At 47.5% G+C, this 72089-nt stretch overlaps 3 protein-coding genes and 1 long non-coding RNA gene across 9 annotated transcripts in view; 3 read left to right on the top strand and 1 right to left on the bottom strand.

The window, feature by feature from the left end:
* The window catches only part of zbtb49 (zinc finger and BTB domain containing 49), a 4474-nt gene extending 2328 nt beyond the window's left edge, over positions 1–2146 (top strand). For all 3 annotated transcript variants that reach the window (XM_048971757.1, XM_048971756.1, XM_048971758.1), the window contains exons 4-8: positions 114–160; positions 250–323; positions 433–515; positions 1024–1185; positions 1343–2146. In XM_048971757.1, the coding sequence (XP_048827714.1) occupies positions 114–160; positions 250–323; positions 433–515; positions 1024–1185; positions 1343–1992 (1016 nt within the window). In that variant the 3' untranslated portion in view covers positions 1993–2146. The remainder of the gene's footprint in view (positions 1–113; positions 161–249; positions 324–432; positions 516–1023; positions 1186–1342) is intronic.
* A 12762-nt stretch (positions 2147–14908) lies between these two features.
* Positions 14909–24888, top strand: LOC125705290 (neuronal vesicle trafficking-associated protein 1-like). Of its 2 annotated transcripts, none has more exons than XM_048971768.1 (5): positions 14909–15192; positions 15639–15774; positions 16262–16378; positions 19834–19944; positions 23451–24888. In XM_048971768.1, the coding sequence occupies exons 2-5, from the start codon at positions 15646–15648 to the stop codon at positions 23649–23651; spliced, it is 558 nt and encodes a 185-aa protein (XP_048827725.1). In that variant the 5' UTR covers positions 14909–15192; positions 15639–15645; the 3' UTR covers positions 23652–24888. The 2 variants fall into 2 exon arrangements, with proteins under 2 accessions (XP_048827725.1, XP_048827724.1); XM_048971767.1 differs by having other exon boundaries at positions 14910–15192; positions 15621–15774.
* On the top strand, positions 19951–22459 carry LOC125705293 (uncharacterized). Its single transcript, XR_007381462.1, has 2 exons — positions 19951–21837; positions 22318–22459. It is a non-coding gene; the product is annotated as an uncharacterized LOC125705293 (long non-coding RNA).
* A 1583-nt stretch (positions 24889–26471) lies between the features above and the next one.
* On the bottom strand, positions 26472–46534 carry stx18 (syntaxin 18). Of its 3 annotated transcripts, none has more exons than XM_048971762.1 (11): positions 46306–46534; positions 34734–34801; positions 33599–33714; positions 33427–33504; positions 29421–29487; positions 29237–29337; positions 28675–28766; positions 28167–28225; positions 27462–27531; positions 27107–27187; positions 26472–26984 (listed from the first exon to the last, which is right to left on the bottom strand). In XM_048971762.1, exons 1-11 carry the CDS (start codon positions 46456–46458, stop codon positions 26889–26891), a joined length of 981 nt encoding a protein of 326 aa, XP_048827719.1. In that variant the 5' UTR covers positions 46459–46534; the 3' UTR covers positions 26472–26888. The 3 variants fall into 3 exon arrangements, with proteins under 3 accessions (XP_048827719.1, XP_048827720.1, XP_048827721.1); XM_048971763.1 differs by having other exon boundaries at positions 46292–46432; XM_048971764.1 differs by lacking the exon at positions 46306–46534 and adding an exon at positions 43782–44156.
* Positions 46535–72089: the final 25555 nt, after the last annotated feature.

Genomic DNA, 72089 nt, shown 5'->3' with positions numbered 1-72089 from the left:
TCGTGTCCAATCCCCATCGCGTGCACTGCTCACAAGGAGGCGCCAGAGCTCTGCATGTGTCCCTCACTCTCATGCTCCACCTCTGTGTGTTTCCTTTTCTCTGCTTCTGACAGGTGAGAAGCCTTTCCAGTGCAACATTTGTGGAAAGAACTTCTCTCAGGTATTCACTGCCAGCTTTTACTTTCATTGCATCGCTCGGTCTCACTTTTGTGGAAAAAATGGTGATAATTTGAGCTTATTTTTGAACAGGCTGGAAATCTGCAGACCCATCTGCGTCGACATTCGGGGGAGAAGCCGTACATCTGTGAGATCTGTGGGAAAAGGTAAATGTCCCAATGTGCACATGGATCTGTCATTCATAGAACATGGCATTTCTCTCCTCCTGGGGGGAGTGACAGGGCTGTTTACTAACACTGCCCCCCCCCCCCCAAGTTTTGCGGCCTCTGGGGATGTTCAGCGCCACATTGCGATCCACACTGGAGAAAGGCCTCACTTGTGTGATATCTGCGGGCGAGGTGAGCTCAGTTTGCTTGGAGATACTCGCTGGAGGACAGAAACCCAGTGGATAGGGGTGTGTGTGTGCTGCATTGACTGTTAAACTTTTAAAAGTGCCGGTAGGTTTGTTTGCCCTGGTTTGCCTTGTACTCCACAAATACCAAAACCTTTTAGTCTGCCATCTATCATATGTCACATACTGCAGTGGAATACTCTTCACTTTACTTACCTTACTGTGGTAAATCGCAAGGCAGCAAGGTAAGAATATCTGCTCCGCTCAAGAGAGACACTGAGCACGGTGCTGTCTCCTGTACAGTTTTCTGTTGAGATTAGTGCATTACTGGAGAATATTAGCTTTTAATTTGTAAGATGATTTTGCTATTTAAAAGCCAGGTGGCCTTTCAATCTAAAACAGAAGAAAGACTTGAAATGATTAATCAGAAGAGGGCAGATTTAGGATGCCTATACTGGTCATAACCGCTTCTGAGCATCACAGCTAACAATCCCCCCCCCACACACACACACCAGGCTTCAGCAACTTCAGTAACCTGAAAGAGCACAAGAAGACCCACACAACCGACAAGGTGTTCACGTGCGACCAGTGTGGCAAGTCTTTCAATATGCAGAGGAAACTACTGAAGCACCGGGTGCGGCACTCCGGGGAGAGACCCTACAGCTGCCAGACTTGTGGTGAGCCCTGAATCCAGCCCGAAATTCACAGTCAGACCTCAGCATGACTGGTCCTCCTGACCACCAGGGGGTGTAGAGAAAAACTTGCAGATGAAGATGCATATGGGAATTGTTTTTTTGCAGATGATCTTCAGTTGATTGCCCGTGTTTTTTTCAGGTAAGAGCTTTGCTGGGTCAGGTGACCTACGGAGGCATGTATGGACGCACACAGGAGAGAGACCATACACCTGCGACACCTGTGGGAAGTGCTTCACCCGCTCCGCTGTGCTCAGGCGTCACCGTGGCACACACTGCCGGACCGGGGCCCAGAGCCCGGCTGGAGATGAATCAGAGCCAGATAAGGGCAAGGGCGCACAGGATACGGAGCCATTCTCTGGCCTGCTGCCCCCTGGGCCTGACAAGCCACCTCCCCCTCACAGCAATGCCCCACCCACTGTTACCCTCAGTCCCTCCTCCTCGACATCCTTCTCAGAGCTGCGGTCTATGGGTCCTCACCACCTGATCCCCTGTCAGCAGGAGATGTGCACCCAACCGGACCCGATGAAAATCCATAAAGCTCACCTCCATCACGACTCCTTCAACTACGCTGAGGAGAACAGCCAGGCAGGGGAGGAGACCCTTCAGGGACCAGGGGTCTCCATGATGCGTCCTACAATGTCGGTATTGGACAATCACTGTGGGCACCCACTAGGCAACCGGTCCAACAGCACCCCCTATAGGAACAATGAGGGACCATTCTTCTCCAGCGTTACACTTTGGGGTCTGGCCATGAAGACCCTGCAGAATGACAATGACATGGAACAGTGATCCCTGTCAGATCCCATAGACACAAATTTGCACCATTTATAAGGCTTATTTTTATATGTGAATTTCATCATAGAGAGAAAATTGCTTTTTTTTTTTTGGATGACATAAATATGTAAATAGAGATTTATTAGTCACACTTGTGGAAATAAATTATCAGCATATAAAAATTGTTTGCAATCTTATATTTGAGTTATTTTTATTGATCAAAACTGCAAGTGAAAAATGCATGTTAGATTGAAAAGAATTGGATAGATGCATATAGGAGGTAGAAAAAATTACAAACAGCACAAGACCTGGATGGCTGAAAACTTTGTATCATTTTACACTCAGAAAACTGAGGTTCTGTAGTTTGGTGGCAAGTCCATGGATAGAAATGTCATAATCTCCATACTCCAAAGGGCTAAACTTTTCCCTCAGCATCTTAGATACAAGCCTCTAATTCAAATCGCATGTGGATGCAGTATCAAAGGTATTCTTCCTACAACTATGCAGCATCGCCAAACGGTGACGATTTCTTGCTATTCAAGATACCAAAGAATTGATATATGCCTTTATCTACAGTAGGTTAGACCACTGTGATGCTCTGCTATCTGGCAGCACGCACTGCACATTAAATACCTTGCAGCTTATTCAAAATGCAGCACCTCCAATTGTCACCAGGAGCAGGAAGTAAGAACACATATCCCCTGTTTTTAGCTCCCTGGCTTCCTGTTAGGTTCAGGACTAACTTCGAAGTTCTCCTACTTCTACAACATATAAAGCTCTCTGTCTACTTAACAGAACTACTTCAAGTTTACAAGCCGCATTGTCCACTCAGATCACAGAATGCAGGGTCCTTCGTCGTCCCACATATAAAGTGACAGTGGGCAGTGATGCATTCTACTACAGGGCTCCTGTATTGTGTTATGGTTTATCAACCGGATGCCGATTCGGTCTCAGTCTTTAAATCTCCACCTGAAGACCTATTACTTGAGTTTATCTTACCTGCAACCTAACATATCACACCGTAACTATGGCTTCTGGTGCTTCTGTACATGCCATTTTTATCTATTATGCTTGTCCACCAATGTGCCAATGTACGTTCTGTCCATCCATGCTCTCTGCCTTACCACACGTCTGGATGGTGCCTGGGGTGTGCACCATTTGAGCTGGAGTCCTGGCTCAGCCCCATGGAGGGATGAACTGTAAGATTATGCATGCACCCTTTAATCTGCCACCCCACACGAGCCGGCATTGAGAATAGACTCATTCATGAATTTTGGCTGGACCTTAATCACAGTTTACACCTTGCTTTTAGCAAGCAAGTCCACTCTTTTCTGCTTTCAGTAACGTTAGTGCCTGGGGAGGGGGTGGGCAGCCAGTTGACCTCGGACCTCCAGAGGTTTTTTTTCTCCTTATTTGGGAGTTTTTGGTTCCTCTCCTCCGTTGTCATCTAGCTTTCTTTTTTTTATTTTCTTTGTCTTTCCTTTTCCCTGTTCTGTATTACTCTCTCTTATTGACGTTGTAATGTATCACAACACACCCGTGTAAAGCGCCTTAGGGTGACTGAGTTGTCAAAGATGCTAAATTGAAATTGAGATGAACGTGAAAAACTGAAAGTAAATGTGCAAAGCAAATGAATAAGCACAATACACTAAGAAGATTTTAAAACATCTTTGTTTTAAAGATTTTGAACACAATATAACTGCTGAGTGGTGGTGTGCAAGACAGGGAAGCAGGCGTAGGTCTGGGGAATAAGGGAGTTAATGGTGAATGGAAGCGGGGACATGAAACACGCAACGCACTGCAACACTGCACAGTAAGATTTCAATGACGGATCTAGGGAGACAGACTGAACGCGGACGTAAATACATAGGACACATCGAAGTAACAGGAAACAGCTGGCCACAATTGGGATTGCACACGTGGTAAATGAGGGGGCGTGGCACACAGGAGGATCAGACGAGCAGGGTATCACAATAACAGTGTTCATGCACTATATGGACAAAAGTATTGAGACACACCTCTTAATCATTCCATGATTTCCAGTGTTTCATTCAGATCCATTGCCACAGGTGTATAAAATCAAGTACCTAGTCATACAATCAGTTTTACAAACATTTGTGAAAGAATGGGTCATTCTGAAGAGCTCAGTGAATTCAAGGGTGTTTCTGTCATAACCTTCAAAATAAGTCAGTTTGTGAAATTTCTTCCCTGCTAGATCTTTCATGGACAGCTGTAAGTGGTATTACTGCAAAATGGAAGTGTTGAGGAACAACAGAAACTTAGTCACAAATTGTCAGACCACATAAAGTAACAGAGCAGGGTTGCCGAGTTCTGAGGCACATAGTGCATAAAAATCACCACTGTTGACTCAGTAGCTGCAGAATTCCAAACTTCCTAATCCCAGCACATAAACTGTGTACTGGGAACTTCATGCATCACCAACACAATGGCAAGCATCAGATGCAGTGGCGTAAAGCACGCCGCCATTGGACTCTAAAGCAGTGGAAACATGTTCCGTGGATGAATAGCACATCTCTGTCTGGCAGTCTGATGGGCGAGTCTGGGTTTGGCAGTTGCCAGGAGAACGGTACTTGCCTGACTGCGCTGTGCCAAGTGTAAAGTTTGGTGAAGGGGGGATTATGCTGTGGGGTTGTTTTTCAGGGTTTGGGCTGGGCCCCTTAGTTCCAGCAAAGAGAACTCTTACTGCTTCAGCATACCAAGACATTTTGGACAATTCTATGATTCCAACTTTGTGGGAACAGTTTGGGGAAGGTCCTTTTCTGTTCCATAAAGAGATGGTTGGGTGAGTTTGATGTGGAAGAAATCCTCCGGATGGACTAGAATCGAGATTGTAAGCCAGGTCTTCACCTCCAACATCAATGCCTGACCACACAGATGTTCTTCTTGAAGAATGGGCAAAAATTCCCACAGACACACTCCAAACGCCTGTGGAAAGCCTTCCCAGAGATGTGGCAGCTGTTGTAGCTGTAAAGAGGGTGGGGGGTGGGATAGAGGGGCAACTCCATATTCATGCCTATGTATTTAGAATGGAGTGTCATAAAAGTATAGTTGTAACAGCCAGATGTTCCAATACTTTTGTCCATATAGTGTACATGTGATGCAATGTTTTTGCATGTTTTGCAGGTCAAACACCAAAAGCTTACTCAGAGATGCACATGAGTGACTGGTGTCAGATTACAAGAGTATTGTGTAGTTAATGGTTATGTCAAAGGGACAGTATGTGTAGCAGGTCAGTGAGCATCGTTGCTTCCCCAAAAGCTAGTGATAAAACTGAAAAAAAAAAAACATTGAATACAGACATGGATGTTCATCAGTAATTATCGGAAGACAATTAACGGGACAGGCTCCTCGTTTCAACTGTATATTCGGATTTCCCCTAGTAAATAATGCAGTTAGATGGAATTATAAAATTTACAGGAGATATTACATGCTTAGCAAGACAGCATAGTGTAACGGTCAATGCGGGACAGTTGGCACGTATTGCAGCAAGTATTACAGTGTAAGCTACGGGACGTAGCTTATTACACTGTAACACTTGCTGCAATACGTGTCTAGAGGGCGCTGTTACTCTCCCAGTAAAATGTGTGCAATACATACATGCCCCAAAATTCAGTTGCATCTATTTTTAGATTTTACTATACATTGTACAACCCCTGGCAAAAAAAATGGAATCACTATTCTTGGATAATGTTCAGTCAGTTGTTTTACTTTGTAAATAACAATTCACAGATATGACACAAAACTACTTAACCTAACAGCTGATCATTCTGGCTTTGTAAAACATACCTCCAAAAAAATATGTTGTTGTAATTAATGGCACATTTTTTTTCAAATCAATTAGAGGAAAAAATTATGGAATCAAGAATAAAAAAATACACAATTTGTGCTCCTCTATGACAGCTTGAATTCTTTGAGACATGGACTAATGAAAAACAATATTCTTCTTGAATCAGGTTGCAACATTCTCATATAGCAGTTGACAGATCAGCTTAGCAGGATGGAGTCTTGTCATATGCAGTGATCCCCCGCTATGTCGCAGATTTTTCCAGGTCTCATATCACAGTTCTCGTGTGTGTATATATATATATACCATGGTTAATGACCATGATTATTCTAGGGTTTAACTGTAGCATGATAAAGCCATAGTCATGGTTTCCATAGTTACCCAAAAGACCATGAAAAATGGCAAACCACTGTAAACCATGGTTATTTAATCATAGTAAATTCATGGTTAATTTTTGTAAGGGAAGTTCTACTGCAGCTTCAGGTAATTAGTGAACTATCTGTTTTAGTTATTGTTCGGGGATATTTTTATAAAAACTGCAATAAATTGATATTGTAGTTGTAACACAAGAACAGCAGCTTGTGTGACACTTGCTTCAATTGACAAATCTTCCTCGTGTCACAGTGACACAGCACAAGTGACACCCGTCACCCTTGCTCAGAAGGGGGTCTTGTCTCTTCAAAAAGTGCCACAGGGCAGTGACCTCGTTCATTGTCAAAGAGATGGTGTCCTTCTCCACTGTGGAGTCCACAAGCTTTAGGTAACTTATCATATGGCCTATTGTAAATGAAGGTTTATGTGTATGATTATTATGGTGATGAAAAGAAGATAAGCAATGTTATTATTTATATACTGTCTTTTTATGATGATAAGGAAATGATAGGGACCCTGAACCCAAAATACCACCCCTCATCCAGAGATCTTCTCTCAAACACCTTCATACCAACTTGGTATGACATGGCAAAAGAAAAGAGGGAACTCCAAGCTGTTGACCATGTCGCAGTGACTGCAGATGGATGGAGTGGTCTGGCCCGAGACCACTGCCTGACAGTCACTGTGCATTACATGTGCATGTGGAGGCCAAGCTCAGGGAAAAAGTGCTTCATACACGCACAGTTTATATCTCACAGACAGGGCCAGCAATAGCTGAAGAGATAGATACCATTTTTGAAGATTTTGGGGCGAAGTCAAAAGTGGTAGGAATTACTGTTGACAATGCAGCAAACATGGATGTAGCACTGAAGTGGATGCAAATCATGAAGATGGGGTGTTTTGCACACATGCTTAATGTAGCTGCTCAAAAGCTATACAGTCTGAAAACCGTAGCCAGCTGGTCTGATGGATAAGATCCATTGTGGTGTGGAATATAATTAATTTTTCTGTTTGCAAAAAAAAAACTTTCAGCTCATAAGGAGCTCTTCAAAGATGAAGATCAGGCCCTCTTGAAGGCTGTAGATACAGAGTGCAGTGGGCCGTCAATCACTGAAAAGGCCCAGAAGTCCCCTACCTTTTTTGTGCCATGAACCATCCATCCATCCATCCATCCATCCCTCCATTTTCCAAACCGCTTATCCTACTGGGTCGCGGGTGGTCCGGAGCCTATCCCGGAAGCAATGGGCATATCCGTTATATCCAGAGTTGCTGTATGGCCAGAACACAACTACAGGACACCATTTACTCATGCCACACCCCAGCAGACACACTTGTGGTATAGATTATTATATTGCACAAGTAGTAATCCAACTTCACCTGACCAGATGCGTGACTATTAATAATTAGACAGGGGGGCATTCTGTGGCAAGGTCGCTTCCTATAAAATGCCCGCCCAGCTCGAATCTTTTCCTAATGGCCCAGCCCAAAATAATTTCTCTAGCAGAAGTAAGGGACAAATATGAGTATCTGGTGCAAGTTTGATGCATGTGTGATTTTCCCAGCCAGGGTTAGGCAGGGGGCGGCATGGTGGTGCAGTGGTTAGCACTGTTGCCTCACACCTCTGGGACCCGGGTTCGAGTCTCCGCCTGGGTTACATGTGTGTGGAGTTTGCATGTTCTCCCAATGTCATCATGGGGTTTCCTCTGGGTACTCCGGTTTCCCCCCACAGTCCAAAAACATGCTGAGGCTAATTGGAGTTGCTAAATTCTCCATAGGTGTGTATGTATGAGTGTATGATGTGTGAGTGTGCCCTGCAATGGGCTAGCCCTCCATCCTGGCTTGTTCTCTGCCTCATGCCCATTGCTTCCGGGATAGGCTCTGGACGCCCCGCGACCCAGTAGGATAAGCGGATTGGAAAATGAATGGATGGAGTTAGACAAGGGCAGCATTCTGTGGCTGGGTCGCCTGCTCTAAAATGCCCCCCCAGCTAGAATCTTTTCCCAATGGCCCAGCCCAAAGTAATTTATACAGCAGAAGTAAGGGGCAAATATGAGTATCTGGTGCAAGTTTGGTGCATGTGGGATTTTCCCAGCCAGAGTTAGACAGGGGGGGGCATTCCGTGGCTAAGTCGCCTGCTCTAAAATGCCCCCCCCAGCTAGAATCTTTTCCTAATGGCCCAGCCCAAAGTAATTTATATAGCATAAGTAAGGGTCAAATTTGAGTAACTGGTGCAAGTTTGGTGCATGTAGCATTTTCCTAGCCAGAGTTAGACGGGGGGGGGGGGGGGGGCATTCTGTGGCAGGGTGGCCCGGTCTAAAATGACCCCCCCCCAGGCTAGAAACTGTTGCTTATGGCCCAACCCAAAGTAATTTATACAGCACAAATAAGGGGTATATATGAGTATCTGGTGCAAGTTTGGTGCATGTAGCATTTTCCTAGCCAGAATTAGATAAGGGGGGCATTCTGTAGCAGAGTGATTTGTTATAAAATGCCCCTCGATCTAGAATCTTTTCCTTATGGCCCAGCCCAAAGTAATTTCTCCATCATAAATAAGGGACAAATATCAGTGACTTGTGCAAGTTTGGAGCATGTGGGATTTTCAGCGCAACTAAGGGGTAAATATGAGTATGTGGTGCAAGTTTGGTGCATGTAGCATTTTCCTAGCCAGAGTTAAACAGGGGGGTCATTTTGTGGCAGGGTGTCCTGCTCAAAGATGCTCCCCCAGTTAGAATTTTTTCCTTATGGTCCAGCTCAAAGTAAATTCTCCACCACAAATAAGGGATAAATATGAGTATCTGGTGCAAGTTTGGTGCATGTAGCATTTTCCTAGCCAGAGTTAGACAGGGGGGGCATTCCTTGGCTGGGTCGCCTGCTCTAAAATGCTCCCCCAGCTCGAATCTTTTCCCAATGGCCCAGCCCAAAGTAATTTCTCTAGCAGAAGTAAGGGGCAAACATGAGTATCTGGTGCAAGTTTGGTGCATGTGGGATTTTCCCAGCCAGAGTTAGACAGGGGGGGCATTCCGTGGGTTGGTCGCCAGCTCTAAAATGCCCGCCCAGCTAGAATCTTTTCCTAATGGCCCAGCCCAAAGTAATTTATATAGCATAAGTAAGGGTCAAATTTGAGTAACTGCTGCAAGTTTGGTGCATGTAGCATTTTCCTATCCAGAGTTAGACAGGAGGGCATTCTGTGGTAGGGTGGTATGCTATAAGATGCCCCCCCCCCTCCCAGCTGGAATATTTACCTTATGTCCCAGCCCAAAGTGATTTAGAAAGCACAAATAAGGGACAAATTTGAGTAACTGGTGGAAGTTTGGCGCATGTGGGCTTTTCCCAGCCAGAGTTAGACGGGGGACATTCTGTGGCAGGGTGGCCTGCTCTAAGATGCCCACCCAGTTAGAATTTTTTCCTGAAGTCCCAGCCCAAAGTAATTTATACAGCACAAATAAGGGGTAAATATGAGTAAGTGGTGCAAGTTTGATGTATGTGGGATTTTCCCAGTCAGAGTTAAACAGGGGGGTCATTTTCTCACAGGGTGCCCTGCTCTAAGATGCCCCCCAGCTAGAATCTTTTCCTTATGTTCCAGCCCAAAGTAATTTCTACAGCACAAACAAGGGGTAAATATGAGTAACTAGTGCAAGTTTCGTCTATGTAGCATTTTCCTAGCCAGAGTTAGACGGGGGAGGCATTCTTTGGCAAGGTGGCTTGCTATAAAATGCCTCCCCCCTAGCTAAAATCTTTTCCTTATGTCCCAGCCCAAAGTAATTTATACAATACAAATAAGGGACAAATTTGAGTAACTGGTGCAAGTTTGGTGCATGTGGGATTTTCGCAGCCAGAGTTAGACAGGGGGGCATTCTGTGGTAGGGTGGTATGCTATAAGATGCCCCCCCCCTCCCAGCTGGAATATTTACCTTATGTCCCAGCCCAAAGTGATTTAGAAAGCACAAATAAGGGACAAATTTGAGTAACTGGTGGAAGTTTGGTGCATGTGGGATTTTCGCAGCCAGAGTTAGACAGGGGGACATTCTGTGGCAGGGTGGCCTGCTCTAAGATGCCCACCCAGTTAGAATTTTTTCCTTAAGTCGCAGCCCAAAGTAATTTATACAGCACAAATAAGGGGTAAATATGAGTAAGTGGTGCAAGTTTGGTGCATGTGGGATTTTCGCAGCCAGAGTTAGACGGGGGGCATTCTGTGGTAGGGTGGCCTGCTCTAAGATGCCCCGCCCACCCCCAGCTGAAATATTTACCTTATGTCCCAGCCCAAAGTAATTTATACAGCACAAATAAGGGGTAAATATGAGTATCTGGTGCAAGTTTGGTGCATGTGGGCTTTTCCCAGCCAGAGTTAGACAGGGGGGCATTCTGTGGTAGGGTGGCCTGCTCTAAGATTCCCCCCAGCTAGAATCTTTTCCTTATGGCCCAGCCCAAAGTAATTTATACAACACGAATAAGGGTTAAATATGAGTATCTGGTGCAAGTTTGGTGCATGTAGGATTTTCCCAGCCCCCCCCAGAGCCCTTTTCTTATGGCTGGAAGACTTGAAATAGGACTTGTTAGCTGTATTGCACACAGGAGGTTTAGAGTCATTGGTGAAATTTTGGTGACTTTTGGTCTGTGGTCTTGAGGTTGTGAATGATAAACTTAAGGTTGGAATGTAAAAGACATAATAAACAACTACTTTGAGTTTTTTCAGTCGGTTTAGGCCAAGAAAATAAATTTATAGCGAGCGTTCGCTTCTGCTGCGCTGGAGAAGCGACTTTGCCTTTAAATTGAGCGATGACGTCATGGGAGGCAATCCGTGACAGGGGAGCAGTTTAGGGCATAACACTGTGACCAGCGGAATTCAACCGTTATAGACAATATTCCGTTATAAGCGAGTCCATTATAACGGGATTTTACTGTAATCACCAAGTGCGTTGCCTTATCGCCACCTATGAGCCACAGATGGAAGTGTTTTCCAAAATAAAACAGCCTTTTATCCGTTCACCGCGGCCCGGCACAAAATGAGAAGTATTCGTGGTTGGGGACCCCTATTTACCTGACACGCAACCGCATATCATCAATGACTGAGGAAATATACTTGTGTTCTTCAGGCAGTTGTCTTTATATGTTTCATTGGGATGGCACCAAACAAATGTTCCAGCATCATCTCCTTGGCCAATGCAGACTCGGAATTCATCCACAGTCCATGACTGCTTCGCTTTAACCCACTATAACCTTGTTTTCTTCTGATTAGGTGTTAATGATGATTTACGTTTGGCTTTCCGGTACCTAAATCCCCTTTCCCTCAGTCGATGTCTTACAGTTCAGTCACAAACAGTGGTTCCTATTTCTGCCCATTTGTCTTTCATTTCTTTTTTTGTGAATTTTCTATATTCAAGACGTATTGCTTTGAGTTCTCTGTCCTGACGTTTTGATGTCTTCCTTGGTCTACCTGTATGTTTTCCTTTTACAACCTTCCCATTTTGTTTGTACTTGCTCCAAATTTTAGACACAGCTGACTGGGAACAACCAACATCTTTTGCCACACTCCGTACTGATTTATCTTCTTGAAGGAGTTTTATAATCCTTCACATTTTTTCTCTCTTGTTTGGGCCATGTTTCATGTCAATCAGCCAGGTGCAACAGCTCATTAAGGTTTGTAAACACTCACTTTTAACTGCAGAATAATATGCATAATTAGACCAGAATGAGAAGCCAGAGTGTTCAACTGTTAGGTAAAATAGTTTTGTGTTATATGTTTGATTTGTTTTTTGGACTACAAAGTAAAACAACTGACTGAACATCCTCTAAGCATAGTGATTCCATGTTTTTTACCAGGGGTTGTAGCAACTGTTAATCCTATTCAGTTCAGCAGTTAGAAAAAACTGACGAGGGAGACATGAAAGCCAGAAAATGACAGTGAAAAAGAAAAGAATAAAACTGCTGTGATAGTCTGTCCCTGGGTGTTGTAGGGGGTCCATAGAGGCTTTTGGCAAATGCCAGACACTCGGCTTATGTACTTATGTAATTATGAATTAGTGGAAGGGGATCCCAGCTGAAATCTAGTTTAATTTGAAATTAAAACCAAACTTTATTTCTCAAATCACATGACACGGTAAGTACAACCGAGTGAGAAACGTGCACAAATTCACAAAAGCAGTGACAAAATATACAATCATCATCTAAAGGCCCTTGGTTGAAAAGCCTTGCTTATTGGGTGCAAAGCCACCTGTTTTCCTATACGAGTCACAAGTGTGTAGGTGTCATAACAACCGTGTATTTACCTGACTGCTCATCTGTACTAGCATGTGGTATTATGTGTGTCATAAGATATAGTTATGGGAAACGTTTATGGAGCGCTTGTGGCAGGTGAAATGGCCAAGGCTGGTTTATGAATATCCGTGACTCAGGCTCAAACTCAATCACGCACCTCCTGTCTCAACAAGCTTGAATGGACCATGGAGATGTGTCAAGAAAATGCAATTTTCACAGAAACGGTCGATCTGTTTGTTTCCTTGCTGTCTGATTAACCTTTATGTCTGGCACATCGCGTAAAAATGGAAACCCTGCCCCCTCAAGATGCAGCCACGCAGCAGCCTGCACACCACTGCTCTGCTTTTCCTATAATAACTCCTCTGATGCTCAACCATCAGATCTGTCTCAAACAAATCAGTGTTTTTCTTCCATCTGGAATAATATAGTGCTGAATCTTATCACTTAAAGCCTTGAGTGCATTTGTGTTAAATTCCATAGTGTTACTCTAAAGTCAAGCTCCATCCATTTTGTCATGTGAGGGCAGAACAGAGGATACAGGAGCAGGCATGAGGGTAAATAAAAGGGGTTTTATTAACTAAACCAGAACAGGCAAACAAAAAGTATCACAGGGGATCAAGAGGGGAGGCTAGCACACAAAAACCAGGACTGCACAACTCCAATGACATATCTGACGATCACAAGCCTAAGAAGCACTTAAATAATAAAATAACAAGGAGGTTTAACGAGAGGCAGCTGGTATGGATCACAAGAGGGCAGAAATGAGCGGTAAGGCTAATGAGGGACAGGTGTGAGAGAAGACAGGCGGATTGGGCAGAGCAGGATATGAAACATTTTCTGTACCCACTTACGCTATTCAGGGTTGCAAGGGTCGGCAATGCAGAGAATAACCCAGGATGGGGTGCCAAGCCATCACAGGGCTCACTCCCTCACTAGCCACACACAACTCCCACTTACAGGCAATTTGGCAACTAAAATTAACATCTGCATGTTTATAGATCACGGGGGGCAAATGACAAGGGGAGAACATGCAAACGCCACACACAGAGATTCAGATCTTGGTCCCAGTGGTGCAAACCACTGACCACCCCCTTGGAAATTCATGTTTTACTTTTTAATTTATCCACAGAGGGGAGACATTTCATCTCTGATCTTCCTTTTTGTTTAATACTCCTCGTAAAGTGACTCCCAAATGAACAAAAATGAAAAACAGAAGTATTTGAGGGGTTTTGGGGGGCAGAACGGCCAGAAGAAGGACAGTTTGGGGTTTAAGCCTCAAATGTGACGGGTTTGATGTTTTAAACACAGAGAAATGAAACATGGTATTCATTTCCCAGTGGCTGTCATGTCCGCATTAATGCAATACCATCATCCTGACCGGATGAGTGAAGTGATACTGAATATCAATGACAAACTCTTCACTCCAGCATTCCCATCTAGGATGGAATGACAGCTTATTATGACCGTGGGCATCGCTTTCGCCCCCCACCCCTTTCAATTGTCCCAGCTACAGGGCACCGCCCCTGTTATCTCCACAAAGCAGGGCATGGTGGATATGCACCCTGACTGCTGCTGTTAAAGCCTCCAGCGGAGACGGTAGCCTAGCAACCGACTGAAAATAGGATAATTACTAAGCATACAGTTCAATTAATGGATACTGATACCCGCCCCTGGTTTAAAGAGGTTCAACAACATAATTCCTTCTAGATAAGATAAGCTTGCGAATGTATGCTTCTGCAATGCTCTGTGGGACTAATTAAAATAACTTATATCTGACCACCAAGTACAATGCTATGTCGAGGTCTATATTTATTACGATTCACCATAAAAACATCATGAGGTTAAGAAGAATCCACAATATTAATTTCTTTGCATTTGACAAAGAATAAAACCAAGCTGATTTACTACTAAAACTGCATCAATTACTTGGGCAATAGATTCAGAGGATAGGAACTCTGATAAATAATAGGAATAAAGCGATTACAAAAGGTATCAAGCAGATGCACTCCACGCAGCCCGAGAACCAATCTCATTAAAAAGCTTTATTACTGCCGCTTTCATAAACACCATGCAGGCTGCTTTTAGGGGGCTACCAACTCCGCTTATTCCTCACGCCCAAACGTGGCATCCTGGCCTTATACCCAAATATGACATCGAACCGCAGGTGGTACTAACCAAATTACATTATAATCCTCAAAACAGGGATCACCAACAGGTCTCTACCTCGGTGAATTGAAACAGGGAAATAGAGGGTTGCAGAGGAACGTTCAATAGCTAACTGGCTGAAAAAAATACCATCGAAAATGTGTAATGCACAACAAAAAATGCGTCATATAATATAATATAATATAATACAATATAATTTCTGTTAAAACAATACATAATATACTCTTGAGCCATCAACTTTTACCTTAATAAAGTCATAATACAAACATGCACTATAGGGACCTGTGTGTCTCACCCATAAGTAATGCTCAAGGGAACTGAGTGTCATGTCCATTGTGTGCATTACTTTAAACGTACATCGGTGCGATTTTACTGAGGTTATTGCGCTTGCAGCCGGCGATGCCGCCTTTCGCACCGGGCCGATCCCTGCCGCCGTTACATCACCGTTAAACGGCGCTGCCCCGCTCCGGAGTCCGCAGAAGCGCCCCTCGCAGCATCAAATCAGCTGCGTCATCCCTGGACCGCTGGCACAGGATTAACACGTTCAATCGGTTTCATTAAGGGCTCCACGTCGCCGTCGTGCCCTCCTCGCTGCACCTTTGCCTTTCATTGCCAAGGTAAGTCTTTTGATCGAATGGTTATGTATGATTTATATGGCCCGTGTGGTGCCTCCTCATTGACTGTAACTGTGCTGCGTCTAACGAGCGATTTATCGAATGCATTTTATATCACTGAAAAAATACAATATATTGTTCTGCTAGGTGAGACCAAATCCAACATCAAAACTGAAACAGGAACGACGTTGGATAGTCTTATTATTAGGCTAAACCTTGGTTAGAGATGACTGTACCTCAGGCGTGTGTGATGTGCATAGCAATCGGATGGATAATATGTAGTCGAAATGTTTCACCCTTTCATTTTCCTGTACATGAGTGAAATATGATAAACGATTCCAGTTATTCAGTTATTCACGTGTGAAAGGACTGCATGCTCGCAAGCCCTTGTCCTGCTTAAAGCGCATTTACTTTTTTTGTTTCTCTAACAGTTTGGGAAATAATTTCAGACAGAAAATGGTGAAACTGGGAAACAATTTTTGCGAAAAAAATAATGCGAAGCCCGTCTCGGAAGACGGATTCGACACCATTCCTCTCATAACACCTCTGGACGTCAATCAACTGCAATTTCCTCCGCCCAACAAGGTAAGATGTATTATTTTAATTAACACTCGGTAAATATTGCGGAAGGTTGCCGCATGATGTGTTCATGTTTAAACCTGGATGGTGATGTTTTTTTTCTTGTGATTTCCGCGATTCCTGTATCTGATTTGGTTTCGAGTCGTTAGGACATGATATCTGCATCTGTCTTAAGTGATTCCCCACTCAGCAGTCAGATATAAAACGCAGTACCCGGTTATGAAAATATGCAACCCGTCGCAAATGTGCGAAATGTGCTTTGACTATAAAACGTAGGCGAACAAGGACACTGCACATTTCGGGCTCCCGCTATCGCGGAGGGTCTTGGTCGAGCATACTGCAGTAGCCCTCCGTTTGCAGCGCCAAGGACACCACTTTGCACGGTCTTCAAATCCCACTTCAGCGTCGAAAAGGACGTGTGTTTGCAAAGCAGTAGAAATGAACAGAGCCACGATGATGCTATTAACGCTTGACTCTGCCCTCTTTCCTGTAGGTGGTGGTGAAAACCAAGACAGACTATGATGGTACCCACAAGAAAGGCAAATTTCGTTCCCCCAAAATTGCCGAATTCACAATAAGCATCATCGAAGGCGTGTCTGAACGGCTTAAAGTAAGATATGATTGTGTTTTCAGAAAGCAATATTTCTTAACACTGGAACAATAGGCTTCAGAAAACAGTGAGGTAAAATTCTTGGGTGATTATCTTCAAAGGAAATGTCAAAGACGCCAGGCAGTTTTCACCAACAGTAGCGGAAAAAGAGGTTCTGCATTTATTTGGATGCAAATACGGAATTTCTTTTCCGATCCGTTGCACCAAACACGGGAACCCCTGCTGCTGGGTTGCTAGGTTGTGTTGCCAGGTAACCAAAGGAGCTGAGGCTTGTAGAGGAGGGGCTGGATGTCTGGAGGAGAGGTGGAAATGGCAAGTCTTCCTTCTGGGCTTTGAGGAGGTGCTACCGGATGTCCCATAATGGAATCCTGGTGGGTATGATGGTGGTAGGGAGATTATGGGGGAGGTGGAGATGGTGGGTGGGGCTGTGATCTCTCATTAGACATGTGTCACACAGGCACTACGGTGACAGCTGTGTCACCTGTACCGTGATGATTGGCTTTTCAGATTGAGCCTTTAGTAAGCGGTATCTGGAAATGACGGAAACCCACCTTCTCCCAGCACAATCTGCCACCTCTCCCACTCTGTGTCCGCAGTGGCGAGTCCTTCGCGCGGTAAAACGAACAGGCTTAGAATAAACTACACCCCCTCAGCGGCTGTGATCCTCCTTTGAGTGGCCAAGCCAAGAACTGACCATCCCTTGTGTTCTCCAGTCTGATTTCTCCGCCCGTTCAGCCCACTGTGGACAGTGATGTTTGCTGACCTTTGCTTTGCCGCCGTGAGATTGGGGTCTGCTCTGCATTTGCCCCTCTTGGGCCCAGACAAAAATAATGCTGCAGTTCAGCTCAAATGCGTGCACCTGCCTGACATGTTAGTAGTTTTATGCAAATGACTCTTGAACTTGATTTATTAAGCATTTTAATGTAAAATAATTTAATGTAAAATTTGAGATGATCACCGTGATTGTTGTGGTGAATGTGAATTTGCAGGAGATTGGGCTGCGGTAGCCTCGCGTTTGTTTCTGGTTAAGATACCAGCAAGGCTGAGGAATGTGAGCCTTCCTGCGGAAAGGACAAACAGGTGCTTCTCCTGGCACAGGGGCTAATTATGAGCCAGGCCTCGTCAGGGCTGTGATCTCAGGAAATGCGGCAGCCCCCCGAGTCCACGCAGCAGCTCAGTTTGCTGCCAGTGGTGATTTTTTAAGAAGGACATGCCTAATGTTCTGGGTCACTCTGTCTCCACCCACTTCCCCCTCAGAGCTTTTCATTGGAGAAGATGTTCAGGACACACCCCTTCCATCCATCCCCCAGCTTCCCCCCCCACCTCCATGATTCCTACTAGCACACCATGGCTCATGGCAGGGAGAATTCAAGGAGGATGCACCAGTAATTATCCCGTCAAACCCACCTGTCATTTTTGCTTTGGGCACCAGCTATCAGGTGCCCCCTGCGGGCAGGCAAACCCCAAACATGCACTGCTGTTTATTCCGCAAAGATGTGGCTATCAGATCAAAAGGGAGCCATCGCATTAGCATCAATTCACCTACACTTCCTCCTGGGAGTCGGGAATCGTCTGGAGCTCAGAGAGTGTTAGTAACAGTAAAAGGTAGTCATTTACTTTACAGGCATTAATATATTCAGAGTGACCTGGGGATTGCAGCAAAGTGAAGATCCAGAGGGAGAGATCTGTACCTGTCAAGTCAGACTAAAAGCATGTCTGACTGCCTTTTGTTCCCTGCCGGTTGTGTCAGCGGCTGAATAAGAATCAAGGAGAATCCCGTGTGTCTCTGTACTGTTCTACAAGTAAGGGAGAAAAGCCGGCACAGACTGACAAGTCGAGGTTCCTCTGATTATAATCAGCAGCTGAGAATTCCAACTGGAGCCTAAAATCTATGGGTGTTCATGTGAAAGACGGTACAGCTGATACCTTTGTCCAAAGCAACATACAGTAGAGGAAAGCTTGGAGTCACAGTGCAGGGTCAGCTGGCTGAGGGTTCGTCAGACATACCATTATCCTTACAGGATGAAAACCCACACCACCCATGCAACTTGTAACATATGCTTGTGGTGGAACTGGTTGAGGCTCTCTGTACGTTAAACCTGGTCTGTAGGTCACTTTGGTAGTAAATGCCCAAGATCCAGGAGATGTTACTACATCAACCAGATAGTCACCCGATCCAGTTTATTCTGCAGCTTTTTTGGTTCAGTCAAGGAATTAACAAAATGGATTAATGGGAACCTCCTTTTTCTAGTGAGTTTTTTTTTTTTTTTTAGCGGAGCAACACTTTATTTAGGCATGATGAGGTCTGAAGGTGCGTTTTCCAGGTTAAATGCTGAGTTTAATACACGGGCGCGTCAGGTTTTTTGGTGTTTTGTCCCAGATTATTTATTTGCTTAGTCAGTGCCCTTTGCCGGCGTGTTAATAGCTCAACCATTTAATTCTGCTGGGTTTTGTAAGTACATTTAGGTGGAGCTCAGCATGCCGTCTGGGTCCTGATTAGTCCTTATCTCCGCAGCTAGACGCAGTTCCAACTGAATAACAGGCAACAGCGGTGGAGCAGGATGGCAGCCTGGGCTCAGTTGTAAAATTGACTATAAAAGCACGTTTCCACGGGCGCTAGCAGACGATTGACGCGCTGTTTCACAATGTGATTTGTAATTCCTGCAATCACCGTCAAACAATCAAGTTTATGTAAGAATTGGGGAATAAGGACGAACGCACGGACAGAAGATTAGAGCGGGATATGCGGGATGGTGTTTGCCTGGGAATTTGATACCGCAAACACCACTCTTGCCGAACGTAAAATGCAGATGAAGCATAAAGACATTTTCTTTCCGTAACGTACCCGAGACTCTTTGTGCATGGAAACATATTTATTGTTAAAGGAAAAATGCTGACTGGTAATGACTGGTAAGGGTTTTTCTGTTCGCTTTCATGATAATGATTATAAAATATGCATAATCATAAAGACAAACTTCTTTACTGGTTTCAGTGTGTCATTGCAGTCGCTTTCGTTATGCCTCTATAATAATCCAGACCATTAGTATGATTACCCATAATTGTCTGGGTAAGCAAGCTCTTCAGTATTTGCGAAGTGAGTGAATTTTAACAAAAACAAAAGCACTAAGCATCAAAACAGAAATATTTATCTGGGACCCACTAATTTATGTTCAAAAGCATCTTCCCAATGAATGTTGTTATTTTTTTTTTAAGAATTACATGTACTGGGCTGCCATCCATCATGGCAATTTAATCATTGCTGCTGCAATCTAATCTAATAAAGTGTTGGCGCCATCTAGTGCTGCACACATGTTACAGCCAGAAACCGTTTCTATATTTCATTTATTTATTATATGTAATCTGTAAAGACTGACGATTTTTTTTTTCGTTTTCTCAAGTCTGAGTGCTAACTGGAATGGTTCCTTTGTGGGGGTGGGTTTCTCTTTCGCTGTCAGGTCACCCTGCTGGTGATCTGTGCGTTGGCGTTTCTGGTTTGCGTCGTGTTCCTGGTGGTCTACAAAGTGTACCAGTATGAGCAGCCATGCCCCGAGGGATTCATGTACACGGTATGTACACCTCCGATCTGCTTCAACACTCACTGGGGAGGGGGGTATCCTGGTCCTTCCTGGGGGTGCCAACCATACCTCGGGGGCCCTGTTCCGAATCCCTGCCCCCTATAGGGACTAGGTGTAGAACAGAAAGGTCTGAGCATAGCCAAAAATGCCAAAAAGTGTGGCAAACAAGCCCCACTGAAGGCACGTGTCAGAACAAGGGCACTGTTGGGCCAGGATCCTGATTTTCAGGAGGGGGTGTCATCGGGCAACTGAGCAGCACGTGTCCGGGACAGAAGCGATGGGGGGGCCTTGGTGGCCCTCAGTGTGCACCCAGAAGGTGACCACCCTACAAGAAAACTAACCTTAAACTGAAAGTGTCCTTTGCAAAGCCAGGCAGCATGCAGCCATTTCACAACCAAAGGAGTGACAAGTACAGAAGAGGCTCTGATCTTCCTCATGACTTCACTGGACCCTGCGGGGCTTGGCCCGGCTCTCAGTGGAGCCATTTAGACCTCGCCGGTTCTGTCCAGATCGACCTGCTGCCAGCTCTAAAGAGGATGGCTCCCCACACTGTGCACCGTGGACCTGGATGGGCTCCCGGGCCCTGCCGGGTCGTACCGTATCAGGCGCTTTGAGGCCATGTTGAGGGGGAGGCCGCTGACTGTGTTCCCGCTGGTGCCGTTAATCCGCATGGCTTGTGTCTCTCACCCCCCTCCCCTCCCCCCACAGCTCACACAGATAGTCTTTTTCTGCTTGGGTTCCAAATTCTGATGCATTTTGAGAATGCATCATGAAGGTGGGGTGTCATTTTTTTCCTGAGCTTTATTTTCTGACACCCCCATCCCAAGCCCCATCCTCGGGGTGCAGGAACATCGTACAGCGTATTGGCCGGCCATTCGATCTCATGCGGCACACTGACCCTAATGCTCTGTGTGGCCGGGGTCGGTCATACGGCATGATGGCCCGCCCTTCGATCACGGGAGTTTGCGGCACCCTAACCCTAACGCCCTGTGTGGCCAGGGTTGGTCGTGCGGCATGGTGGCCTGCCCTTCGATTACGAGCGCGTGCGGCACACTGACTCTAATGCTCTGTGTGGCTGGGGCCAGTCGTACGGCATGGTGGCCTGCCCTTTGATCATGGGCGCGTGTGGCACACTAACCCTAACATCCTGTGTAGCCAGCGTGGGTCATACAGCATGGTGGCCTGCCCTTCGATCACAGGCACTTGCAGCACACTAAGCCTAACGCCCTGTGTGGCCGGGGTCGGTCGTATGACATGATGGCCTGCCCTTCGATCACGGGCGCGTGCAGCACACTGACTCTAATGCTCTGTGTGGCCGGGTTCGACCGTATGACATGGCGGCCTGCCCTTCGATCACAACCACGTGCAGCACACTAACGCTAATGTCCTGTGTGGCCGGGATCGGTCATCCGGCATGGCGGCCTGCCCTTCGATTACAGGCACGTGCAGCACACTAAGCCTAACGCCCTGTGTGGCCGGGGTCGGTCGTATGACATGATGGCCTGCCCTTCGATCACGGGCGCGTGCAGCACACTGACTCTAATGCTCTCTGTGGCCGGGTTCGACCGTATGACATGGCGGCCTGCCCTTCGATCACAGCCACGTGCAGCACACTAACGCTAATGTCCTGTGTGGCCGGGATCGGTCATCCGGCATGGCGGCCTGCCCTTCGATTACAGGCACGTGCAGCACACTAAGCCTAACGCCCTGTGTGGCCGGGGTCGGTCGTATGACATGATGGCCTGCCCTTCGATCACGGGCGCGTGCAGCACACTGACTCTAATGCTCTGTGTGGCCGGGTTCGACCGTATGACATGGCGGCCTGCCCTTCGATCACAGCCACGTGCAGCACACTAACGCTAATGTCCTGTGTGGCCGGGATCGGTCATCCGGCATGGCGACCTGCCCTTGAATTACAGGCACGTGCGGCACACTGACTCTAATGCTCTGTGTGGCCGGGTTTGACCGTATGACATGGTGGCCTGCCCTTCGATCACAGCCACGTGCAGCACACTAACGCTAATATCCTGTGTGGCCGGGATCGGTCATACGGCATGATGGCCTGCCTTTCGATCACGGGCATATGCAGCACACTGACCCTAACGCCCTGTGTGGCCGGGGTCGGTCGTATGACATGATGGCCTGCCCTTCGATCACGGGCGCGTGCAGCACACTGACTCTAATGCTCTGTGTGGCCGGGTTCGACCATATGACATGGCGGCCTGCCCTTCGATCACAGCCACGTGCAGCACAGTAACGCTAATGTCCTGTGTGGCCGGGATCGGTCATCCGGCATGGCGGCCTGCCCTTCGATTACAGGCACGTGCAGCACACTAACGCTAATGTCCTGTGTGGCCGGGATAGGTCATCCGGCATGGCGGCCTGCCCTTCGATTACAGGCACGTGCGGCACACTAACGCTAATATCCTGTGTGGCCGGGATCGGTCATACGGCATGATGGCCTGCCTTTCGATCACGGGCATATGCAGCACACTGACCCTAACGCCCTGTGTGGCTGGGGTCGGTCGTATGACATGATGGCCTGCCCTTCGATCACGGGCGCGTGCAGCACACTGACTCTAATGCTCTGTGTGGCCGGGTTCGACCGTATGACATGGCGGCCTGCCCTTCGATCACAGCCACGTGCAGCACACTAACGATAATGTCCTGTGTGGCCGGGATCGGTCATCCGGCATGGCGGCCTGCCCTTCGATTACAGGCACGTGCAGCACACTAACGCTAATGTCCTGTGTGGCCGGGATCGGTCATCCGGCATGGCGGCCTGCCCTTCGATTACAGGCACGTGCGGCACACTGACTCTAATGCTCTGTGTGGCCGGGTTCGACCGTATGACATGGCGGCCTGCCCTTCGATCACAGCCACGTGCAGCACACTAACGCTAATGTCCTGTGTGGCCGGGATCGGTCATCCGGCATGGCGGCCTGCCCTTCGATTACAGGCACATGCGGCACACTGACTCTAATGCTCTGTGTGGCCGGGTTTGACCGTATGACATGGTGGCCTGCCCTTCGATCACAGCCACGTGCAGCACACTAACGCTAATATCCTGTGTGGCCGGGATCGGTCATACGGCATGATGGCCTGCCTTTCGATCACGGGCATATGCAGCACACTGACCCTAACGCCCTGTGTGGCTGGGGTCGGTCATATGGCATGATGGCCTGCCCTTCGATCACGGGTGCGTGCAGCACACTGACTCTAATGCTCTGTGTGGCCAGGGTTGGTCATATGACATGATGGCCTGCCCGTCGATCACGGGCATATGCAGCACACTGACTGTAATGACCTGTGTGGCTGGGGTCGGTCATATGACATGATGGTCTGCCCTTCGATCACGGGCATATGTGGCACACTGACCCTAATGCCCTGTGCAGCTGGGGCCAGTCATATGGCATGATGGCCTATTTTTTTTGACAACGGGCGTGTGCGGCACACTGTCGAGCTGACAGGCTGTCTCTCCCCCCCTTCCTCTGTAGCAGGGACGCTGCATGCCAGCCGGGGTGTACAGCTACTACCCGCCCCAGGGGCCCGGGGGCCGTGGCCGGCTCTTCACCATCATCAACCACTACAACGTAGCCAAGCAGACCATCACCCGCTCAGTCTCGCCCTGGATGACAGTCATGTCTGAGGAAAAGGTCTCCCAGCAGGAGATGGAGACGTCCCAGAAGCTGGCCTAGGAGACCCCACAGGCAGACCCCTCCCCCCAAGCACACATACACTCCCACACACACACACACAGCTATACAGAAAATGACCAATGCATGATGCTCACACACAACACACCCAAGTGCACACACAGATCTACACTCTCCTCTCCATCCACAGTAAGATACCCAAACACACCTGACCATGGATATGTTCACTTCCTGTCACACTTAAGTCATCACAAACACGCGCACACACAGGTCCCGAGTTTCCTTCAGGTAATCCAGCAGTACAGTGAGTCTGAAAGGAGCTTCATCTTCATAGAGCAGCCGAGAACTTCATCAGTATTGTATCTGTCGACCTGTGTTCTACATTATATGGTTTATGGTTTTAATTTCACACATTACCCACAATGCACCATAAGCCAGCACACCACCTACTTTCCACAACATGTGGCTGGGGATTCTTGGGGCTTGTAGTGATAGCTCATCACAGAGTATCATCATCTAGCCCCCCAAGGGTACCGTCTGCTTCCCTTGAGGTCCAAAACCCCAGTTTCAAAAGTCATTTGACTTCACCTTCTCAGGTGTCTGCAATGCCCACATCCATTAGCACCCCTCACAGACCTCATGAAGTACTACAGCTGTAAGCTTTATTATGTTGTCTGCCTTCAGTGAAAGGGCCGCAAGCCCACCACCCCCTCCTTTGGGTGGAGCCCATAGCCCATGCCATGTCCACCCAGCTTACCAGGCAAACACGCTAATCTGCTCGCTTGGGAATTAGCTGTCAGCTTTGAGTTTCCTTGACCGTTAGCTTCTTCCTCACTTTTCATTTCGAAACCTCACCTGCTCACCACACCTCTTCATGCTTGTGGGCCTGGCCTGTCGATGCCAGAGTATCACAGCCACCCTGGGAGTACCCCCACCCCTCTCCAAATAGGCCTGTACCTTTAGCCGTCACACCATTCCTGTCATCTCAGGCTGGTCAGTCTGCAACCCTTGCTTACAAAATGGGGGGAGAGAATCGACTTAGCTTTCCTGTTCGTATTATAATCAAAGATTTTAAGCAAGCATTGAGATATTTTTCAGTTTAGACTAAAAAAAAAAGAAAAAATTGCATATTTCACATAATTGTTTAAAACGTATATTTGTGGCATGTTTTGGGTGGAGGAAATCAGAGTATATTTTGTTGCAACGGTCTGGAGAAGTTGGTAGAGATGGTGATTTCACTGGCAAACATGAAGTTAAATAAAGACTGAGTGAAAACCTGCAGGGTCATCGCTTGTCTGCCAACTGTGATGAGAGTGATGTGCGTAGGCACCTTGCACACAACACCGTGCACATCAGCTGTGATGAGAGTGATGTGCATAGGCACCTTGCACACAACACCGTGCACATCAGCTGTGATGAGAGTGATGTGCGTAGGCACCTTGCACACAACACCGTGCACATCAGCTGTGATGAGAGTGATGTGCGTAGGCACCTTGCACACAACACCGTGCACATCAGCTGTGATGAGAGTAATGTGCGTAGGCACCTTGCACACAACACCGTGCACATCAGCTGTGATGAGAGTGATGTGCGTAGGCACCTTGCACACAACACCGTGCACATCAGCTGTGATGAGAGTGATGTGCGTAGGCACCTTGCACACAACACTGTGCACATCACCTGTACTATGGTGTGGTTTCTGTTATCACTTCTTATACCCCTAATTGCCCCTGGCTATGATTTCCTGCCACATATCTGTATATCTGTATCTGTGGATTCAACCAATTGCAAATTGAAAACATTGAGGGAAAAAAAATTACATAAAGCATGACACAAAACTTGAATTTTCTGCACACCAAGCAGTCGGCTGAATCCATGAGGATGATGTGTAGTTTTGGGTTTTGGTGAATGTTAACACAGTGTGCGTGAGAGAGACAATGAATTTATACATTCTTTCATTATATTTTCTAGATTTACTATGATGGCTGCACCTGTATTGAACGTGTACTTTTTCTTTTCATTATTCCCTTAACAAGAGTGTAACAGCTATTTATATATCATTTACATTGCATTATGTATTATACATAATATAGATTTGATTTAAAGTATATGGGAGGATTTGTTTGGCATCTGCAGGAGATCATGGAACCAATCCGCAGATGGGGGACCGACTGTATACTCTAGTGTGTCATGAGTACACGGAAAGAAGCCATTTTTCTCAACATGAAGCTTAGTCTGGTTCTGGACTGACTGTATGTATATGGGTGCAAACATCCCTTCTCACAAGGATGCAACTCACCACAAACACACCAACCAGCTGCACACTATGGCAATTTTCTGTTTCCTGCTGTTCAAACAGATGTTTTAATATCTTTCCTCACAAATTCACAGCTTTCCTTTTTTAAGTGACAGAATGAATCACACAATATTCTCCTCGATATCAAAGTAGCAGCCATGTGTGACTCCTACTCATTGCAATCTCACTAGCAGTCGCTTGGACTTCATGAGTCATGCTTTAATTATCTTCACCAAGGGCAGGTTATTGCATAGGCCATTCTAGGCTATAGTCCAGGACCCCGACAATCACTGAGATGAAAAATGAAACAGATAAATGAATTGGCGACACATGAGTGTCCAGGTTGATATCAGTCTAGGGCCCCCTGATTTTCAGGCTCGGTTACATCATGCTGACCCCACCCACAGTCAAATCCCAGCGTCTTCTCAAGATGATGACGAAGATGATGATAAAGACAACCTCCCAAATACTAACAGGGGCACGTCTTCCTGTCTCCCGAGTGTCAGTGGACAACCTAAATCTCGGAGTCTTCGAAGTGTTAAAAGACCAATCAATCAATCACTGAATAAATCAGACACATTTATTCCCAAAGTGTGAAGCGCTATGCCAGCCTGGCTGAACATTATTGAGAGGCTCCCCATGCAGCTCAGGTAAAAAGGACGTTACAGTTAACATGACACCATCAAGGCACCCTTTATGTAGAGTCAGTCATCCCCACGGACCGACAATCTCATCTTAGTGTGAAGCAGAGCATGGAATCAGAGACGAAATAACATAATACAGACTCCCTGATAGGTTATGCTTTTCCTGTAATGAAGAGGAGGAGGACAAGGAGAGGCCAGGACAGGAAAAGCCAAGATGTCAAGGACTAGACTTCCTTTATGGGTGGGTATGGTAAACAGAGTGGAGCTTCAACCAATGGCCTACTGTCGTGGCACCAGACTGCCAGGGCATCCATGTGCTGTGGTGCTGCTCATGATAGGCTAGCTGTCATACCAGTCCAGGAAGAGCAGTGAGAAGGAGCACATGACGAGGAAGAAGAGGATCCACACACGGAACCCGGCATTGTTCTTGATGGCCTGATGTGGAAGACATGCAACAGCTCATGCTTCTGTACATGGTGAAAACCCCACATAAATCGAGGAAGACAACACATGAGCGCAACACACAGTAATAGGACATTGAAGTGGTTGGGAATTACCTCTCTAATGTCCTCATTCCCTTCTTTGACATTTTCTGTGGCTCCTACAACAAGCTGGTGGATGTTATCTATCTCCGTTTCCTGGAGGAGGCAAAAGATACAGTGTGGAGTCAGATTTGGGGGGGGGGGGGGGGGGCTCTAATCCTCTGTGAGGGGGAACACCCACATTCGCACACATGGCCTAATCGCTATGGCTTTATGAATAAAACAGTCAAATCTCTGAGATGTCCACAGCGGTGTTTAATTACACCCTCTCTGCAGGTTTTGCTCTAAAGATGCATTTCTAATTTTAGCGCTGGCCATGAACCAGAGCCTACCACTGATTGGAGAGACTCAGCGGGTGGGAGGAGCTTACCTGCTGCAGGACCTTTTCAGCAAAAATCTCCTGGAGCCGAGAGATCTCCACCACTTTGCCCTCGATCTTTCTGCATTGGGTGGGGGTCGGGAGACATGTTAAATGGCTCCCAAGATACACTGCTAGAGCCAAGGCTAGTTCGTCTGTCCGTCTGTCTGTCCGACCGTCCGTCCATCCATTCTCTATACCTACTTGTCCTATGCAGAGTAGTAGGGGACTGGAGTCTATCAGGGAAATTATGGGCGGAAGACAGATAATAACCCTGGCTGGGGCACCACACCCATCGCCGGCCAGGGCTAGTCACCGTTTAATAAAGTGGTTGCCTTTAAGTGTGCGTCCAACCACGTCCCTTGATCTTGTGTAACCAGAGTCTAGTAAACTTCCACATTCAATATTTTCCTTTTGTAAAGAGGTAACTGAATTCTTCACTGCCATATTTCAGGCTCAGAAATCTCAACAACCCCTCCATCCTCTCCTCACGCCCTGCTTAACAGCGCTATCCATTTACTAGCCACTTGTAAACAGGTATCCTAGCAACAGGGGGCTATAAATAAGGCCGATGAAGCAAGCGTTGATGAAGGGAGTCACATGATTCGCAGGAAGCGGAGCTACTATCTCGCGGCACAGGAGAGCTCAAACACAGACATTTTAAACAACAGAGACAGTTCAATGTCATACGGAGGGGACCTTTAGTCCATAACCTACCTTACTTCATCCACCAGGTTGCTCATCTCGCTAACTAGTCTCTGGTTCTCCTGTTCAAACTGCAGGACAGATGTGGGGAATAGCAGATCAGTCAGACCAGAACAGTGTCACATGGGCACATAGAGGGGCAGGGAGGTGAAACACTGGGTATATCAAGTCTTACTCACATCAAAAGGGAATTTCATTTAATCAAATTAATTTATTCATTTAGCTGAAGCTTTTGTCTAAAGTGACTTGCAGTACCGGGAAGGGTTACGGTTTCTATGTACTCCACAACCTTTGCGTTGTTAGCACAATGCTCTACGTCTTAAGCTACTGGAGCATTCGCTATAATGCTTACAAGCTATGCTTTTCACAGAATTTAGGCTCATTTGGGAATGCTGAAGACAGGTGAGGCTACATCTACACTGAGAATGAGCGCGTTAGGTTGGGGATGGGGTTATGGGGGAACCTCACACCACCCACACGCAGGTGATGTATAAGATACGGGGAGTTTGAGTATACCCACCATCTGAATTTCCTCTGGTGACAACTCGTCCTCCACTTTGGCCTCCTCCCAGGTGCTGACACTGTCCTCCGCAACCTCTGACAATACCTTTTCTGCAACCAGAGTGACATGCGCACGGACCAGTCACACATCAGCTCTCTGCTGGCCTTTCATGTAGTTCTCTTCTGGATCCAATACTAATCCCGCTCTTAAAGGAAATCTTCTTACTATAATCTTCTTATTATAATCATATTGCAGATGCTCAGAAGCAGTCCCTAGTATTACCCTTTCCCATCCCCTGACTTTTAATAACTGAATCATATTTCCTGATATGATTCAGGTCCAGTGGAACAACATCAGGATCCCTACTGAAACTATAAATGAGATTCTCAAACTTATTTGTTAAAAACTCCCACCCATATATGCAAGAGTCAGTCAGGGACACAGAACCAGGTTCGTCATAAGCTCTTTAATAATTAGTGATCTTGGTATGTACTGTCTGCACTAAAGCATGAAGATAATGACACAAATCCCTGCTCAATGTCTTCCTCGAGTCTGCCCACCTTCTGCAGCTCCTACTCACCGCTGGTCTCCTCCATCGGCTCCTTCTCCTCCTCTGTCTTCTCTGTGACGGGGCTCTGCTGCATGCTGCTCCTGCTGTGCTGCTCGGGCTCCAAGCGTGATCTGCAGGGTGTCAACCACGTTCTTTAGTGCCCTCTGGGAAGAGAATACAGGATGGTGTCTGGAGGGATGCAGATGCTACTTACAGCCTCTTCCTGTCCACAACTCTCTTCACTCGGATTGCTCTCTGCTCTGAGTACAGCTTGCATATACCTGCAAACACGAGAATAACTCAAGATGGAAAAATCAAACAAAGAAAGAAACCAGAAAACTCCAGGACAGTCCGTGGTAACCACTGAGCAGTTACTCTGAGACTTGTTCATGTTGACTGGATTCCTCAGGGCACTGGAAGATGTTGAGGCCTTACATCCCATGATCCAGTGACCCAGTCATTAGACATACTTTTCATCAGTTTTACTTAAAGCTCTGTAAGAGTTTGGGTGTGGAGCGAATTGAGCTGGGAATGACAACTAAGAATATCCATAACGGGAGCTTTAACAATAGCTACAACTTAGAACCACTTTTGCATAAATACCCCACTGGCTAGACAGTGCAAGTAAATTATACACCATACCTCTCACACATAACCCCAGAATTCACTGAAATCACATAATGCTACCGTGGCCAAAATGAGTCACAACACATGGAGGCAACATGGAGCAAGCCCATCCAGATCTGAGTGAGCAGGTTTCAGGTGGCCACTGAAACGTAGCTCAGATTACATCCAAAATCGACAACAAAGAACTTGTCACCAGGCTTGAACATATGGAATGTCCCATCATAAGCTGCCGGCAGAGGCCCACGATGAGCATCATGTTACATAAACATATAATCCACACCCCACAAACAGAAAGGGATGTGGGACTGGGGCAAATGTTTTGGCACTATCCAGCAGGGCGAAATGTTACTGACTGGTGGACCACAGACAATTAATCGAAGACAGAAAACAGCAGGTCCCCTCAAGGCTTGTCTGTAGACCTATTCAGCTGAGAATGACCTTGGGAGCCATGCTGAAGCCCAGCAAGACCCACGGGAGCCTGTCTCTTCAGCCATCATTGCAGAGTCAAGCATGGAGCACAGCCTTCCAGGCCAATCAGTTTAATTAGCATTACTGGAAAAATAATGGAAGCTATAATCCAAGTGAAAATGGTAGATTACCTGGATTCAAATAACATTCTGAGGGATAGCCAATGTGGATTTAGGAGAGGAAGATCCTGTTTAACGAATTTACTTGAGTTCTTTGAGGAAGTTACAAGAGAAATTGATCACAAAAAGGCCTACAACGTGATCTACTTAGATTTCCAGAAGTTGTTGTCCCTCACAAACGGCTCTTGCTTAAGATCAAGGCTGCAGGGATTTTAGGAACTGTAGCAGCTTGGATCAAAAACTGGTTTCAAACTGCGTTCAAAGTGGGGTAACGCAGGGTTCAATTTTAGGACCACTATTGTTCCTAATTTACATTACTGATATTGACACCAATACGTACAGTAAACTGGTTAAATTTACAGACGACACCAAGGTGCATGCTGTAGCAGATATTGATCTAGCAGCACAGAGGCTACAACGGGATCTGAATTTAATTAATTTAACTGGGCTGATACCTGGCAGATGAAATTTAACATAGATAAATGTAAGGTAATGCATGCAGGGAGCAAAAATATAAAGTACAGATATTTTATGGGTTCCACTGAAATAAAGGTAGCTGATTACAAGAAAGATCTCAGTGTGTATGTTGAGGCTTCCATGTCCCACTCTTGCCAGTGTGGGGAAGCAATAAAAAAGGGCAATAGAATGTTGGGTTACATCTCTAGGTGTTTGGAGTTTAAGAATCACATTCTAAAACAGCCGCATTTCCGTGTATTCAAATTGCATTCGCATGGTAATTAGATGAACAGCGCAGTGGTGAAATGTGATCCAGACACATCCCTATCAGCACCATGGGGAGGGGGGGTGTGATGGCATTCCAAAGCTCATATATGCGAGTTCCCCGGTAAACTTTAAAGACAGTGGGGAAGCTTTGATGGTCCTGTTGATAACCATCAGGAGGTGAGAAACCCAGTGAGAGTTGGGAAGGGGCCCCACCAGGTCCACATGTACCTGGTTGGAATGTCATTCAAGCACATTGAATGGTGCCAAATGTGCTGTGACATGCTGCTGCAGCTTTGCTTGCTGACAGACCATGCAGACACTGCCAGAAGTCCACCTGTCTATCTGGACACCATGCCAGACAATCTTGGATGGCACTAACTGCAGCGATTCCCTCATGCCCGAATGAGAAAGGCCACACTAACACAGTGACAAACAGGCACTCATGCCAGCCCGCCGAGACAATAGACTAAGGATGACCCATCAAGATGTCACAGCGGTGTGATACCCACATTCCTTAAAAGAACATCTTTAAACTCAGACCTGTCACAAGTCAGAGACTTGATCAGCCACCATTTGTGCATAGTTGATGCCAAAATGGATGGAACCAGCCACAGAACGCATGAAACAGGCAGCTACCTAGTTATACTGGATATCTGCTGTGAATGGAGACAAAGGATAGACGACACTATTGGCAGGCAGATCAGTTTTAGCTATGGCAAAGGTCAATGGCTTATGGTCAACAAAGGTGGTGAAAGGATGACCCTCCAGAAAAAAATGAAAATGATGCACAGCCTGAAACAGACTAAAGAGCTTGTGGTTAAACGTGCTACACTTTGTGGCTGCTTTACCATTGAGGGAATCATAAAGTAGAAGCATAAGCTGAGCAACCTGCAAAATCGATGGTAAAAGTTGTAGGACTGCAGTGCCCAAAAACTTCTGTAGCACACTGCCCATGACAGGGTATGGTAACACTTATGGCTTCTACCTTAGTGGACAGATGGATGCACCACCCATATGGAGCCCAAAGGGGGGATCCTGTTTTTCCGACTAGAGGGGTAGAAAAATCCTGAATGTGAGGAACTAGGTAGTGGTCATGGACTGTGGCATCAAGATGATGATGGACAGTTCGACTGTAGTTATAAGATGCCTGGAAATAATGGATGTGAAAGTGGCCTTAGGCAGGTCTCTCAACTCAGTGAGGAGATGCAAAAAGCTGTCTGAAGAGGTGATGATGCTTGCTAACTTCTAAGAATCAGCCCCACTGCACAAGCATGGAAGTGAACGGAAAGTCTCTGTACTGATGAGACCCAGTTCTTAACATCCACCAGGAGGATGGTAATGCAGAGGAAGTCCACCCCGAAAATGGGAGTACACTGCTTTGCCACAATGATGCTCCATTAATCCTCTGAAATATGATGCAAAAGATGCTGAAAATCTTAACAGAACTGACATGAGCCTGTTGCCATGTGCCCCACCCTCGACCAAATCCACAGCAGATATGAACACTCACTCGAGTGTCCTTGTCACATAGGAAATGACACCCAATGTCAGAATTCTTGATGACCAGTAAGCTGCCTGAATGGCTGTCCTGTTTCCCAGCTCCTTGAAATGGCTGGGTAAGCAGCATCTCCTAACTTGGGGGATGAAACACGCATGGTAAAAACACAAGAACAGCAACTTGCTGTGCCTCCCCGCCATGAGCGCAACTCTGCAGATACTCTGCCTGACTGAAAGAACTTTCTCTGCCACCCTAGCCAGGTCTCACAAATCCTGAAGAGAAAACAAGGCTGGTGATTGTCAAAAAAAGACAGTATGTGATCCATCAGCTCTGACGGTTCTCAGTCATCCAAACCTAGAAAAGATAGTCACTTGCATTCCGGTTTGGTGCTGGACAATTCAAAGAATTGTAACAGAAGTATTTTCAAAGACCCATACAGGTTATGAGCAGGGGCTTCTGAAGGAGACTCAAATCCATGGCTGAACAACAGCACAGTAATATATTGTAGCTTCACCCTAATTCTCCGGACCACAAACTAAGCCTTGTTTTGTACAAACCAGACCACAGCATTGCAGCACCAAAAGTTGACAATGAGGGTGCTCGTGACCATGTTGTGCACGCAGCTAGAAACACTTTAGAAACATCCAAAGAGTTCACCAGGGTACAATAACCACTATAGCCTAAATGTCACCAGAACAAGCAATGACAACCAAGACCACACCCCAAGCCCTTCAATCCCCTGCAGGAGGCCATAGTTCAAGCGCTAAAGGGAAGTGCTCACCCACCTTTCAGGTACTCCTCAATCAGGTTCAGAATGGCTCCCCTGTGTTCCTTCACCTGGGTGGAGATGACGTTCTTCTCAGCTGTGGGCCACAGACACATGCAGACATAATGTGAGCTCCTCTCTATGAGAACATGCATGGGGCTTTAACAGCGAGGTAGGGCGCGCACACTCACCCTCTGCTCGGAGCTGCTTGATAGCGTCCGAGCACGTCCGCATGAAGATCTGCGCGTCCTGGTCGATCTGGTCCCGCTCTGTGTCCGTCATCCGTGACACACTGGAGGAGACGAGGCTGCAGAGCAACAGTTATAACCACAGTAGAGCTGAGCAGGGAGATGGAGTAAAATTTCTACTTAGACATGTGTTTTAAGCCTAGTTCATACTTGTCCACATGATGTTATGGTCCGTACACGGTCGTGCCCACTGACACTGACAATTTGGCACATGTGTACTGCAATGATATTCCACCAGACCAACAGACTATCAGTTCCTTGCACAATTACAGTCTAAATGTACTGGCATGCAAAAAGTCCACTTAGACCCAAAATCTGGGCTGTACAAGCTCAGTTCGTGGGGATACCTCTCATAAAAAAAAAATATATAACATGCACTGTGTGGGGACCATAATAGCATGCAGTCTAGTGAAGTAAGAATTAGGCTTTAGAAATGAGGACATACGGGAGTCTGTCTCCCTCTAGTGGTATTAGGAATAACTGCATAACCCTATCTTTGCTTCTGGAGTTCGAATTTGTCTTGTATTGTTAAGCGAGTGGCAAGATATATAAGCTATCTGTAGTGATAAAAATGGCTCATGCTTTGTCAAACAAGTTAGAACAAATATGTTATGACCAGTCCTCATCAGATGGAATAAACAAACATTTAACACAACACAAAAAAGCCACTGACCATAGAAAACCCTGCCAGGACTTTGAAGTTCTTCGAAGATGAAGAGCTATTACAACACCCTTGAAGAAATGCGAGATAAAAGGCCATCCTCTAATGAGAGCTAATCTCCAGCTTGCCACAGGCTGCACTCGCCTTAGGGGAGATTCCTACCCGACAGAATAAGGGTGCTCTAAGCTCAATTAAGCCATGTAGAGGCCTTCATGATTTAAGACTCCTGTCATTCGCGAGCCGTCTCGGCAAGGCACACGAGGCACATCCAAAGAGGGTCTCAGACAGGATGCCAGGGGCTCAGAATTTGCATTGATTCTTCTGCACAACTGGGCTAAGACTTCATAAGCCCCCCAACCACCAGTCCCTTTAGTGCAGTAGCTCTGGAACCCTTAGTGTTAGAACAGCAGACCGTACCTGTCGGCGTTCACATAATCCTTCCTGTGCTGCAACAGGAAGTCCTTCAGCTTTGTGATGTTGGAGATCTGGGAAAGAGGAGATCAAGGGGACGGTCAAGGCCCAGAGCATTCGACTTACAAATCTCACCCTACCAAACTGCAGTCCTACAGGATGAATACCGCCCCCACCAGCCTCTTAGCCAGGAGGCCACGTCTTCAATGGGCTCTTTCTGCAGCTCGAGGCTATTTGTCAGCTAATCTGACATAATCACACGCTAATACTCATAATGAGACTAGCTATTAAAAATGGACACCGCGTTTCATCCTGGGTACAGCTAAACAAACAACTGATGCCTCATCCGGGAACTATTCCACATGACGTACAGCGGATTGAAAGCTTACGCACGGCACGCTGAAGTGCGGTGTGGCGGTTTAGCGAAATCTGGCAATGGAAACTCTGTGTATATGTGTGTGTCTGTGTTGGGGGGAAGAGGTAAAATAAACAGTAAGGAGGGTTTCATGATGGGATGGTATGGTGGCTCGAACGAAACCGGGGCCGATTAAAGCTGAACATGTATTTTGGGCTCAGTGGCTTGGTCACAGGAAGCATCCGGCATGCCGGTGTTTACTTATGTAATTTGGCGCGTGCCACCTTATACCTCCAGGGGGAGATGTTTGCATGGTGTGAGAACAAACAATCAAAAACCAGCAGAAATCACATCACAATGAGCCAGTCTGTGGCCTAGGATGGCTGGGAATATTTTTAGTCAGGAACAAGCCCACCCCCCCCACCCTTAATTACAGTAATTACTAAATTACTGGAGCTGTAAGGCTGTAACCAGGGTCTCCTAACTGCACACATATTTCTCAGACTGTGGGAATGGCAGAGGTGTCCATGATGATGGCGGCAACTGGCGGACCCTATTGCCAACACCACCCTCAGACTGGACGGGGGGAAGTTTAACGGAACAGGCTGAGTACCGCAGCCTGGCAGCATCAAAACAGGCCAGTATGCAATACTGAAGCATCCGGACTTCAGTAAAGAGCTGAAAGACACTGGAGGGCACTAGTGCTGACGAAAGGGGCCTGGCTGGGTGGCCTCCTTCAGGAACAGAGCCGGGGGCAGACTGATCAGGGACTGACCCAACACGACGTCCAGGCTGAGGAAGAACCACTAAGGGAAACAATCGGCTAATACTAAACTTTCAGATAAAGGGCAGAGATTTATTAGAATTCACATCCACCTACCATAGATTACTACTAAACTCAATCACTAACCCTCTTGTTTTTAGTTGAGCTAACTGTGCCCAGATCATCCCTATTCAACTTACTTCAGCCTCCAGACTGCAAGACAGTCCTCGTCCAGCAGATGGTGCTACGTTCCCAGCATTGGTTCCCCGGGCCCTGTGAAGGGGAGCCGATCTACCTCCTGTGGGTATACATTTAGGCTCAGATTCCCACTGCTGCCAAGAGGGCTTTGTATGAGGTCACTGGGATCAATTGCTCTTGTAATTTAACACCCTAAAGAGCAAGTAATACCCAAACAATGAGGTAGGGGTGGCCTTGTGCACATGAGGAGGGGTTTGTGGAAGGGTGCATGGGGTGGGGTCTGGGACTGTAGGAGACAGTCAGCCTGGCTACATCTAATCTCATCATCTGCACCCCGCCAAACCCCCTTTACCTTTTCACTTTCTGTTTCAGATCAGCAAATCATGCATAAACAAAATGGCAGGAAGTCAAAGCCTTTGGGGATGGTGGTGGGGGGGGGGGGAGTGAGGGCAGTTATTATTATGAAAATAAAAGGAATAGAATTAGATGAAGGCTTTTAAAGCCCAGCCTGGCAACCTGGCTATCAGGAGCATTTTTGGGAGAACAGGTAATTCAAAGGCTCTGATAAGGATCGTAAGAGCAGAGTTTCAGTAATAAGGCACGGCTCTGAGAGACGCTTTTAGAGTCCTGATGTCCCACCCCCCCTTCTCTCTACCTGAGCCGGACTCGCCTGTCTGAAGCAGCCTATCAAGCGGGTTTCCACCGCCAACTCCGCTGTTCGGGGTGACTGTTTTCACGCCTAATGTGCAATCATGTTCAGTTTGGGGGTGGCGTGACGTGGGGGGGGGAAATGTCAATATACCATTCGAAGCCACATAAACCTCTCACACGGAGAGTGTGCAACACCATAATTCACTGACTGTAAAACCTGAGTTATTAATGCCAGACTGCAGAGGCTTTCAGCACAGTGGAAATGCATTCCGCATGCAGAAGGACGGACTCTGTACTGAGGGTTACCCACACTGTCTGCAGCTGAATATATGCTGGGGGAGGGCACACATATATCACCTTCGGTAATCAACGCGGTGGGGACAGCTACATTAAATTATACTCCAGTAAGAGTTTTCATGTTTCCCGGATCACAAGAAAGTGATGTGGGTTTGGGGGGGGGGGGGGGGGGGGGGGGGGCGGAGAGAAAGGCTGAGGGAGCTGCATGGAGCCGTAATGAAAGCCGGAGCCGCGTGCTTGTGACCGGGGGGGGGTTAGGGGGGGGCAGTGCGGATGGGGCTCTTAGGCTTAATGCGGTACATAAACTGCAATATTAACCTCACAGTGGAAACACATTCCTCTGTGTCCTTCTCATGCGGACAGAATCAGACAGGCGTGCGCTTTCTGAGCGACGCGGGTCTCAATTCTGAACCTGACTTAACGTTCTGCTGCAGAGAGAATGTCTGAAAAATAAAACCAGGTCGACCCCCCCCCCAGACATCCTGTTTATCATCTCATCCTGATCTTCAGTCACACACTATAAAAGGAAGTGCATTTTCCCTAAACCTCTCGCTGAAGGTTAGCATTTCACTTCCCCTCTTCAGAAAATTTATTTTTACCAAAAATAACCTTCAATACACAACAGAGGAAGAGGACAGAGATGTAAAAAGACATGTTATACCTTCCAGAAGGAGCCAGCTGAAGGAGTAAGAATGAAGAGAGAGCAGTGAGGCCTGCAAAGCACCTGCAGCACTGGGGTTTCATCTCAACATCTCCACTGACAAAATGACTACATATTACCAGGCAGTTATTTAACATATCCGTTGACAAAACGTCATACGCTCCTTGCACTAACTGACATTAATGTTATCTAGTTAAGATAATGGAAATACTTTAATGGTGGTATTGAATGTCCCACGCTATGTTTAAAAGGCACACTTCAAAAGAAGCGTCCATGTTTCCCATTACGGTCTCCAGAACTTGGAAGCTGACTCATCTCTGTGAGGATCAGGAAGGCTCTTGCAGGGAAGAGTAGCCATGATGTGCAGCTGGAACTCTGACAGCTGGAACCGGAAAATCACACAACTGCATGGCTGAAGGCCTGGTGTCCTACACAGCTGCCTCACTGCTAAATGGTCTCTCCCATCCCTGTGCAACTCACGGCTGAGGACATTTATGAGCCCTTGGGCTTCATCAACCAAGTCCATCGTTATCAAGAGCTCACTGCGAACAGTCCAGGCACAATTCTGGAGGTTCCGAGGAGCAAGAATCCTCAGGGGAGCAGACAGGCTCTACTGCAGGTCACTCCAGCTGTGAGTTATACCCACGTCGAGTGGCGTGATGAAAAGCAGACGCTTCTTACATGGAGAACCCGGTAGCAACAAAATGTCAGAGATCACTGACATGGCAGCAATGCCTCTGCTGCCCCCTTTTGATCATTTACCATAACGAACCTGCTTACAGTGCGTTTGGAAATTATGCTTACTCTCAGCAGACTAAAAGTGCAGTCAAATGCAGTGGTGAGGCCCCTGCTCTCATGGCTACAGAACTGCATCCATCTTAATAAAACGCTTATCATGCTTCATTAATTCAGGCTGTTTCCCGGCGTGCTAAAGAATGGAAAATAACGCTGCCAAGCTAACGATCGGCTCTTAATTAACTGGAAAGGGAAACTGAATAGAGTGCATATGGCTTAAGGTTAGTTCATACTTCACTTTTCCATGTGCACTTTTGGGCTGTGGATGTAAGGAATCTTCTGTTCATACAACATTTGTCGGTGGCGGTCAGTGATATTCTACCAGAAGGGATATTTTACCAGACCAGCAAAGGGCAGATCTATTGCAACAAACTCAGGTAAAAGCAATGCAGTGAAATCGGTCAACTTTTTATGAAGTTTAAAGTTGTTTGAATGGTATTAATGCAGCATACTGTGGCATTTTCAAATCCAAAATTCTTATGACAAGACAAGCCAGTGACCCCCCCCCCACAACGTTGAATTTCATCACCAAGATTTCAAAATGCCGTTGAAAATAAACACTATAAAATAAATAAACACTAGTTGCTGTTGAAAATACATAATGGCCGGACAGTATAAATGATCAGGACATTAACATTTAGATATGTGGATACCTCCTCACCTACAATAATTCTTCTTCTATTCTTTCTTGTTTGATGTTTGCTGTGTGAAAGTCAGTGCTGATACCTACAGCAAACACCTAGTCAATTTCCTTGCATATGTGAAAAGTGAAGCATGAACTGGCTTTTAAGGTGGTGTGTCTTTTATCACTGGTGTATCTGATGGGCTGTATGGATAACTTGCTCCTCCAGACCAGAGGTGGGCGCCGTTATCTCATCCCCAGAGCCCTAATTCAGCCAGGCTGGAATTTTAAGCTCCCATTGCATGATGGTTAGAGGCTACTCCATCCCACAGCTGACTAAAAGTGCTGATTTATGGACAGCTGATGATAACAAGAGTGGATGATAGCAAACCAAAAATGAATAAAATAAGAAGAAAACCAGATGAAAACAACAAAAAAATTTAACGTTGTAAAAATCCTAGGTCGGAGACACATGCATATGAATATTAGACATTTTTTTGTGTCACTGGATTTCATCACCCCATCACAGACGTGCTAAACTCACAACCTAAACAGGTTTTAACAGTTTTATTTCACAAAAAACTAATCCAAGGGATATAGGGTGAGAAAGCAGCGGGTCAGTTTAATGGGGGTGGATCCATCCGTTCATTTTCCATGCTTGCTTGTCCTATGCAGTTTTAAGAAAATAAAGCCAATAAATCCATCCCATCCAGGGATAAACCTAAGCCGATGCTGCCTGGGATAGACTCTAGCCCCCACCCCAGCCCTACCTTGTCCAAGATGGATGAAAACCGGATAATGTAATCTTTCTTAGTCTGATCTGTTGACGGTTACACTACCCTCATCAGACTGGAACTGACCTGGCATGACATCACTTAGGTGTCTGTAAATGCCAGCTTCTCATACCAATGCAGAATACCTTCCAGCCAAGTGGTTCTCACAATGTCAGTTTACGTCCCTCTTCTCCCTACAGACCCAGCGGAGATGGAGTCTGGCGGAAAATAAGTATTTCCAAAGATGCCCTCAAGAGGGCCTGTGAACAGCACCCAGCGTCTAATTAAGACAAGATATCATTAACAGCTTAGCCATGCCAGAAGAAGCAGCGGAAATCCCATGAAGCGCGTGAGAGCCCAGCGAGCCACTACTCCTCACAGCGGCGGAGGACAGGCATCCATCCAAAGCATCAGTAGGATCTGAAGGCCCGCCAGCCTCCTTCCCCAGCGCCACGCTTGGTGCCGAGGGAAAGGGGCACCCCAGGTCCCAGTCGCCCTCCTTCCCAAGTGCCACGATTGGTGACGAAGGAAAGGGGCACTCCGAGTCTCAGTCACCCTCCTTCCCAAGTGCCACGATTGGTGCCGAGAGATAGGGGCACTCCGGGTCTCAGTCACCCTCCTTCCCCAGTGCCGCGCTTGGTGCTGAGAGATAGGGGCACTCTGGGTCCCAGTCGCCCTCCTTCCCCAGTGCCGCGCTTGGTGCAGAGAGAAAGGGGCACTCCGGGTCCCAGTCGCCCTCCTTCCCCAGTGCCGCGCTTGGTGCAGAGAGAAAGGGGCACTCCGGGTGCCAGTCGCCCTCCTTCCCAAGTGTCACGATTGGTGCAGAGAGAAAGGGGCACTCCGGGTGCCAGTCACCCTCCTTCCCCAGTGCCACGCTTGATGCCGAGGGAAAGGGGCACTCCGGGTGCCAGTAGTTGGCCTCCGCACTGGGACACAGCTCTCTGGGGCACATTCATGTATCTCGCAGGAGATGGGTGGCCCACAGATACAACTGCCTGTTTGTGTGTTCTTATTGGTCAAGTGGCACACCCCCCCGGCAACTTCCTCAATTGGTGGGGGCTCCATTGCTGGTAAGAGCTCTAGGGATCCTGACTGGGAAAGACTGTAGGAAACCTGAATATTCTAGGGGCATGTAAATTAACTCCAAGACTCTAAGAACCTAAGGAAATCTAAACTTCTCAGGAGTATTTATACAGCAAATATGTCCTTTTAATCTCACAGGTACAGGTTTTGAATAGGTTTTATATAGGAAATACATACACTTCTCATATACCCGTCCAAAGTGCCACAAATGACATGAGTATGTCCTGGTCAAGGATCCAGGCTCCTGTACAGAAATGTATGGTGCTTTCATTGCCTGTAGGGGGCATTATAAATCAAAGTGCTTCTAAGATAAAAACAGCAAACAGATAAACTGATAAAAAAGACACAAATACCTAAATTATCAGGCACCAGCACCCAAAACCCATTAAGATAGGCATTTCCAGCACAACAGTGAGAGTTTTACAGGGTCAGCAGGGGGTGCCAGTGGGCATCCGTCTAAAGGCCTCGATGGAAAAACGCTTCGGTTACATCTCCTATAAAGACTCCTGCACTGCGTGGCCAAGCCTGGCCATTTTCCTGGTTTAATAAAAGAAAGTCCATGTCAGCTCATTCTCAAACGTATGGGGTTTGCAATCCACTGCTTGAGCAGCAGACTGCTTTGAAAAGGAGCCCTTGCTAACGAGACAGTTTCAAGGCACGGATCTTTCTGTTTAAACCTGATTGAGAGGTACCTGAAGTCGAGAGTGCTGTCAATAATCAGTCACTGGAAAACACTGTTAAATATCCCATTTTTCACTTCAGAGAGCAAACATATATGAAGTGAGGATGAGAGACAGCTTACAAAACAGGAACACTCGACATTTTAGACTGCGGTCAATTTGCGGTACAGACACAAGCCTTAAACTAACTGTGCTGCACGGTCTCCGGTCTTTAGGTAGAGTCAGGCTGTAATTACTGGATTGGACACAGATGGACAGCACACATACTTCAGGAAAACGGTGGAGATGGTGCTGCTCAGATTTGGCAGCATGGTGAGGTCACCGTGTTCACAATTCTTTCATCTGTTTAATGGTTTTTGAATCCCCCAGAGAGGAACCAGTCCAGGTAACTGCGCTATTTGAAGCAATTTGGGGCAATTGTACCCCACCTTTAAGCATTAAGAGCGGCGGGAAGCAAGTAACGTGGCTGAGAAAATGAGAATAATGTCCATAATGGGGCAGAGCCCTGAGTGGCCACTGAAGTCGATGTGATCTGTAAGAGCTTCGGCCAGCGCTCAGACAGAGGACAGCCTGCTGTGATTTCAGCCTGGCAAGACAGCAATTCCCGTGCCTCTTCTCCTCATGGGGCCCAGTGTCTGAAAGGGTTATTCCTAAGGACATTGAGAACCAAGCCAGGGCGATGATGCAAGTCATGCTAGCTGAGACATAGAGGATCACCCTTCACTGGGTCTGTGACCCAAACGGGGCCAGCTGAGATACAGAGGATCACCCTTCACTGGGCCTGTGACCCAAATGGGGCCAGCTGAGATACAGAGAATCACCCTTCACTGGGTCTGTGACCCAAACGGGGCCAGCTGAGATACAGAGGATTACCCTTCATTGGGTCTGTGACCCAAACCGGGCCAGCTGAGATACAGAGGATCACCCTTCACTGGGCCAGTGACCCAAACCGGGCCAGCTGAGATACAGAGGATCACCCTTCACTGAGCCAGTGACCTAAACCGGGCCAGCTGAGATACTGGGGATCACCCTTCATTGGGCCTGTGACCAAAACCGGCCAGCTGAGATACTGGGGATCACCCTTCACTGGGCCAGTGACCCAAACCGGGCCAGCTGAGATACAGGGGTTCACCCTTCACTGGGCCAGTGACCCAAACCGGGCCAGCTGAGATACAGGGGTTCACCCTTCACTGGGCCAGTGACCCAAACCGGGCCAGCTGAGATACAGGGGTTCACCCTTCACTGGGCCAGTGACCCAAACCAGGCCAGCTGAGATACAGGGGTTCACCCTTCATTCAGCTTGTTTAGAGACCAACCCTGCGTGACCACTGGTCTTTTAAATGTAACCAAACAGCACTGGGCAGCTTGTTTGGGAAACACCACCAATTCTAACTTGAAGAATAACCTATTCTTGATCCCTTTATTTCCTCTACATCTAAAACATTTCATCCAATAAGTTTTTCATGACAGATTCAACACACTTATAAAGTCCTTAAGAAGTCCGGCTTTGTAGAAGCCTTTTAGTTCAATTACCCACCACAGCTCCATGGGGTCTTCAATCAGCACCAAGTGCTTCTCAGAATCTCCTGATGGGAACGACAAGCCTGTGCACCACAGCTGGAAGTGAGGCTCCTGCAGGAACCTCACAAACAGGCTCCGCTTAAAAATCAGGAAGGCAGTGAAAACCCGAAAGTCAGCAGAATGTGAAAACTCTGCTACCCAGAGCAGCGACAGCTAGCAAAGGGCACCGGGCCCGCATGGTGACTCCACCACCCTCATATTCAACATCAACTACCTGATTGGGAACAGACGAAACCCCACCATCTGTAATCTAACAGGCCATACATATTTCCACAGGCCAACAGAAATGCTACAAGACCAAATGGGCCAGTCTGCTCTTCTAGAGCTCAAGAGAGAGCCAATACATTGGGCCAATAATCCATGGACATGGATAAATTAATGTATTCACAGTTTAGGAAAAATAAGTACCCAGGAGACGGAGCGGCATGCACATTTTGGCCAGCGCGCTGTGAAAATTGCGTTCTCTCGGTTTGGGGAATGCAAAGAAAATACCACCAAGCTGCCAGTGATTCCTATTCACAGTTACTAGACCCACCAACCCCCCTCCCACCCCCCGCCGATCAGCTCTGATGTTCGACATGAGAGGGCACCTCACCGCAGGATAAAGCACGCATTGAAGCGGAGATCAGAGAGGCGGGGGCTGCGTCGCACGCCGGGACAGTCGGAGCACCTTCACTTCTCATTAGCAAAGCTGGCTTTCAGGTCAGCGATGCACCATGTGATGTTTCCATGAGGACTCACATTTAAATGGAAAAAAAAAACATATTATATTCTATTTGTTTTCCTTCGTTCTTTTTTTAATCAATATCTTTGACTGTCACTGAGGGAGGAAAGCAATACAAGTCTTAAAAGGCTCTCACATCTGTTGAGCATTATGAGCGAACCGTCAACATTGATGCAGGAGACCTAATTGAATATTTTTTCTGTTTTGATCTTCTACCTTTAATCACGGACTCTGGAGAGGATCGGTTTTCCCAAAGAAACGGTTAAAAGCTGAAAAAAAAATGTTATTGCAGCAAGTTTATGAAATCATACTTTTGAAAGGGACTCTCCAAAAAATGTTTCATGAGTGCTCTCTCCACACACACAGACACACACAAGTTGGTCTTCAAATCTAAATGGGGACCGTCCATTCATTTCTATGGGAATACCCCTAATCCCAATCATGACACCCTTAACCCCACACAGCCGTAACCTTAACCATAAGTAACCAACCAAAATACAAGACTTTTAGTACTTTTACTTTTTTGATTGCATCCGCGGATTTTTATAAAATTGAAGTTATCCAAATGGGGACCTGAAGAAGTGTCCCCAAAAGTAAGAAGCTTCAGATTATACCGCACTTTGGGGACATTTTGGTCCCCGAATGTGATCTTTGCAATCCCCACCCCCACCCCCACACACACACACACACACACACACACACACAAACCCAGAAACCACAGCCAGACATTCCAAGGACAATTTCAGTTTCCAAAGTTAGCACTTCCGCAGTCCCAGTCCCAAGGAGTGACGAGCAGCTTGACCTGCCACAAGCAGCCACAACACCCATCAGGGGCTCAGCTTCTTTTGTCAAACTAAACCTAATTCCCGACTTTGTTGACAATGGCTCAGTATGGGTAAAACTGTTAAACAGGTCATTACTGACACGCGAACTGGGGAGCAGGGCATCTGGTGGGCAAATGTGCCTGGACAGGGCTGCTATCGATTGATTTATTATTTTAGAAGTCACACACACAGTCCCATGACAGCTATTTCAACACTTTATGTTTGCCCTACTGTATGAGCCATTAAAGCCAGTATTTGGCACTAACTACCAGCAAGTGTGTTTTATATCAACTATATGAAATATATGTAAACAATATGTTAAAACAACAACAACAAGAATATTTAACATGTTCATATAAAATGGCTATTGTCACTCAGATAAAGTAATGCTATACAGCCAATGGGCTCTCTGTGACTCAGGCACAATAATGCTGTACAGCCAACGGGCTCCCTGTGACTCAGGCACAATAATGATGTACAGCGAATGGGCTCTCTGTGACTCGGGTACAATAATGCTGTACAGCCAACGTTCTCTGTGACTCAGGCACAATAATGCTGTACAGCCAACATGCTCTCTGTGTCCCAGTCAGACTACAGGCTGATTTATACCTGTGTTGAGCCTATGCCTGAGTGTTTTGTATAACTGCTGCTACGATGCCTAGAGTGGGTTATTTAATGCTAGATATAAATAGCGGTTCAGTTTCAATCAGCAATATAAATACACCAGGGATGTACGCTTTGTTCATCCCCATCAAGAAAAAAAAGGATGCTTCCAAGTGAACCAATCAAGTTGTTAGCCAGTTACTGGTATCAGCAATACTAAGCAAAAATAAACCGATTATCAAATAAACGCCCGAAAAAGGTGGCAAAACAGAGAGAATTTAAAAACAAAAGGATTACAATTTGGGTACTCACGCCTCTAACATAACCTCCGCTCTCTGTCTGTCTGTGTGTGTGTGTGTGTGTGTGTGTGTGTGTGTGTGTGTGTGTGTGTGTGTGTGTGTGTGTGTGTGTGTGTGGAGTTCTCATATTCTCACTGTGTCAGGTGAGTCAAGTTCACCGGCATGAGTGACAACGGCCACACTTCACTGGAGAGAACATCATCACTGCTGCACCCTGTCATTTCTCTTAAGTCCCTTTTACCTTAAAAGACTGTTGGCTTAGTGGACAACATCAGAGCATCTTCACAATCTTGTCTATCGCCTGACCGGACCTCGGATTTTGCTGAAGCACATCCAAAACTTTGCAGAGGTGCAATCTTACGTGGCCAGGCGCCATGTTGGCTCTATTCTGGAGCCACAATGGTCGGCCGATCGGCGTGTTTCAAAAAGGCGCTCCTGAACACCGCAATAAGCAGTATAAACAGGGAAGAGAGTAACCAGGGCTAACGTACTCTACATGCCCAAGACAACCATACGTGGCCACGTCAAAGACGTAGTTATCGCTAGTAAGCTGTACATTTATTTTAGTTAATTTATTTACCAAGTTCATGTTTAACAGGTATATAAAACTGTGATATACGAGCTGCAGAAGCCGGTTTTGCCATATTTTACTTACTTGCAGATACTCACCACCTCTTTCGCCCTGGTTGAGAAGCCATTCTTCGGTCTGCTCTTCTTCAATATTTCGTCTTTCGCGGAATCAAATCCAACTCCTATAGCTTTATTTCGCGTTTTGACCGTTTTTACACTGGCTTTGAACAATAATGTAATGTCAGCTGCCATTTCTGACAGGGGGACACTTCCCTTTGATGCTCTAGCCACGGTTTACTGTCGACATCGACACGTCATCTGTGTCTCGTCATCTTTACGCGACGTGTTTTGGTTCGCCACGTGGAATGGCTTGGTACTGCACAATTTTCTTTTCACGTCTCAAGGCAGTGTTTTATACTTTGTCTTTCTATTGACTTTGTCTTTCTATTGAGTATGTGCTGTTGGTGAATATAAAGGACTGTGTTCCCGTGTTCGTAATTTAATCAAGGTGGTATTTCCTTTTCCTTCTCCACAAACCACTGGGCAGAATTTCTGTACTCTACTATCTTCACGATCGATACAGGCCTAAAAAGTCAAAGGAAAAAGGAGGGTAGCGGAGGCAGGGCGCAAAAAAGGCGTTAAAGCAATGTAAATATGCATTAAGAAAATATTCTGATTGTAGAAAGCAAATGTCAACATGAAACAAAGCGACATCGGTCCCAAAAAAGAGGACAAGTCCAGGGAAAAGAGGACATATGGTGACCCTAGAGGAATAAACAGGCATAAAATCATTTTGTTAGTTTGGCACTCGAATAATTCTCCTCTCACAGCTGGTTCCATGCCCGATGAGCAGTACCTAACCCACGTTATTTCAGTCCTCCACAATTGGGGGTTTTGCTTTAAGTGCTACCAAGGTAACCCATAGCAGAAATTAGTATATTTGAAGTTCATGTTATTAAGTATGCTTGAGTATAAGTATAGTAAGTATACTACGGACCATGTACTTGTACTAGAAAGTATACCAATTTAATACTTTGGACTAAATTCGAACATTTTTAAGTTTATAAAAGTATACTTTAAGTATACAAGTACACTCATCTATATACTACTAGTGTACTAGCTATATACTTCTAGTCCACATTTTAGTTAATTGAAGTACAGTCGAAGTATACTTTTATGAACTTAGAATTACTAAAACTAAAAAAAAAATATATTTTTGCTATTTTACTAGTTCAGTTGTTGTTATACTTTAAATATACTTGTAAATGGACTGCATTTGATAGTGCATTTCTACTCCTACAAGTACTCAAAGCATTTTACAATACATGCCTCATATTCACCTATCCACACACCGGTGGAGGAGGCTGTCTGCACACTGGAAGCAATTTGGGGTTCAGTGTCTTGCTCAAGGACACTTTGATGGGGTCAAAAGGAACCAAGGCTTAAACCTGCAACCCTCTGGTTGCCAAATAATAGCACTACCTCCTGCACCACCATCCCACTCCTTGTAAGTTTGCTTAGCACATTACTTGTAGCATACTATGTATATACTTGAAATATACTTCTTAAAGCATTCTTAAATTTAACTCATACTGTATGTACGCTAGACTGCAATCTATTTACAAAATCACCAGACAGAATGTTGAGAAGTAAAGTACACCAAAGTATAAGCTTTATTATTAAAGTATAAGTGTAAGTATTAATGCACTTCGTCTTAGTCTTATACTGTACTTCACTATACTGTTCTTAAGTATATAAAATATAGTATATAAAAAGTAAACTTCAAGGATACTGCCTGAGTTTTAGTATAAAATAAGTATACTCATACACTTGAATAAACTACTTTTTACTAAGGGAAAGTTAGTTTAATATTCAACATTTGACATTCAAAATACGAACCTATTACAAACTTCAACTATTTCAGCGGAAGATGTCAGTCCAACTGTGTAGCATACAGACTACTGTGGGTCATGAGCCACCAGGCTTGTTTTTGAAATATTCGTCTTGTCCAATTTTCATAGAATTAAAAATGACATATGCATATAAAGCTATTATGCCCCCTAAGCATGTGACCTCATGATGTTATAAACAGAATATCATACATAAATCGATGTTATATGAGAGCATATATTGAATACAATAGAATATCTTTATTGTCATTGAAAATAACTGATATATTCATATGGATATATTGAGAATAACTGATATACTCCATCCATCCATCCATTTTCCAAACCGCTTATCCTACTGGGTTGTGGGGGGTCCGGAGCCTATCCCGGAAGCAATGGCCACGAGGCAGGGAACAACCCAGGATGGGGGGCCAGCCCATCGCAGTATATTGTGTAGTAAAAGTGGTTAATATTTTGTTAAAAATATAGATGCCACTCATATATAAATAATACAAACTGTGTTAAATGGCCAATTAAAAATATGAATCCCTTGATTTTTAGAGACTGCTCAGTGCTCACTCAGTCATTGACGTTAAATTGCTGAAGTGTATTTTGATAAAGTGATGTAATGTTAGTCAGGAAGGAAATAAACTGTATCAAAATCAAGTTCAATGGCATGTTTCTTGGAATTTTAACTAGGTGGGAAACTATAACAGAAGACTGTAAAAGGTGCAGCCTGAAGATTTCCATTTTCTGAGGTCACTGGTTATGCTGACGCATGATTGGCAGCTCTGTTGAGGCAAAGGAAACGCCTAATTTTACACACTGTTGCCATTTCAAAACAAACCAAGGCAGCTCCCAGCATGCATCACTTTTCATGTATTTTTGTAATCCTTTAAAATGCATACTTGTTATTATTAGCAGGTTTGTGTCTGTTTTTATATTCCTACATTAGTTTTTATTACCTTATCAGTTGTACTAAAAGGGGGCGATCATCAGCACAAATCATTAGATCCCCAATAGTGCGAAATAATGTCCAGTTTACTGAAGCCTGAGGCCAAATTGAATGATACTTGAAATCTGTATATATTGCATTGTGTAGAAGATCAAATAGGGGGTATATGTAAAATACATTGTGGGGACCAAATGTCTGTTATTTTGATGTTGTGTGGATCCTTCTTTTTCGGTCCCCACAAGGGGAAGCTCAATTTTTTTGAACAATCTGTGACTACTGCCAAAAACCTAAAAATGCCAAAAGTCTTGTACTAGATTTGATTACTTATGGATAAGGTTAGGGCTGGGTAGAGGTTAATGTTGTCATGTTGGGATTAGAGTTTCCTCTTAGAAATGAATGGAGAGTCCCCACAAAGATGTACTTACAAACCTGCAGTATGTGTGTGTCTGTGTGTGTGTGTGTTTACACAGCACTGGAGTGGCTTCCCATGTGCCCTGCATCGTACCCTGTACTTCCTTGGATGGTTCCCAGGCTTCACTGGATAACTACTCATGGAAAACACACAAAAGAATAAGAAGTACAACAAAGCCTGCAATCAGTTAATTTCAGAAAGCATACAATAAACTCATTGAATGGTAGGAGGAAAGATGTGGGACTGTTTTTCTCAGGTAACAGTATCCGAAACATACCCAGGAGCCATGTGCATGTTATAAGCTACAGGCCGCATGGCTGGTTGGAAAATCCCACTGCGATATGTTATCTGCTCTGCACCCTCTGATCATTTCGCAGCAACAGCGTGGCCAGGCCACAGTCTGGGGGCTCTTCATCTGTCTGTAAAAATAAATAAAGCCCAGTAACGTAAATTTTGAGGCTGAATATTTACGACACATAACTTACACTTCGGGTTTTGCGTTTCTCTAATGAACAATGCGGTTTCCAAGGGAATGGTGATTTAATGGTAATCATTACATCCCATTAAAACATCAACGGGATGGTTGGAGTTTAATCAGTCTTGTTGTTGCCACGCTAGACTGAAATAAAATGATGGTTTGCGTGTAACATACTGTACCACTCTCGTGCGGATCCCGGGCGGCTCTCACAACATCTGTTAGTCAGCCGAGACCAAGGGGAAGGCTGGTGCAGCTATCGACATTATTACTAAGCTTCTGGAAAGTTTTATTGGGGGATTTATCATTGGGCGCACTCAAAGAATGACTCTGTTATCCCCTAATTTACAATGTCAGCGGTCTGAGCGTCGTAAATAACTCCGAAAAATGGCTAGTTTGCCTTCCTTAATAGCAGGGTTTATGCAGGAAAATACCATCACGAAGTTTGAATGTACGTTTATGTCCATCAATTAAAAAATGACATAAAAATGGGCTTAGGGCATGAATCACAAAAGCTTTTGAGGCAACACTCCAAATTCTTCTTTTCTTCGGTCACAAAGGTAAACAGCCCTCTGGGTCTGCCAACCTTTCTGCTTTTTCTCCACGGACAATCCTTCCCCAGACCAAAAAAACTTACAATAGAGCTGTTTACCCCTTTACCTCAACTGTCAGACAAGTAAAGCTCTCATTTTGGAAAAAAACAACATTTAGTTGTTTTCTTCTTAAAACCATAGCTGCAAACTCTCTGGATGATACAGTCCAAATGATCAATTTGGTTATAAATTGTGGTTTGTTATTCAATGTTTATTGGTTAGAACATTGATCAATGGCAATAAAATGCAGGTAAAAACAGAAAGTCCCTCCTGTGATAAAAACCCTTGAAATATTCTGCCATTAAGTTGTGTCTGTAATACAGGCCATAACAGTCAGTGTTAAGTATGTTTCCTGGGGCATCCTGAAAAATTTGACAGAGCCAAACAGTCTTACTAAATTATATTTAATTGAAAATGTGTAAGAGGGTAACTTATACAGGTAATTATATTTGACCACTGAATAATTAATCTCCCCATGTTTGACATGGTTTCCCTTGACCGAAGACTGAAACACTGAGTAATAATCCATGACAGTAATCACCATGGCGACCCCCATGAAGACCTGTATGTCTGTTGCCTGGGTGCTCTGGGCCATGTTTTGCCCATTGCAGGCCCCAGCCCTGATCTGGCTCCAGAGGGGGAGGGTTGGGGCTAGTATTGCTGCCCCTTGCTGATGATCACCTCCTTCCAAATACAAAGAGGCCGCACCGCGGGCTCCAGAAGGACCCAGCTCGCCCGTGCGTGTTACGGCCCCTGTGGGCCATGTAACCGATCTTGACGTTGGGAATCAGCCGTAACCTCTGACCCCACGGGTTTATCAGACACAGGAAAACAGGCGTCTGTCAGGAAACCTGCATGCCAGTTTAAAACATGCTGAAGTGAAATGAAAAGCAGACATCAACAAAAAGAAACATTTCCTGACGATAAGCCATCTCCTTTAATGCAAATGTAGTTAGCGTCGGAGATACGGCTGGTCCTCTCCTGCTTTTTAATGAATATATCCGAGTTAGTCTGTGAAGATCCCTTTTCTTTGGGTATGATCTCCTTAAGAGTATTTAGTTTGGACTTTTAAAGAAACATTATATGTTTATTTGAAATAACCACAACATTTCATAAAAAACTGCACCTTGGAGCTGCCAGCAGAACTAAATAATGTCCTGTCTAGACGTATGTAGTAATTTGTACATAATATTTCTCGCGGCGTCCTTAGGCTGGCAGGCCTCTCCGAGCGCGAGGCCCGCTGTGAAGCGCAGCCTCTCCGTTCACCCTGTGGTTTTCTCATTTCCGTTATTAGCTCTGCGTCAGCCTCGGTTCCTCTGCAACGCTACTGCCGCCGCCTCCTGCCACCTCAGCCCTTTCTTCCGCCTGCGTTGTGAGAATGGGCCATTTCATGGCCTGAACTGAGGACACCGTCTGATGTCTGGGGGCTGATAGTTTGGAAGAAGTCATGGGGGCTGACCTGCTAGAGCTTCATGTCTAATACGCTTTGGGCAGATAAAGTTTGGGGGGGGGTGGGGTGGCAGGCAGAGAGACCCACGGACCTGTGGGGTTTTTCCTCTGTATCTCACAGATAAAGACACATCAAGTGAGGCATCCTGCTTTAGGTTTTTCTTACTGGGTTTTTCTGCTGTGTAAAAGCATTTTGTAAACTCTGTAAGACTCTCATTTTCTCTGCATTTCAAGTGTCTCTGGAGATTTTGACTTTTTTCCTGAATATCATGGGTGTGAAACCAGGTGATCCCCTATTCCTTACTGATGATGTTTATTGCATCATTAAGATGTTTTTGTATGAAATGAAGTACCTAGTGTGTGTGTGCCTGTCTGTCTGTGTGTGTCTGTCTGTGTGTGTGTGCCTTGCATTGGACTGACATCCCATCCAGGGTGTCCCCAGACTCGTGTTGCTCCATGCTTCTTGGGACAGTCTCCACATCCCCTGCCCCCCTTCGTGATATCGTCCAAGATCAACATTTGGAGTTTGCAGTTGAATGAAATCCACTGGTAATGTTGTGTTGCGCAGCAGATCTCCCATTTCTATAACAAATCTTATCGGCACCTAAAGTGTAGAAAGCTGACAGTACACAGTAGCTTTACAACCTATTATTAAATACTTTTTAAGCTATAGCAGGTCACAGCAAGATGTTTATGTTACTCCTGTGAGTGTGTTTGATACAATCAGTGACAGGTTAGTCAACGCGCCTTGTTGCTTCTGAAGTCTCTTAATCTCCACTTTCCCTCCTCTATGTCACTTCTCCACAAGCAGGGGGCTGTCTGTCTAGACTCTTCTATCTGATGGGGTTTCATCTATCACTTGGGGTGGGGGGGGTTGTTATCTCTGGATCTAATCTATTGTTCTCCAGGCTATTTCACTCTGTAGAGTCTCCCTTCTCCTGTCATTAACTCAATTGGGCTTCAGTCCAGAGCACTTCATATGACAGACTGGGGGGTGGTAAGATTTTCATATGAACTTTCATAATCAGATATCACTTTGTAAGGGTTATGTGCAGTTGTCAGAGTCCCTGGGACAGAATCCATGCCGATCTGCCAATATCGACTGGGGGGGGGGGGGGGGGGGGGACACAGGTGCCACCATGAATAGGGACCTGAAGTATGACTTTCTTTTATTAGTGTCCTGACTATTGAATGCAGTGCAGAGTACATGCTGTGATTTCTCTGCTGTGATTGTGTCTGTGTTTGTGTGCATGTATATGTCTTCTGATGGATTGGCATCACTTCCAGGCTGTACCCCAGCCTTGTGCCCTGTACTGCTTGTGATAGGTAGGCTCCAGGCCCCCCTGTGATGCTGACTGGGATTAGCAGCTAGAAAATGGATGGATGGAGGGATGGACTGATTGATAATACTCTGTGTCCAAATTAAAGACATCAGTTAGACTAACCGCATGCCTTTGAACTATTGGGGGACAGCCGGGTGACACAGGGAGAACACGCAAACCCTGGACTACTAGGGGACACCTGGGTGAAACAGGGAGAACACGCAAACCCTGGACTACTGGGGGAGACCCGGGTGACACGGAGAGAACGCGCAAACCCTGGACTACTGGAGGAAACCCGGGTGACATGGGGAGAACGCGCAAACCCTGAACTACTGGGGGAGACCCTGGTGACACGGGGAGAACGCGCAAACCCTGGACTACTGAGGGAGACCCGGGTGACACGGGGAGAACGCGCCAACCCTGGACTACTGCGGGGGAGAGCCGGGTGACATGGGGAGAACGCGCAAACCCTGGACTACTGTGGGAGACCTGGGTGACACGGGGAAAACGCGCAAACCCTGGACTACTGGGGGAGACCTGGGTGACACGGGGAAAACGCGCAAACCCTGGACTACTGAGGGAGACCCGGGTAACACGGGGAGAACGCGCAAACCCTCGACTACTGGGGGAGACCCGGGTGACACGGGGAGAATGTGGAAACCCTGGACTACTGGGGGAGACCCGAGTGACATTGCGAGAACGCGCAAACGCTGGGCTACTGGGGGAGACCCGGGTGACACGGGGAAAATGCGCAAACCCTGTACTGCTGGGGGAGAGCCAGGTGACATTGGGAGAACGCACAAACCCTGGACTACTGGGGGAGACCCGAGTGACATGGGGAGAACGCGCAAACTCTGGACTACTGGGGGAGACCCGGGTGACACGGGGAGAAAACGCAAACCCTGGACTACAGGGGGAGACCCTGGGGACACGGGGAGAATGCACAAACCCTGGACTACTGGGACAGAGCCAGGTGACATTGGGAGAACGCGCAAACCCTGGACTACTGGGGGAGACCAGAGTGACATGGGGAGAACGCGCAAACCCTGGACTACTGGGGGAGACCCGGGTAACACGGGGAGAACGCGCAAACCCTGGACTACTGGGGGAGACCCGGGTGACACGGGGAGAACGCGCAAACCCTGGACTACTGGGGGAGACCCTGGTGACATTGGGGGAACGCGCAAACCCTGGACTACTAGGGGAGACCCAGGTGACACGGGGAGAACGCGCAAACCCTGGACTACTGGGGGAGACCCAGATGACATGGCGAGAACGCGCAAACCCTGGACTACTGGGGGAGACCCTGGTGACACGGGGAGAACGCACAAACCCTGGATTACTGGGGGAGAGCCGGGTGAAACGGGGAGAACACGCAAACCCTGGACTACTGGGGGAGACCCGAGTGACACGGGAAGAACACACAAACCCTGGACTACTAGAGGACACCCAGGTGACAAGGGGAGAACACGCAAACCCTGGACTACTGGGGGAGAGCCGGGTGACACGGGGAGAACACGCAAACCCTGGACTACTAGAGGACACCCAGGTGACAAGGGGAGAACACGCAAACCCTGGACTACTGTGGGAGAGCCAGGTGACATTGGGAGAACGCGCAAACCCTGGACTACTGGGGCAGAGCCAGGTGACATTGGGAGAACACGCAAACCCTGGACTACAGGGGGAGACCCGAGTGACACGGGAAGAACACACAAACCCTGGACTACTAGAGGACACCCAGGTGACAAGGGGAGAACACGCAAACCCTGGACTACTGGGGGAGAGCCGGGTGACACGGGGAGAACGCGCAAACCCTGGACTACTGGGGGAGACCCGAGTGACACGGGAAGAACACACAAACCCTGGACTACTAGAGGACACCCAGGTGACAAGGGGAGAACACGCAAACCCTGGACTACTGGGGGAGAGCCGGGTGACACGGGGAGAACACGCAAACCCTGGACTACTAGAGGACACCCAGGTGACAAGGGGAGAACACGCAAACCCTGGACTACTGTGGGAGAGCCAGGTGACATTGGGAGAACGCGCAAACCCTGGACTACTGGGGCAGAGCCAGGTGACATTGGGAGAACACGCAAACCCTGGACTACAGGGGGAGACCCGAGTGACACGGGAAGAACACACAAACCCTGGACTACTAGAGGACACCCAGGTGACAAGGGGAGAACACGCAAACCCTGGACTACTGGGGGAGAGCCGGGTGACACGGGGAGAACGCGCAAACCCTGGACTACAGGGGCAGAGCCAGGTGACATTGGGAGAATGCGCAAACCCTGGACTACTGGGCGAGACCCGGGTGACACGGGGAGAACACGCAAACCCTGGACTACTGGGGCAGAGCCAGGTGACATTGGGAGAACACGCAAACCCTGGACTACTGGGGGAGACCCGAGTGACATGGGGAGAACGCGCAAACCCTGGACTACTGGGGGAGACCCGGGTGACACGGGGAGAACGCGCAAACCCTGTACTACAGGGAGAGAGCCGGGTGACACGGGGAGAACACACAAACCCTGGACTACTAGAGGACACCCGGGTGACACAGGGAGAACGCGCAAAGGCTGGGCTACTGGTGGACACCCGGGTGACACGGGGAGAACGCGCAAACCCTGGACTACTAGGTGAGACCTCAGTGACACGGGGAAAACGTGCAAACCCTGGACTACTGGGGGGAAAACCAGGTGACACGGGGAGAACACGCAAACCCTGGACTACTGGGGGAGATCAGGGTGACACGGGGAGAACGAACAAACCCTGGACTACTGGGGGAGACCCGGGTGACACTGCGAGAACGCGCAAACCCTGGACTACTGGGGGAGACCCGGGTCACACGGGGAAAATGCGCAAACCCTGGACTACTGGGGGAGAGCCAGGTGACATTGGGAGAACGCACAAACCCTGGACTACTGGGGGAGACCCGAGTGACATGGGGAGAACGTGCAAACCCTGGACTACTGGGGGAGACCTGGGTGACACGGCGAGAACGCGCAAAACCTGGACTACTGGGAGAGAGCCGGGTGACACGGGGAGAATACACAAACCCTGGACTACTGGGGGAGAGCCGGGTGACACGGGGAGAACGCGCAAACCCTGTACTACAGGGAGAGAGCCGGGTGACACGGGGAGAACACACAAACCCTGGACTACTAGAGGACACCCGGGTGACACAGGGAGAACGCGCAAAGGCTGGGCTACTGGTGGACACCCGGGTGACACGGGGAGAACGCGCAAACCCTGGACTACTGGGGGAGACCAGAGTGACATGGGGAGAACGCGCAAACCCTGGACTACTGGGGGAGACCCAGGTGACACGGGGAGAACGCGCAAACCCTGGACTACTAGAGGACACCCGGGTGACACAGGGAGAACGCGCAAAGGCTGGGCTACTGGTGGACACCCGGGTGACACGGGGAGAACGCGCAAACCCTGGACTACTAGGTGAGACCTCAGTGACACGGGGAAAACGGGTGACACGGGGAGAATGCACAAACCCTGGACTACTGGGGGAGACCTGGGTGACACGGGGAGAACGCGCAAACCCTGTACTACAGGGAGAGAGCCGGGTGACACGGGGAGAACACACAAACCCTGGACTACTAGAGGACACCCGGGTGACACAGGGAGACCGCGCAAAGGCTGGGCTACTGGTGGACACCCGGGTGACACGGGGAGAACGCGCAAACCCTGGACTACTGGGGGAGACCAGGGTGACACGGGGAGAACGCTCAAACCCTGGACTACTGGGGAAGACCCGGGTGACACAGGGAGAACGCGCAAACGCTGGGCTACTGGGGGAGACCCGGGTGACACGGGGAGAACACGCAACCCCTGGACTACTGGGGGAGACCTCAGTAACACGGGGAAAACGCCCAAACCCTGGAGTACTGGGGGAGACCCGGGTGACACGGGGAGAATGCGCAAACCCTGGACTACTGGGGGAGAGCCGGGTGACACGGGGAGAACGCGCAAACCCTGTACTACAGGGAGAGAGCCGGGTGACACGGGGAGAACACGCAAAGGCTGGGCTACTGGTGGACACCCGGGTGACACGGGGAGAACGCGCAAACCCTGGACTACTGGGGGAGACCAGGGTGACACGGGGAGAACGCTCAAACCCTGGACTACTGGGGAAGACCCGGGTGACACAGGGAGAACGCGTAAACGCTGGGCTACTGGGGGAGACCCGGGTGACACGGGGAGAACACGCAACCCCTGGACTACTGGGGGAGACCTCAGTAACACGGGGAAAACGCCCAAACCCTGGAGTACTGGGGGAGACCCGGGTGACACGGGGAGAATGCGCAAACCCTGGACTACTGGGGGAGACCAGGGTGACACGGGGAGAACGCAAAAACCCTGGACTACTAGAGGACACCCGGGTGACACAGGGAGAACGCGCAAAGGCTGGGCTGCTGGTGGACACCCGGGTGACACGGGGAGAACGCGCAAACCCTGGCCTACTGGGGGAGACCAGGGTGACACGGGGAGAACGCGCAAACCCTGGACTACTGGGGAAAACCAGGGTGACACGGGGAGAACGCACAAACCCTGTACTACTGGGAGAGAGCCGGGTGACACGGAGAGAACACTCAAACCCTGGACTACCAGAGGACACCCGGGTGACACAGGGAGAACGCGCAAAGGCTGGGCTACTGGTGGACACCCGGGTGACACGGGGAGAACGCGCAAACCCTAGACTACTGGGGGAGACCAGGTTGACACGGGGAGAACGCGCAAACCCTGGACTACTGGGGAAGACCCGGGTGACACAGGGAGAACGCGCAAACGCTGGGCTACTGGAGGAGACCCGGGTGACACGGGGAGAACACGCAAACCCTGGACTACTGGGGGAGACCAGGGTGACATGTGGAGAACGCGCAAACCCTGGACTACTGGGGAAGACCCGGGTGACACAGGGAGAACGCGCAAACCCTGGACTACTGGGGGAGAGCCAGGTGACATTTGGAGAACGCACAAACCCTGGACCACTGGGGGAGACCCGAGTGACATGGGGAGAACGCGCAAACCCTGGACTACTGGGAGAGAGCCGGGTGACACGGGGAGAATACACAAACCCTGGACTACTGGGGGAGACCCTGGTGACACGAGGAGAACGCGCAAAACCTGGACTACTGGGGGAGACCCTGGTGACACGAGGAGAACGCGCAAACCCTGGACTACTGGGGGAGATCCGGGTGAAATGGGGAGAACACGCAAACCCTGGACTACTGGGGGAGACCCTGGTGACACGAGGAGAACGCGCAAACCCTAGACCACTGGGCGAGACCCGGGTGACACGGGGAGAACGCGCAAACCCTGGACTACTGGGGCAGAGCCCGGTGACTTTGGGAGAACACGCAAACCCTGGACCACTGGGGGAGAGCCGGGTGACACGGGGAGAACGCACAAACCCTGTACTACAGGGAGAGAGCCGGGTGACACGGGGAGAACACACAAACCCTGGACTACTAGAGGACACCCGGGTGACACAGGGAGAACGCGCAAAGGCTGGGCTGCTGGTGGACACCCGGGTGACAAGGGGAGAACGCGCAAACCCTGGCCTACTGGGGGAGACCAGGGTGACACGGGGAGAACGCGCAAACCCTGGACTACTGGGGAAAACCAGGGTGACACGGGGAGAACGCACAAACCCTGTACTACTGGGAGAGAGCCGGGTGACACGGAGAGAACACTCAAACCCTGGACTACTAGAGGACACCCGGGTGACACAGGGAGAACGCGCAAAGGCTGGGCTACTGGTGGACACCCGGGTGACACGGGGAGAACGCGCAAACCCTGGACTACTGGGGGAGACCAGGGTGACACGGGGAGAACGCGCAAACGCTGGGCTACTGGAGGAGACCCGGGTGACACGGGGAGAACACGCAAACCCTGGACTACTGGGGGAGACCAGGGTGACACGGGGAGAATGCGCAAACCCTGGACTACTGGGGAAGACCCGGGTGACACAGGGAGAACGCGCAAACCCTGGACTACTGGGGGAGAGCCAGGTGACATTGGGAGAACGCACAAACCCTGGACCACTGGGGGAGACCCGAGTGACATGGGGAGAACGCGCAAACCCTGGACTACTGGGAGAGAGCCGGGTGACACGGGGAGAATACACAAACCCTGGACTACTGGGGGAGACCCTGGTGACACGAGGAGAACACGCAAACCCTGGACTACTGGGGGAGACCCTGGTGACACGAGGAGAACGCGCAAACCCTGGACTACTGGGGGAGATCCGGGTGAAATGGGGAGAACACGCAAACCCTGGACTACTGGGGGAGACCCTGGTGACACGAGGAGAACGCGCAAACCCTAGACCACTGGGCGAGACCCGGGTGACACGGGGAGAACGCGCAAACCCTGGACTACTGGGGCAGAGCCAGGTGACTTTGGGAGAACACGCAAACCCTGGACTACTGGGGGAGACCCGAGTGACATGGGGAGAACGCGCAAACCCTGGACTACTGGGGGAGACCCGGGTGACACGGGGAGAACGCGCAAACCCTGTACTACAGGGAGAGAGCCGGGTGACATGTGGAGAACACACAAACCCTGGACTACTAGAGGACACCCGGGTGACACAGGGAGAACACGCAAACCCTGGACTACTGGGGGAGACCCGGGTGTCACGGGGAAAACGTGCAAACCCTGGACTACTGGGGGAGACCCTGGTGACATGAGGAGAACACGCAAACCCTGGACCACTGGGCGAGACCCGGGTGACACGGGGAGAACGCGCAAACCCTGGACTACTGGGGCAGACCCGGGTGACACGGGGAGAACGCACAAACCCTGGACTACTGGGGGAGACCCAGGTAACATGGGGAGACCGCGCAATCCCTGGACTACTGGGGAAGACCCGGGTGACATGGGGAGAATGCGCAAACCCTGGACTACTGGGGTAGAGCCGGGTGACACTGGGAAAACGCACAAACCCTGGACTTCTGGGGTAGAGCTGGGTGACACGGGGAAAACGCAAAAACCCTGGACTACTGGGGTTGAGCCGGGTGACACAGGGAGAAAGCACAAACCCTGGACTACTGGGGTAGAGCCGAGTGAAACGGGGAGAACGCACAAACCCTGGACTACTGGGGTAGAGCTGGGTGACACGGGGAAACCCACAAACCCTGGACTACTGGGGGAGCCCCTGGTGACACGGGGAGAATGCGCAAAACCTGGACTACTGGGGGAGAGCCGGGTGAAACGGCGAGAACACGCAAACCCTTGACTACTGGGGGAGACCCAGGTAACTTGGGGAGACCGCGCAAACCCTGGACTACTGGGGTAGAGCCGGGTGACACTGGGAAAAATCACAAACCCTGGACTACTGGGGTAGAGCTGCGTGACACGGGGAAAACGCAAAAACCCTGGACTACTGGGGCAGAGCCAGGTGACATTGGGAGAACACGCAATCCCTGGACTACTGGGGAAGACCCGGGTGACATGGGAAGAATGCGCAAACCCTGGACTACTGGGGTAGAGCTGGGTGACACTGGGAAAACGCACAAACCCTGGACTACTGGGGTAGAGCTGGGTGACACGGGGAAAACGCAAAAACCCTGGACTACTGGGGGAGACCAGGGTGACACGGGGAGAACGCGCAAACGCTGGGCTACTGGAGGAGACCCGGGTGACACGGGGAGAACTCGCAAACCCTGGACTACTGGGGGAGACCAGGGTGACACGGGGAGAACGCGCAAACCCTGGACTACTGGGGAAGACCCGGGTGACACAGGGAGAACGCGCAAACCCTGGACTACTGGGGGAGAGCCAGGTGACATTGGGAGAACGCGCAAACCCTGGACTACTGGGGGAGAGCCAGGTGACATTGGGAGAACGCACAAACCCTGGACCACTGGGGGAGACCCGAGTGACATGGGGAGAACGCGCAAACCCTGGACTACTGGGAGAGAGCCGGGTGACACGGGGAGAATACACAAACCCTGGACTACTGGGGGAGACCCTGGTGACACGAGGAGAACGCGCAAAACCTGGACTACTGGGGGAGACCCTGGTGACACGAGGAGAACGCGCAAACCCTGGACTACTGGGGGAGATCCGGGTGAAATGGGGAGAACACGCAAACCCTGGACTACTGGGGGAGACCCTGGTGACACGAGGAGAACGCGCAAACCCTAGACTACTGGGTGAGACCCGGGTGACACGGGGAGAACGCGCAAACCCTGGACTACTGGGGCAGAGCCAGGTGACTTTGGGAGAACACGCAAACCCTGGACTACTGGGGGAGACCCGAGTGACATGGGGAGAACGCGCAAACCCTGGACTACTGGGGGAGACCCGGGTGACACGGGGAGAACACACAAACCCTGGACTACTAGAGGACACCCGGGTGACACAGGGAGAACACGCAAACCCTGGACTACTGGGGGAGACCCGGGTGTCACGGGGAAAACGTGCAAACCCTTGACTACTGGGGGAGACCCTGGTGACATGAGGAGAACACGCAAACCCTGGACCACTGGGCGAGACCCGGGTGACACGGGGAGAACGCGCAAACCCTGGACTACTGGGGCAGACCCGGGTGACACGGGGAGAACGCGCAAACCCTGGACTACTGGGGGAGACCCAGGTAACATGGGGAGACCGCGCAATCCCTGGACTACTGGGGAAGACCCGGGTGACATGGGGAGAATGCGCAAACCCTGGACTACTGGGGTAGAGCCGGGTGACACTGGGAAAACGCACAAAACCTGGACTTCTGGGGTAGAGCTGGGTGACACGGGGAAAACGCAAAAACCCTGGACTACTGGGGTTGAGCCGGGTGACACAGGGAGAAAGCACAAACCCTGGACTACTGGGGTAGAGCCGAGTGAAACGGGGAGAACGCACAAACCCTGGACTACTGGGGTAGAGCCGAGTGACACGGGGAGAACGCACAAACCCTGGACTACTGGGGTAGAGCTGGGTGACACGGGGAAACCCACAAACCCTGGACTACTGGGGGAGACCCTGGTGACACGGGGAGAATGCGCAAAACCTGGACTACTGGGGGAGAGCCGGGTGAAACGGCGAGAACACGCAAACCCTTGACTACTGGGGGAGACCCAGGTAACATGGGGAGACCGCGCAAACCCTGGACTACTGGGGTAGAGCCGGGTGACACTGGGAAAAATCACAAACCCTGGACTACTGGGGTAGAGCTGCGTGACACGGGGAAAACGCAAAAACCCTGGACTACTGGGGCAGAGCCAGGTGACATTGGGAGAACACGCAATCCCTGGACTACTGGGGAAGACCCGGGTGACATGGGAAGAATGCGCAAACCCTGGACTACTGGGGTAGAGCTGGGTGACACTGGGAAAACGCACAAACCCTGGACTACTGGGGTAGAGCTGGGTGACACGGGGAAAACGCAAAAACCCTGGACTACTGGAGTAGAGCCGAGTGACACGGGGAGAACGCACAAACCCTGGACTACTGGGGTAGAGCTGGGTGACACGGGGAAAACGCGCAAACCCTGGACTACTGGGGGAGATCCTGGTGACACGGGGAGAACGCGCAAAACCTGGACTACTGGGGGAGACCCAGGTAACATGGGGAGACCGCGCAAACCCTGGACTACTGGGGTAGAGCCGGGTGACACTGGGAAAACGCACAAACCCTGGACTACTGGGGTAGAGCTGGGTGACACGGGGAAAACGCAAAAACCCTGGACTACTGGGGCAGAGCCAGGTGACATTGGGAGAACACGCAATCCCTGGACTACTGGGGAAGACCCGGGTGACATGGGAAGAATGCGCAAACCCTGGACTACTGGGGTAGAGCCGGGTGACACTGGGAAAACGCACAAACCCTGGACTACTGGGGTAGAGCTGGGTGACACGGGGAAAACGCAAAAACCCTGGACTACTGGGGTAGAGCCGAGTGACACGGGGAGAACGCACAAACCCTGGACTACTGGGGAAGACCCGGGTGACACGGGGAGAACGTGCAAACCCTGGAGGTCTTATATTATGCTGAAATCTCTCCCATTATTTACGTGTCAATCAAAATGGTGAATATGGTACAAAAAAATGATTGAAGACAAAGATCCTTTTATTCCACTGTGTACTGTGTTTTTTTAATTTGGAGTGATACAGACAAACCTTGTCTTTCATGGTTAAACTTTTACTTTCACTCGTTGGTATTTTGTTTGAATGCTTTAGATGGAAAATTGTTCTCATGAGCACAAAAAAAACACGATACCAATCAAATTACTTCTGTTTTTGCTTTATTTATGTGTTACTATAGGTTACACATGTATTACAGGGAGATGTCACTGGACTTAACCAACATGTGTCGTAATATAAAATGTTCCAGGGCTGACTTGTCCAACACTGGAGTTTTCCTCAACACTCTATGTAAAAAACTAATGGTTCAAGTAGTAATTTAACAGTAGAACACATTCCTAAAAAAATATGTCCAGTCGTTTCCATTCACTTCCATTCACTTGTGTTATTCAGAGTGCTCGGAGAAAAGATTTCGATTACGCCCCAGAGTCAAGTTGCAGTTGAACCTGAAGTTTGGCCAACAAAGCGGACAGGAATTATTCTCCCGTGAAACAGAATCCTCCACGTAATTAAACCATAAAGAAAATTGCATTTATTTTTCGCATGATTTCCCTTTGCATACCTATATAATAATGTTGTCGTTTATACCTTTGAAGTCTTTCTGACGGTTCTAAATTATGGCTTTCGTCAGACAATCATCAGAGAGAGCGCAGATGAAGAGAGAGAGAGAGATGCGCTGCTCAAAAGAGAGAAAGAATGAGAGAGCCGTTTTTTCAATTTTTTGCCTTCTGTAGTAACACAAACTTAAGCTCTAATCCAACTTGAAACTTGTGATAAACAGAATATTGAAAATAGCTGGAAGAATCTATTCCTATCAATATAACAATAATAATTATTCTTGTCAGTCATTTACCCGGGAAAAGGCTCCAGACCCGCTGCAGGCTGAGTGCTTAGAAGGTAAGCTATTATTGAACTGTGGCCTCACACCTACTGTATAGCATTTTGGGTTCAGATCCCACTTATGTTGTGTGTTTGCTCTCTATCACAATAGACATTTTCCCACAGTCCAAAGACATGCACTCAGGCTGACTGAAGCTTCTAAATAAGGGTTTCCTAATTTCCTGTACCTGGTAACTGTTCCTGGTAATTAGCTGGTTAATATGTGCTTGAGCAGGGAAACCTGGAAACTATGTTGGATTTGGGCTTCCAGGCCTGAAGTTGGGGGCCACTGCTCTAAATTGACCAATATAGTGTATATTTGTGCATACAACCTGGCCTCGTGCCCTATGCTACCAGAATTCAACTCCCAGTGACTCAGAACAGGAGGAGTGTTTGGAAGATCGATGGATTATCAAATGTTTTTACAGAGATTTCAGAAAATATAGTCCTGCTCTTTGTTACAATGTATTCTTCTGGAATGTATTATCATAGTTTTGAATGTCCACTATGGGGACATTATTTGCATTACGTTTCTCTTTGATTAATCTGTCTTTTGTTCCAGCTCTGATGTGTCAGAAGAAGCCTGGAGACTGACGAGTAATGGCTGTTCCCAAACCACAGAAGCCTTCATCATACAACACTAATCCATCACAAAGCAGTTCGCTGGGATGGCACTGCGCACGATTATTCCTCATCCTAATGGCAAAAGTCATGGATTTTAGTTGGGGATACATAGCAAATGTATTTTTGGAAAGAGCCTCCACAGGAGCCTTGAGAGGGGCAGCAGAGTCATTCAGCGAGTCAGTACATTTCAGTCAAGTCTGGCCTTGCCCCTACCCTACCCTTCCCTCCTTCCGCTGACTGTGTTGAAATATCCCAAATGTTGGCTGCATATTTCAGACAATGTCCAGACAAAGGAAAATCAAACAGGTCAATAAGAACATTCTGTCTCAGATTTAAAAGCTGCCACCGTTCTATGTCACCCCGCAACCCTATAGGGCTCAGAATGTCGTCGATGCTGCAGAGCCACATACAGAGCGAATATTGTTGTGAGTGTGTGAGTCATTTTAATAAAGCAGATGATGGATCGTAAAATAGAAGTCAATCTCTTTAATAACAGCCACTATTGGTTTAATACTAGCAGTGGCACAGACAGGGAAGCCAACAATCTACATGACACTCATGGTTACACATTAACGAAACACACATTCCATGACATGTATTACACAGTTATGACGTTTACTATTATGGATACATATATTAATTTATACTATTTAAAGATACATACTGCATAATTAGTCCTGCTGACCAACTGCATGGCATCACATTTATGTCAGCCAATCATGGACAAAACAAACGTTTTTGGCCTTAGGGACCCTGCACAGGCAGTGCACCAAAATGGTGATCACTGTGGTGATTACGCATCATACAACGTCGTATTGCCAAAATTACATCAATTCCATCGATTTCATCTTAAAAATCTTGGGCCATGAGACCGTGAGATGGGTGACAATGACACTCTTGAGACACGACAACCAAATTCATTCATTCCATAAGCTTAGCTAGATATACCATAATCAGACTGGTGCTAGGAAGATGGGGATATTCAGAGTGATCATTACTCTCTAAAACACACAAAACAAATATCACTCCAAAACTCTGCGTTTAACTATAATTGAGTAATTTTTTTCTTGAAACTTCTCAGGGTGTAATGGGACTTATTTTTCTCTACAACGTAAAAGTTTAAGAAGACTAACATATGAAACCAAACTGCAGAACATTTACAAAACACCACGGTGCAACACTTAAAATTTTTGTTTGTTTAATCATCCAAACTTGAGTCGTATGACTATGAATGTCATGTTTGTACTAAAGCTTTTGTGTCTTAGTATCATCTTTTGGTGGTTTCCATTATATTGAGCTGCATACTTAGGACGGATCTTCTCAATGTATGAGAGCAATTGAGATTTAATTTTTTCCTTCATGTTTTTTTCATTTTTTAAGGCAAACACATGACTGAAACCATATGTTGTGCGGAGAGTAAGTCGCCTTGCGACAGCGTAGCTCCTCCATTCCTCTCCAGCGAGTTCTGATGTCAAAGGCACTCGTCAGAGACAGCGTAACTAGAGAAGGTCAGTCCGTGGGTAAGCGGAGAACAAAGTCACTGTGATTTGCAGTGCATGCTGGATCTAAGGAGGAAATGGCTTTACCGCCAAACAGCCAATTAGACGTAATTATAATAATTCAACCTTGGAGGCTGGTTTATTCCATTTTTTTATGAGGTTTTTCCTTTCATAAGGCTAACCGTCCCTGTTGGGGTGGTTTACAAACAACTCATGGTACAATGTGAAATGGATACTGTCCCCCTTCTCGGCCCTTCATCCTTCGATGACTTCTCCATAGATTCGGCCTTGCCATCTATTTCATCCCCTCATTCTTCCTGCCTCCTCTCCCAGGCATTTGGGAAACCATAATGTGACGTTTAGCGTTCCTCAGACCCGCGTCTCACGCCACCACGGGAGTCCGCCAGTTAGAAACTCTTTGAACTTCCAGGACAAGGACACAGAATGTTTCTATGGCAGCCTAAAAAAAAGCACAGTGCAGTTGTTCTTCATATGGAGATGGACATGGGGAGAGTAAAACCGATTGAAATCAGGGTAGGATAAGCTAGGTCTTGAGGTTGCTGCCTGGTATTTACTGTCCAGTTGATTGTTTAATTTGATTTGTTCCACTGAGGAGTCCCCAAAATAGTCATTAACCTTTCAAAATGACTAATAATTAATGCCATTTAGTGTGTCAGTTATGCATTATAACAGGTAATCTGCTCATTGATCTGACAACGGAGGCTCCAAGTTCTCTTACAGATCCTTTCATATAGAAACCTTTCATATGAAGAGCTTTCACGAACTTATGTATATCAGAGTCAATGTGGTGTTTTGGAGGGAAGTCTTTGAAAACTGCCTTAATAAGCCTTTTAGGAGAGTAATAAAAGTCTGCATGCTCAGTGTCAGTCGGTGTTGTGTTTAACAGTATGGTTTCCTGTTGATAGGCGTGTTTTTGGGCATCTGACTCAGTATCTTATGGTCATGACTTAAGTTCTAAAGGAAATTAGGGAAGGAATGAATGAAAATATCATGTCAGTACCAAGAAAATATCATATGGTTTGCAATCAAGAAAGTTAGACACGGTACAGCGGCCCAGAATCTCCCATGAATGGGCTTTTCATCGCTACTGATTCTGCTGCCTGTTAGCTTTCAAGTGGATTTTTTTTTCTCGATCGCTCGTTGGAGACTTTGGGGCTCCTTTCACTCTGATCCCTGCGACTGGCCACTCTGTTCCCGGGCGATCAGCCACCAAAAGCCCAACATTGGATCGGCCACGACGTAACGCTGGTTTTGCCCCTCCAGTGGACGAGGGTGGATGCCTGAGCCAGGGTTCAGCTGGACGGGTCCGAAGCCAAAGTGCCGGCAGCTTGTGTTCATTAGCTTCGGCCGTGCGTCTAGACGGAAACCGGGCTCCCTGATTTTACGCGACAGCCATCTCCTTGATCTGGAGGCAGCGTGGAGCGAGGAGACCCCAACGCTGGAACCGGTCAGCGGCCCCAAGTTATTAAAACCTGAAACCCGCGATCCTGTCTCCAGATGAAAATATATCTTTAGTAACAGGGTAGTGAGACAGCATGTTGAAAATGTAAGTCCTTTGTAGGGACAAAACCAGACCACTCGTAACATACAAGCAAACAACCAACAACTGTGTACGTGGTGGGGTGTAGTTAGCCATTAAAATGATTTTCTTAATCCCCGAAATGTGTCATACTCAGCTCAGTATAAAAAGAGAAATTAGGCGTTTATCTGAGTTAGACTACTGATGTTACAGAAAGTTTTCCTAAGAAAATTCAGCTAAGAAATTTCAGACCGCAAGCTCTGTTCCTGACTGGTTAAAGCCGTTTTGGGTTTGATTTTGACATCCTGAATGTCTGCATATCCTGCAGGCTCAGTCACAATATCCCGCTCGGCATGTTTGCTTTAGCTATTGTGCTGCCAAAGCGCAGTGAGAGAGCGAGGTTCCTGCGAGACGATCGGCCCGTATTGCAAACGGTCGGCGTCGAGAAGCTGCCTGACTGGGAACTGGCCGCTGAAGGATGCGTGAAATCCTGGGAGAGATGACATCACCAAGGCTTATCGGGCTGCTGCCACTGCTCACGTGCGCCTCTGGAGGGAGGGATGCCACACCTCCACCAGCCTTTGTGAATTACTGACAGGAGGATTGTACTGGCTTCACTAATCAGGCCCAGGAAAGTCATTTGCTGGACAAGAAAAGTTCATGACCTTGACAGACATTGAGGTTTGTTTGAGTTTTCCACCAATGTGGGCTGCCTAGAGGTCTCCACTGGTAAGTGAAAAATAATAACAATAATAATACTGTAGCTCCTATTATCAACCTGGACTGTCACCCCGTGAATTAAATCCATCCATGTTTTAACCGCTTCTCCAGTCAGGGGTCATGCTGAGCATGGAGCCTATCCACAGAGGTACAGGGTGAAGGCGGGAAGGGTGATCCGACCAATCACAGGGCTCACCCTCACTCAACAAGGGCACCTTATAGACACATAACAGATGATGGGAGGGAACACAAGCAAGCACCGGGAGAACATGTAAGCGCCACACACACACGCACACACACACACACACACACACATGTCAGACACACACACGCACTCACACACACACACATGGACACACACATGTCTTATATCATCATAATATAATCATTTCATGGGGAAAACTCTAATCCCAATATGATGACCTAAACCCCTACCCAGCCCTAACCTTAACCATATGTAATCAAACTAAATGTGAGACTAAATTTATTTTTTTGATTGCATTCACAGATCTTTCTGGGGACCTGAAAACAGGTTTTTATCACATTGTATGGAAAATTTGGTCCCCACAATGCAATATAAAAATAATCCACACACACATACACATACAAGCCCAGGGATGTATTGAATGGTGCTAATAAGTCTGTCAAAGGAAAATCACATGTTACAAATGATATACATTAAAATGGGGGAACATCGTTAGTTGATAAATTAATGAGTTTTTTTAGATTATTGTAAAACTGTTCATTTGTAGTTGTTTAATGAGGTTTTGCCTGTATTTTCCACACAATCATCTGTAGATCCAGAAGCCCACTTTCAAGCACTTTCACAATGAAAATAAATCAGCCGTGGGTCGGGCCAGGCCAGTCTCAGAGGTGTGCTCCATTATGCGCCTGGAAATTCAGTATAAACAGCCATAAACAACCGTCTTTAGAGTCTCTGTGAAGGAAAATATACCCCAATTACATGCTGTCAGCAGAGGTTCATTACAACCTGCTCTTTTCACTTCATAAACCTCGTCCTAGCAGGGCTAACAGCTGCTGTATGTCGGGTCAAACTCTGTGGACAAGCGGTGATATGATTCTGGGGCTGGTGCAAGGCTACAGCTGTCCTCATTTCCTCTTATTTAATATTTTTGACACTGAATGTTTTCAGATATTCTGACAAGATCTAATATCAGGGAGCCCATTTTTTTATTTATTTTTTAGTTACACCAATTACCTCTGTGTGAAAAAGTAATTACATCAAAATTAAATCAACCCAATTATAGGTGATTGAAAGCAACTATGCATGATTACAGCCTGGTCTGCTCAATAGAAATCCCTGTTATTTTGATCTTGAAATCAGAGTGAAGTTGCCATTGCAAAGCTTCAATAAGTACATTCAACATGATCAAAGAAAATTCCTGAAGGAATTCAAAGTTGTTGTTATCTATCATTCTGGAAGGGGTTACAGAGCCATTTCTAAGGCTCCTGGGTTCTGCCAAACCACACCAATGGATATAATCAAGTGAATCTTCCCAGGAGTGGCTGGTCTGCCACGATCTCTCCGAAAGTCTTGCTGGAAGTCACCAGGAATCCTAAAATAACATTGACAGAACTGCAGGATTCTCATGAACATTCAAATAAAGTGAATGTTCATGACTCCAAAATCAGAAAGATACTCAGCAAAGACTGATTCCTGGGAGAGTAAGCAAAGTGGAAACCGCTGCTCACTAAGAAGAACGTGAATACTAATGTCAAGCCTATCAAGAATCATTGAATGATTACCTGAATGCTTATCCAAGAATGTTCTACAGACCTAGTCCTACAAAGGTCCACTTCTTGCTTTGCACATTAAGAAACCAACAGTAGTCACACATGGTGGTTTGGGATGCTTTGCTGCCTTGTTACCTTGGAATCATTGATGGAATTATTAATTTTGTTCTTTATCCAGGAATTCTAAAGGACAATATAACGTCATCCATTAACAATCTGAAGCTGAATCATAACTGGGGCACAGAGCAAGACAATGATCCCAAGCAAGCCTACATCAGAAGGTATTAAAAAAAAAATTAAATTTTGGAATGGCTTAGTCAAGTCCTGCAGCTTAAGCGGGGTAGGGGGTCTTGCAGTAGTGCCGGGCACTTTCATGTGGTGCTTTTCCACTGCCACCAAGAACTGAGCTGTACCCGAGCCGCACCCCAAACTGACGGTTTTCCATTGTAAAGTATGCGAGCAATACTTGCGCTGACATGGTCCTGCTTGCTAGTGTGACCAAACTAAACTGGTTTCATCACCACCATCTGATTGGTCGACATGCATGAAGAAATCTGACGGAAAATGCTTATAGGCTATATATATTTCTTCATTAGTATTATCATACATTTAAATATATTGATGCATTCCTGATAACTTGGAACCTGAAAAGTTCTAATCTACTATTTAAAGGAAAATATACTATAGAACTGCTGAACGGAATGGATTCAAATTTTGCGAAAGGGAATGCTAATTTTGCTAGCTTTTGATGCTAGCACAGCAATTCTCACAGATGGGCTAGAAACAACATCTTTACCGTCCCTTCTGCAGTGGAAAACCAAAGCGAGCTGGAACCGTGAGGTAACTAGTCTCTCATGACGGTACGGCTTGGGAACGGCTCAGTTCCTGTTTTGCAGTGGAAAAGCACCAATAGTCAGCCAGGTGCCTGTGAGCTGGTTTTCCTTCCTACTTAGCACTCCTGTGGATTATGAGTGACAGTAGCCTCTGTCAGCGGGGGGGCTGGGGGTTGGTGACAAAAATGGGTCAAAGCCCAAGTGGTGCTGCTCTCTGCCAGCACTGCAGAGGGCCCAGCCTGAGTACTCCTAGGGGTACAGGGAGCATGTAGAGTGTACACTGTCAGAGACAAAGAGGAACTGCCTAGCTAAGTCAGTACCCCCTCAGAAGATGGCGCCCTAGACAGTGGTCTGTGCTGTGCAATGGGTTGACGAGCACTGTGCAGAATTGCATGGCTTTCTTTTGATTTCTGTGTAACGTGACTTTTACTTAATTCAAAGTGCCCACAGCCACAGACACCCGACTGTGTGACGTCTTAGGGGTAGCGCAAATTGCAGGAGACGCATAACACAATGATCAGAATGCCCTGACGTCCCATTGGATCCCCGGGCACCCCCGCCTAGAAAGCAGAACACTATCCAGGCCCAGGTCACCTGACATGAGAATTGGAAGAATTTACGCAAATGACAAATTTGTATGGAAACAGAGGACATTCTGACCATAATTGACTGGTTTAATACTTAAACCAGGGCTGTCACAGCCTTTCCAGACCTGGAGACTAACTGGTCGACTCTCGTCTCCAGGGACACTGCAATTGCTAAAATGGCACAGGGAAATCAGTGGATATGTGCCTCCATAATTTACCGATTAAAGGGGTGTAGCTGCACTGCCTCT

The sequence above is a fragment of the Brienomyrus brachyistius genome, chromosome 12 (genome assembly GCF_023856365.1).
Source record: "Brienomyrus brachyistius isolate T26 chromosome 12, BBRACH_0.4, whole genome shotgun sequence".
Classification (NCBI taxonomy): Eukaryota; Metazoa; Chordata; class Actinopteri; order Osteoglossiformes; family Mormyridae; genus Brienomyrus; species Brienomyrus brachyistius.
Note: the sequence above shows the minus strand (reverse complement) of the source record. Positions and strands in the feature narration are given on the sequence as shown.

What these genes read in the sequence shown, in the direction of transcription:
- stx18 (XM_048971762.1), bottom strand. Translation starts at nt 46,458, where the DNA reads ATGGCAGCTGACATTACATTATTGTTCAAAGCCAGTGTAAAAACGGTC. An exon ending in GTTGTGGACAGGAAGAGGCT is followed by an intron (nt 29,338 to 29,420) that starts GTAAGTAGCATC and finishes GACACCCTGCAG; the next exon opens with ATCACGCTTGGAGCCCGAGC. An exon ending in CTGAAAAGGTCCTGCAGCAG is followed by an intron (nt 27,188 to 27,461) that starts GTAAGCTCCTCC and finishes TGCCTCCTCCAG; the next exon opens with GAAACGGAGATAGATAACAT.
- LOC125705290 (XM_048971768.1), top strand. Translation starts at nt 15,646, where the DNA reads ATGGTGAAACTGGGAAACAATTTTTGCGAAAAAAATAATGCGAAGCCC. An exon ending in AATTTCCTCCGCCCAACAAG is followed by an intron (nt 15,775 to 16,261) that starts GTAAGATGTATT and finishes TCTTTCCTGTAG; the next exon opens with GTGGTGGTGAAAACCAAGAC. An exon ending in GCGTGTCTGAACGGCTTAAA is followed by an intron (nt 16,379 to 19,833) that starts GTAAGATATGAT and finishes TTTCGCTGTCAG; the next exon opens with GTCACCCTGCTGGTGATCTG.